Below are 64,077 nucleotides of genomic sequence, written 5' to 3'. Positions count from 1 at the left end.
CCCCACACCCCTCGTTCAAGGTACCTAGATCCATGTACGGTCTAGATGTTCCAACTGGCACTCGCGGCCCAATCTTCACTCACGAGCTGGCCCAAGACGAGTATTCGACCAATCCAGCTTATATGCAAAAGCTGACCCTATCTGTCCACATGTTTCCTAGTACCCACAGCGGCGCATGCACTCGCTTGTCGGTTCAGTTCCTTGTGCGCAGCTCCGGTAAGGCTCAGCACACTCCGACAGTTTTCAATCAGCTTAATTATTCAGCTCAATATAGGGTTTTTGGACTCGTTTCCTATGTTTTCGGACTCTTCCTAACCTATTTTGACCTTCATTTAAGGTCAAAAGACTAGAACTTGAAATTATTTAAGAATTTAGGTATTATGTCTAAATGCAACTTAGTGGGTTCACCTAGGTTGAAACGTTCTCTGAAGGATGGAATCGAACCAACTCTTAGAATATTTAGAGACTCCAACTTAGGTCAACCAAGTAAATGGCTCCACTATCAACTTAGTTAGTTGGATGAATTATATTATGTATGATGGTGCATGCCCCGTGACCCCTGCACGCATCATATGTATGATTGATATGTTATCCTATGCTAAGTTATGTTATGCTATGCTAAGTTATGTCATTTTATACTATGATATACTATGCTATCTGATGTTATGTCACGATATTTTATGGTACGCTATGTTATGCCATGTAATGCCACATATGCTATGATAAGTTATGTTATGTAATAAAGGTATGCTATTTTGCAATCATGTCATGTTGTATAAATTGTTAGAAAATTATTAATATATACTACATAAACTTCTTTAGATCATGCCATGAAAGCTATGCTATGTATTACAGAATGTACCGGAATTATGTAAGTATAATTCACTGATTTATTATGTCATGATTATAAGTTATGATAACTCAGGTATATTTGTGTGTCATGTGCATTGGAATACTTCCCAATATGATGAGTACAGACACGTACATTACGACTTATGATTTATGACATTTATGTTCGTCATGATGTTAAACAGGCTCTTCCCCTCTGAGATGTTCGACAAGAACCCATTATTAAGTGCTAGTCTTACGAGCTAGGCTCAAAGGGTGTGTGAACCCATTTGGTGTGCCATGCTCGCACGCTTGTGTCATATATTGAGAAATACTACCATCAAACTTTGCTCGAACTGAGAATCTACCTAAATGCTATGATAGGTTAAAAGAATAGGTCCCACCATGCTTCATGCATTTTTTTGACCCCATAGTGGGGTTACTGAGTATTTCTTAAAATACTCAAGTCATGTGCTACTCTTACATTTTAGGTAAAGGTAACACACCCTTGTATGGATAACACTGTCGCTACAATGAAGGTCATGAAAAGAGCATTAGGGTAGTCGTATTTATGTCTATTTTATAGCCTAAGTTTGATTAGGGCATTGTTTTATTATATTCTTTGTTTTATTTAAATTTATTGTTATTCATTTTCCGTTGTTTTGTTTACAAATTTTATTCCGAACCTTTAAGTTCATGACATTGTTTATGAACTATTTTAAGTGAATATTTCTAAACTTAAAAATCATGTCATGCATGTGGTAGCGACTTTATTTCCATAGAAAGATAGGGTCGTTACAGTTTGTATTAGAGCCTAGGCTATAGATCTGGTAGACTAACCTACTAGGTAGGCTTAGCATGCTACATGGTTCTATTGTTGATGCTCCGTCATCATCAAATATATCCTATGAGAAACATAATAAATGTTTGTTGAATGGTATTGTTATTGAATGTCATGCGTGATATATATGTTATGTATACCATGGGTTTGAGGGTTGTAGACTTAGATATTAAGTATTGATTATAGATCATGCCACCTAGAGAACGTAGAAGGGACAAAAAGGAGGACGACTCCCTACGACAGGACGAGGTAGGGGTAGAGGGAGTCTGGCTCGCGAGGGATTCCTAATTTGAATTGACGCAACAGCGTCCCTCACAGCAGCGCTTACAACTAGAGTAGACCTCACAACGAGCATGATGTGGAATCATTTCAAGGCGTAGTGCAAACGATAGTGGCCTCCCAACAGACTACTAGTGCGCAATCCGTGTGAGAAGCAAGGTATCTACGAGATTTCAAGAGATATGATTATCATGCCTTTAACGAAGTTGCAGAAGATCCGACCGTAACACAATTATGGTTGAAAGAGATTTTTTAAACCAAATACAAAATTTAATAATGAAATCATCTCATCTACTTCACTCTAATAAACCAAACAAACATCCAATTCACACATCTCGATCAACACCCCACAATTAGCTATAAAATAAATCCCAAAAACTTTAATTCACTCCAAATAAAAACAAAACAAAATTTGTCGAACCCACCCAAGATGGGTTTTATGTCATGAATCACCAAACCAATTTCCAAAAAGCTTATGTGACGAGTGATCACTTAACCATATTTTAACAACAAAACAAATACCCTTCAATAATATAACATTTCTAAACCCTAAGTCACGAGCATAACTCTAATAACTCGAGTTTCAAATGCCCCAACCACCATTAACTATCGTACACTATTGGTAAATTTTTTTCTTTTAACAATCATGAACCTCACATAGAAAACACTAAACAAATGAACTACTCGAAATATTTTTGTGATTAATATTTTAGTTTATAATATGCTTAAACTCGATATAGATTGGTAGGGTCGGAATCAATTAGGGGTAAGATTTTGTATTTTTGTTCGATTAAAAAACTAAAAAAATTTATCATTAAAGTTGTTGGAAGGTCGAATTCTGAAAATAAAGTTCTAACAAATTAAATTAATGCACGAGTCAACAAAAACTCATTAAGTTCTATATAAAGCCACCCTAGTCTAGTCGAAATTTATTTAATCAATTTCATATAAAATATCTATTTATGATTCAATTAAACTAATAAGAGAAAAAAAAAATTAATTTATTGAGAATTATTCAAATAAAAACCTATCTAAAGTAAAAAGATGCAAACTTTGATGTGATGGCGATGGGCGATGGTGATGATTTGAGAAATAATTGGTTGTTGAAATCAGCCGCCGGAGTTGTCCATGCCAATGTACGGCGGAAATTCAGCCACGTCCCTCCCCTTTTTGCTTTCTCCAAATCCAACTTTCTCTTATGTCCTTCCTTTTTTATCAATTTATAGCATAGGGACAAATATTTAGACTAATTACAAACACAATCCAATCCACTATCACTTTTTTCCTTTTTGCTCTTTTCTTTTTCCTATCTGTCATGTTATTTAAATCCATTTTTTTTTTAAATTTACTTAAAAATGAGTTTGGGGTTCGGGGTTCGGGGTTGAGTATTGAAAATGATTTGCTAAATAATTCCTCGTAATTTTATTGATACAATATTGAAGGATAACCCATCGCAAATATAAAGATACACTCAGTTTAAATAGTAGCATCACTTAAATGTTACTCGTTTTTTTAGTGAGTCAAAGAATTGGAGTTCCTTCAGAAATCAAAAGGGTCTCGACACGAGAAATTAAATTATACAATTAAATTTAACTTTCACAATTTAAATCAATTTAAATTCATTATTGTTTTTTTTTTTCTTTTTTAATGTAGTAAGTGAGGTATCAACTCTAATATATAATATATTAATAAGTGAGATGTTAGAAAATATTTTTGAATAGTTTTGCCCTTATTTAATTTATTAATTTACAAAATATGTAAATTAAATTTTTTAATTAAAAACCTTTTGTCATTCCCTTTTTCAAGAAGTTAAAAAGAGTTTTAATTTTTTTTTAGTTTGAATTGTTTTTTTTTTAATTATTTAAAAATCATATTTTCCATAATATATGTTAAACTAAATTCTCATAAAACTTAAATATCATTATCATCTATTAGAAACACAAATATTTTTTATCTTCGTAATAATCTTAAAAGTATGGTTCGATTGGATAGTAACCTTATTTTGGGATCAAAACAACTCTTTTGTACTCTAATGCCACAACAAAAATGTTCTAATACTTAATTGTTGTAGTAGAAGCCGAAGTAGAAGCAAGATCAATCGCACTCGCACACCCACAAATAGAAATTAAACAAAAAAAACACAAATATTTACGTGGTTGGAAGAGAAGAAATTAACCTACATTCACGAGTGGTAGCCAATCATAACCAAAGTGTTTACAAATGAAGTTCTCACACTCTCACACTACAAAGTCTCTCTTACAAAATTAAATACAAAATGACAATGACTCTACATGATATGAACTTAGAGACATCAATCATACAATATACTTCAATGAAGATGTGAAGAAAATATTGTTGAAATTATCAAAAGATATTTCAATTCATGCCACGTTGAATAAGAATGAAGTTTCATGTTATAAATTTTGGGTAAATTACAATTGAGAGTTATTGTATTTCATTAATGTATTTTAAGACTTTCTATTTAATTTAGATTACAATTACATAATGGTTAATTATGGCCATTAAATAGGAATGTTACAACCTCTTGGAATGCCTTTCATAGTTTCATTTTGAGGCTACATAAATTCATGTATATTGTATTTGTAAGTAGACTTGGAAAATATAGTAAAATGAGCATTTGTGCTTTCTTGAGCCAATGACTAAGTTTCTTTGCAATTCTATGTAGTTTAGGTTGCATGTAGAATCATTCAAGCTCGACATGATCAATCTTGCTTGTGGAGTGATTTGAATCTCAATCAAGTGTTCTTGCTTTGAGATATTTGATCAAATAGAATCATTCAAGCTAGACATGACCGATCTTTCTTATGGAGTGATTCAAATCTCAAACAATGTTTTTGCCTTGAGATATTCAATCAACAAGGTAATCCGAATCTTACTCCCCTTGTAGTGATTTCCACGTATCACTACACCTCGAAACAATGCTAGACAAGCTTTTATATATGCATAACAATATTAATTGTCATACATAAACCAAATAAAGGAGAATATAAACCAAAAGAGTTATGAACTAAGCAAGAGTTATGAACTAATAGAGTTATGAACTGAGTGAGAGTTATGAACTGAGTGAGAGTTATGAACTAAGAATATGAACCAAAAACGTTACGAACTAAATGAGAGTTATGAACCAAAATAAAGAAGAATATGAAGTTATGAACTAAACGAGAGTTATGACAACACATATTCATGACAACTTACAACACTCAACCTCCGAAGCGACCCAAATTTTCAATTATCTACAAATGCAACCCAACCTGTAACGATTCAAATAAAAGAAAAATGATTCAGTCATCGAAAGACCCAGAGATTTATGGCGAGGTGTTAAAGATCTTGGGCAACCAACCACCCACCCATGGCCCTCCTACAAAACGCCCCCACGCAGCCATATGTATCCCGGAGACTTCACCTATAGAGATAGAAAGTGAGACACAAAGAGAGAAGCAAGGAGAAGGCGAACGATTATTTTTCGAAGAACAAGATGTCGATGAGATATAGGGACCCTCCCGAGCATGCTACAAAAAATGGTGCATACGTGGTGACAAGGAATCGACGACCCCAAGCGCACAGAAGGTAAGGCACTCGCATTTGATATTTGAAGGTTTGCTGATGAGTACGAACGCTTACACTACAATGATGATGAATATGAACGTGTACACTATGATGATGATCATGATGATCATTCCTTTCATGATATTCGAGGGTTTGCTGACCTTTGGATGTTTAGCTATAGTCAACTAGCTCGATTATGATGGGCCCAAGGGGTATGCGAACCGCTTGGTGGGCTCACGCTCGCACCTAGGTCGTGTGTAGGGAAGTACTACACATCAAATTTGTCTAGACTAGAGGGCACATTTATGATGGTTTTAATGATAGGTCCGTAATCATGAGTTGCATGTGTTTGCATTCCTCAATCCTAGTGAGGTCACTTACCGACTATTTTTTAAAATACTCACGTAGTGTGCTACTTCTATGTTTAGAATAATTGTATTTAAATTCTTAGACCTTAGATTAATAGGGAGTCTTGCCGTTTTAATATTTACTTTGTTTTATTTAATATTTGGTTTGTATTGCTTTGAAGACATTTTCTTAAACATGTCATTGTCTTACGAAAATGTTTTAATTGATTTTTTCTACATGAGAGATTCGAATATGAGGATGGTAGCGACTTTAGATTAGTAGAAATCTAGGGTCGTTGCATGTTAGGATCTCTCAACAATGCACACATTTGATCAAGATGAATTGTTGCATGTTAGGATCACTCAACATTTCTCATCCCCGTCATCGACTCTGGTGCTGTCACAATTCTCGTCTCGCCCCATCGATTAATCCACGCTTTTGGAAACTCCACTAAAATAAATAAAATTTCTTATGATGATAGGAATATGAAACAGGAGGCGTGCTTCTTCATTCCCACTCGGCCCGTGAAAGATGAAATGAGGTTAAGCAACAAGTAGTTTGTTTAAAAAAATACAGTTTCATGTGTTAACAAAAACAAAGGAAAGAAGGAAAGGAGGAGGGAGGGGAAGGTGGGGTTAAGAGAGAGAGACAAAAAGACAGCAGCAACAAGCGGAAAAGAAAGCCCCCAAAGCCCCAAATTGCTATTAAAGCCACCATTATAAACACCATCCACACAACACAACGGTTCATACAATTTTTTTTTTTCTCTTTTCTTTTTTGATCTTAATCCAACAATCCCTCAACTCTTCGTCGTTCTCGTGTTCCCATCTCCAATAGTGAAATGAACCCACCCTCTCTGTAGCATCCTCCTCCTCTGTTTCTCAAATCCGCCATGGCAGACCACAAGAAGAAGAAGAAGAAGAGGAAGAACAACATTCAAATTCTCATCAGAGAATTCGACCCCATTAAAGACAAACCTTCCGTTGAAGATGTTGAACGACGATGCGAAGTTGGCTCAACCAAAAACAAAAACTTCTCCCTCTTCACCGATCTCCTCGGTGACCCAATTTGCAGAGTCCGCCATTCCCCTGCCTTTCTCATGCTCGTAACACTCTTTTCCCCCCCACCCTTTTTCTTCTCCCCCTCAAATTTCATCCCCAATTCTCAAACACTTCATTCATTCCTTCATTCAGGTCGCGGAAATTGCCGCCCACAACGAGATCGTCGGCATGATCAGAGGCTGCATCAAGACTGTTACTTGCTGCTCTAAATCCACTAGAAATGCCGGAATTAACGCCTCTGATCTCCCCCAGCTCGCCCCTGTTTACACCAAACTCGCTTACATCTTAGGCCTTCGCGTCTCCCCCGATCACCGGTAAGGAATTCAAACAAAACAAAAAACAGAGTATTCATACATTAAGAGAAAACAGAGTATTCGGAAAAACAGAGTATTCATAGATTAGACTAAGAATTGATACTGTATTTGTAGGAGATTGGGGATTGGATTGAATCTGGTAAGGCGAATGGAGGAATGGTTCAGAGAGAAGAAAGCGGAATATTCATACATAGCTACAGAGATTGACAACGTCGCTTCAATTAAGCTATTCACCCATAAATGCGGCTATTCCAAGTTCAGAACGCCGTCGATTCTCGTGAACCCTGTTTTCGCCCACCGGCTCCGACTCTCCGACCAAGTCACCATCCTCCAGCTCGAGCTGACTGTCGCCGAGACACTGTATCGGTGTCGGTTCGCGACGGCGGAGTTTTTCCCGCGCGACATTGACGCGGTGCTCTCCAATCGGCTAAGCCTCGGCACATTTCTAGCAGTGCCACGTGGGAGTTTTACAGATGGGTTGTGGGTCGAGTCTGATCGGTTTTTGTCGTGTCTGCCTGAATCGTGGGCGGTTTTAAGCGCGTGGAATTGCAAGGACGTGTATGCGCTGGAAGTGCGTGGCGTGTCCGTGGTGAAGCGAGCGATGGCAAAACTCAGCCGTGTGATTGATCGAGGGCTGCCGTGGTTGCGGCTGCCGTCAGTTCCGGAGGTGTTTAAGCCATTTGGAGTGCTGTTTTTGTATGGGGTAGGAGGAGAAGGCCCACTCGCAGGGAAGCTGATGAAGGCGCTTTGCCACCACGCGCACAATTTGGCAAAGGAGCGTGGCTGTGGTGTGGTGGCTACGGAGGTTTCAAACGATGAGCCGCTCAAATCCGACATTCCACATTGGAAAAAACTGTCATGTCCGGAGGATTTATGGTGCATTAAACGCCTTGGTGAAGGCTACACCAACAACTCCCTCGGCGATTGGACTAAATCGCCGCCCAGCTTCTCCATATTCGTTGATCCTAGAGAATTCTAATTCACCCCAATCCCTACCGCTACTTCCATTCATTGTTTGCCCCGAAATAAAATAAGATATCATTTTTATAACGAGTAATGTTGAATGGAAAGAGTATGTAATACCATTATACGGTCAAATTATGAGGGTATTATATGAACGTTTTCCAATCTCTTCAAATTGAAATTAAAAAAAACCATTATTTTTTCTTCTTCCGTTCGTCTATTGTTGGGTTAAGAGATCGAACTATCAACCTTTGAAATGATAATGAAAATGATAATTTGTGTTCAAATGGATGAGATCGACTATAACGTAGATAAAAGGGTTCATTGCGCAAGACCCACAATAGTACATTCTTATAGTTATTTGAGTACTTGTTGTGCGTTGGATGACCACTTTTAGTTCATGTTGTGCATTCTACTTGTCCATACATCGTGGAATGGATTTTTGGTATCCTACAAAAGAATCTTAGTTAACAAGTCATTTTTAAAAGACAAGGCATATGAAAAGTAGGGTAACAAGATTGGAAGAAAGTTGTTTTTGTTCCGACTTTTAAAAAATTAGGGCCTGAACCTCAACGCTCTTTAAACATATTAACTTCTAATACAAATTGAATCGAAATAGATAGACATTAACTGATTCAAATTGAATCGGGTGAGTCAACCGTTAGAATTGGAGCCTTGATTCCCATCCCCGAGTCGAATTTCAATCCAATCCACGTGACGTTTTATCTCAAATACTCAATCGAATCCCCAAATGAGGCTACTATGCATAAATCCCGTGAACCCATTTAGCTTTTTTTTGGGTCCAAACCTAACCCCATGTCCCGTTGTCGTTGCAGCAGGTGGCGGCGATACCACCACTTATTCTTCATCCAACAGCTAAACCTTTTCAGCTCACCATCATGTTTGACTCCCCTGCTGTTTCAGAACATCGTCTTCAATATCTACAACGTTATTATTAAAATATATTTTATACAGTCATGATCGGTTAACATTTTTTTCACTTTTTTTTTCCATCTTTCAACTATTACGTTTGGTTAATAGTATATTTGGTATATTTTATCTTATTTTTATAAAATTTAGTTTGCATCCTAATTAAACCGCTAGAACATGAATTAAAATCAGTCTTTCAATCCCATTCTGGTTCTTCATTTTTGGCATGGTATTAGAGTTTCTTATTCTTAACCATTCTTAACATTTTTTCTTTTTCATGTTTCAACTCTTGGTAGCATCAGTTTTGATGCTTTCTGGCCACCAAGCTTCCTTCAACTTTAAAGGTCTATCAGATGCTAGGATCATAATCAATAATGTAGGATTACTACTTTTTTGTTTATCAGTTTCATGTGGCCATTTTCGTTTAAGGGTCGAAATGGGAGATGAACATTCATATAAGAATCAAGAGAGATTTTCCTTTGACAGTTAAATGGGTCGAAAATTCCGTACTTTGGTAGCTAAATGGGTATCAAAATATATATACACATATATATTATGTGTTTGAGTAGATTGAATACTATGTTGTAATATCGAAATTTGAGTTTTAGAAATGATGGAAGTAGAAAATTATATTATATTTTTGTTTATTTATTAAAATGTATATTAAAGAAACAACAAAAAAAAATCAAAATTTCCACATTAATTAACATTTTAATATATTTTGTAAGTGTACTTGTAAAAGCATATATTAGGACCTAGAAAAAGAAAAAGTGAGAAAGAGAGAGAATATTAAGGGACAAGAAAACATAAAAGTAGATAAAAGATTACATCAATGGAAATATATCTACACAAATTTTATAAGATAAAAGACCCAAACCTAATCAAAATAGAGAGCAAAAAGGATGATATTGGACTATAGGAGATACTCCTCAGAATATAACTAATTTTAAAAATTTCAATAATATTAAAAAAAAGTATATTAACCGCTCATTTAAAAATAACTTTAAACTTTGAAAAGTTTTATTAATACACTTAATTTTTATTTTTAAAAGTTAAAAAATACTCTTAGAATTAATATTAGGTTCAAAACCTACTCATGAATTTTCAAAAATAGTATTAATATTCGCAACTTTCTAAAATGTCGTCAGCCAGGCGCCTTGCCTTTACCTGAAAAATGATGTAGCACATGGCCTAAATATTTTGAAAAATACTCAGTAAGTGAGCCCTCTATCTCTATAGGGGCCTGCTCTAAGTACCTGTCGTTAAAATCATACTAGGGGTAGCCTCTAGTCCAGACTAAATTGGGTGTGCAGTAATTCCCTACACATAACCCATATGTGTGAGTGTGAATCCCCAAGCGGTTCGCACTCCCCCTAGACCCATCATAGTCGAGCTAGCTGTCCGTAGCAACGTCCAGAGGTCAGTAGACCCCTGAATGTCATGCACAACATGATCACTATTATCATCGTAGTGTATGTGTTTATATTATCATCGTAAAAAGAGAAGTATCCCAATGTTTATGTACACATAGCAATACATGAATTCCCTACGGTTTCTCGTCTTTAAAAACATATTTATGACACAACCCTAATTTCATCTTTATATTAATATGAGTAATATACATGCATTAGTCTTCTTCTTTTCATATCATTAATATTAACCAAGGTTATGTCCTTGTGAAAATCATCCTCATAATACAATATGACATTCATAACATGCTTCTCATCTTAATATGGAACTTTACGTCATATTAAGGATATAACAACATCTTACATCATTATATTAACATGCATCGTCAACATAAACACATCATCAAATGTCATCATAGACTTATACACATCATCATGCATCATACAACATACATCATAAATCATCATCAAAGCATCATCCGCATAAAACATAAATGACATGTGTCAGTGCTACTAGGCACATATTGTCATACATCAAACAATTGTCTAGTTTGTCCTATAGTAAGGCCACCAACTTGTTTGCTAAGTTTCCGTTCCTTGAAACTATTTCAAATGTCATTGAGGATCGTATCCTATTAGGTCTTGTTAGGTCTTGCAGTGTCTTTCGTTAGTATTTCACAATTCTAATATAAATTCAACTTAAATTTGTAAAATAAGTCACTCTAATGGCCTCGATTACCTTAACGATCACTATAATTTTGTACCACCTAGGCCGAATAACAGGTTTTTGAGCTACCGAGCCGAAGCTAGAGCCGAGCAGATTCAAACTGCTGGAGCTAAATAACTGTTTGCTGCAGGTGATGACACGTGTCTCCGTGACAGAGGAACACGTTGCGACACACTTCTCGGGTCGAGGCACTGGAATCGGGCCACCTAACACGGGTGCGTGGGTCGCGGCTACTGTAGGTCTGGGCTGACATGGGTATTGGGCTGTTGCAGGTGGATTGGGCCAACGTGGTTATTGGGTCGAGTTGCTACAGGTTGCTGGGTTCGCGGGCTGAGGCGTTGCAGATCTGGGCTCCGGCGTTGGCGTGGGTTGTTGCTTGAATCTAACCTGGATCCGGATCCGGTGGATCCTTAATTCTTCACTCGAATTTGCAACTTCTGACTTCCTTCTCTCTCCTCTTCGCGGCCATTTTCGACGACGTCGTTTTCCGTCCTTTTTCCTCCTCCACCTCTTGTCAGTCTCTCTTCTTCACCTCTTGTCAGTTGGTCTGAGACATAATTATGAGCTGAATGCTACAAAGTCTCCCAGTATGTTATTTGGAGCAATACATATATCCCACCTCAACACTCCAAGGGGCTAAGAATCAACTAAAATTGACCAAACATCGGTAAAAAATAGTGGCAAAAAGAAAAAAAAATCTGGAAAAAGGCCTCGAATCTGTGCCTTAGGCTTCAGAGCCAGAGCTAGTTCGCTCGGTTCGAAACCCACATCCATCAGCCAGCCCATGTAGACGTTGTAGCCCAGACCCAATTCTGTTTCAGCCCAGATGAACTCCATCCACCAGCGCACCCAAGTGTGCAGACCCCCGCAGGCCACAGATGCCTTCGGCCTAAAGCACATGTCTAGCATGCGTCTGCGTTCAGCAACCACATCACGAGACATCCCACCTCAAATACAACCCATACCTGGTCCAGATTTTTCCGACTCGCGTCTCACCTAGACCCAGCGCGCCAACCGGAAACTGCGAGTACACCTCCCTCCGCATGTCACAATTGATGATATCGATTGTGCCCCAAGAGAGTCATCAAGGACGATGAATAGGTTAGGTGGGGCAGAGTGTCACAACCTCACTAAGAGGAAGTAGGTTGTGACCTACACATGGAAGACAGACAAGGGGTGACCCTCAAGTGACACCCATCGGGCCACATTTTGGCCAAGATTGAGAAGTGTTATGATGCGACCAAGAGGACGATACATCATCCAACACACCAAGAATGTGCATTGAAGCTAAGTTGAGGCATATGCGGTTGGAAAATAAACTTAAATGATTTTTTTTTTTTTGATTTTTTTTTTAATTCAAGTCAAAAGTGGCATAATTATCTTAGAGGAGATGAGAGCTAATGGGTGAGAAAATTACTGAAAGGAGAGCAAATGGCTGATAAAATCATGGGTAGTAAAGTCCAATTTTGGCAAAAAAGCTTATAAAAGGGCTTTATTTATCGATGTAACAGCAGACAGAATAGAGAGCAATCTGAGTTACTGAGTAATACCAAACCCTTTTTGGCAAATTTCTTTTGTCTCCTCGTCTCTCCCCTTTCGACGCCCCTTTCGAGTTATCTAAACGAGTTAGATTCAGAGTGAGCATTTTTTTCTCTCAAGTTGGTATCGGAGCGGCTTTATTTTTCTACAAATTGGTATCATAGCAATTTAATTTCAAGAAATTGGTATCAGAGCCGATGACGAACATGATGGGACAAATGCCGCTAGCATGATTGACGAAGACAAACTATGAGAATTGGAGCATCCAAATGAAAGCTCTTCTCGGTTCGCAAGATGCATGGGAGGTGGTCGAAGATGGTTTCGAAGAACCGATTGATACCACGGGTTATACGGTGGTGCAAAACAAGACGCTAAAGGAATTACGGTCAAAGGATAGGCGGCATTATACATGCTGTTCTGGGCTGTTAACAAGTCGGGGTTTGAGAAGATTGCAAGGGCAACTACTTCAAAAGAAGCGTGGGACACTCTAGAAAAATGTGTTAAAAGGAACCGACCGAGTCAAGCAGGTGCGTCTCCAAACTTTGCATGGCAAGTTGGAGAGCATGAAGATGAAGAAGTCAGAAAATGTATCTGATTACATTACTCGTGTACAGACCGGGGCGAATCAGTTAAATCGAAATGGAGAAATGTTACCCGAAATGCGGGTTGTGGAAAAAAATCTTGAGGTCATTAATAGACAACTTCGAGAATGTTGTTTGTGCCATAGAAGAGTCGAAGGACCTGACGAAGTTCACAATCGATGAGCTTGCCGGTTCTCTCGAGGCACAAGAGCAACGCAAGAAAAAGAAGGAGGAGCCGCTCGACAAGCGTTTCAGACGAAGGCATCGATAAAAGATGGAAAAATACTCTACTCACAGAATTTTCGAAGTAGAGAACGTGGAAGTTGTTGAACACAACTCTTTATGGGAAACACTCGCACTCTTTATTAAGACCAATCGAAAAGAGAATACAAGACACTCTATAGAATATAAGACACTTGCACTATTTCTTGGATGAATAACCTAGATAGGGTGGAGGGGTATACTAAAGCCTAAGCAATCTAGAACTAACCAATCTAAATCTAGACCTAACAAATCTGTATCTTTTTCCTAAAATATTTAAATCTCTCTCCTAAAATATCTAGATCTCTTTCCTAAAATCTCTACTAAAATAAATATACAATGGGCTCGTACAATTATTGGGCTTGACTCTATTGGGCTAGTGATGATATTTCAACACTCCCCCTCAACACTAGTTTTCATTCGCTGCACCATGTTGAGCTGACAGCGAAAACTCTCATGTTTGCCAGTATTCAGCCCTTTTGTAAACAAGTCTGTCACTTGGTCATCTGTCTTGATCTGTTGCATCTCGATTTCTTCCTTCAAGACTTTCTCTCTAATGACATGGTAGTGTACCTCCACATGCTTTGTTCTAGCATGAAACACCAAATTTTCTGCTAGGCAAATCACAGATTGATTGTCGCAATGAAGTGGTATTGGATACTCAATTTTCTGGTGTCAATCTTCCATCAAAAGTTTTAACCATGTATTTTCCTGAGCTGTCCAGCTGCTGCTCTATACTCTGCTTCTCTAGTTGACAATGATACTGTTGGTTGTCTTTTGTTACACCAAAAAATTGTTCTCAAACCGAGCTTGAACACATACTCAGTGATTGATCTTCAGGTATCATGGTCTCCTGCATAGTCGACATCACTATATCCAGCTAGCTTCCAGTCTTCACTTCTTTTGTATAAAAAATCGTAATTGATTGTACCTTTGACATATCTCAAGGTCCGTCGAGCCGCATCCAAATGAGGCTTCTTTGGACTTTGCATATATTGATCAATGACTCCAACTTCATTTTCGAATTTCTTCGGTTGGTCCATGTAGAACTCTCTGTTTAACTCTCCATGCAAGAAAGTATTATTCATAACCATCTGCCATAATTTCCAATCTTTATTTACCGTAAGTACTGGAGGAACTTGTACGATAATGATGTTTGCCACTGGACTAAACGTTTCATCATAGTCTAGTCCATATTCTTGAGAGAACCTTGAATCTATAGTCTAAGCTTTGTATCTCACAATTGATCCATTCGGGGTACAAATTATTTCGTAAGCCCACTTGCAAGAGATGAGTTTTGTATCTCTTGGTCTTGGCACTAATTCCCAAGTTTGATTTTGTTCCTGGGCTTATAGTTTCTTCCTCCATCGCTTTTTGCCAAGCTGAGTTTTGTGATGCTTCTTCATATGTCTCTGCCTCATTAACTTCATCTTCTACTGCGTTGGCATACTCTGGATTTGCCTTTAGGATTATTTCTGAATGTTTGAGTTGTTCAGGTGTCATTTCATTTTCACTAGGCTCGCTTGGTTGAGTCACTTCTTGCTCACCAACACTAGTGTCACTTGAATCTTCAGGCACATCAGCACTTAAGCAAATGTGTACAATTTGCTCCCCCATTTTTTGTGGAAGAATCTCTACAGTTTGTTCCCCTGTGTTCGGTAGAAGAATTTCTTCATTTTGCTCCCCCGTGTTCTGTAGAAGAATTTCTTCAATTTGCTCAAGGCCTGGTAATACTTCCTTTTCTGAGGGCCACCCCTCTTCCATTGCACCGCTTTGATCGTCAATCATGTGGTTTAAGCATCTTGAATCACTGATCCAGTCATCCTCACAATCGATATGCTCTTCCATTATTGCCATGAGTGCTAGCTCGTCTTCTACTATGGGACATAGTACCTCTGCATCCCATTCATCCTCTATCTTCTTTTTGGATATTGCCACATTGCTTTCAACCGACTTTTTCCTAGACCAACAATCTCTAGACATGTGGCCCTTTTTCCTGCTATTATAGCACATACCTTCAAATCTCTTTCCTTGGAAACTTTTGTTGTCGTTCTTCTGAGCTCTCTCAGGTTGTGAAGTTCCTTGGTGGCTTCTTCTTTCGTTACCATTGTATCCACGTTTGGTAGATGGCCTATTATTGCTCTGACTTTCACTTGTGTAGAGTGCTTCTTCTTCACCCTTCAATGTGATGCCTCCCATTTGTTTAGCCATGGCTTCTTGGCTAGCTAACAAATTTTGAACTCTACAAGTAATGGTTGAATAGGTCATCCTTGTACAATAGTAATAAAGCTTCTATATTTCGGTCGCAATCCGTGGATTATAATCCTCTTCATTTGAGATTCTACAATGGCAGACTTCGGGTCTAGTTCAGTAATCTCCTGACAAATCGACTTGACCTTGTGGAAGTACTGAGCAATCGTCATGTCACATTATGAAATTGACAACAACTCATTCTCCAGAAGTTGTAGCCTTGTATCGTTCTTCTTTGAGAACAACATCACGAACGTGTCCCATGCTTCTTTCAGTGTCTTGTCATCCCAAATATGTTCTAACTGTTGGGTTTTATGTCCTAAAACTCATAGTTTGTAAACAAAAACATATTCTATTTTCAATAAAGTTATTATGGTTGTTTATTCAATAAAGATTGTTATTGAATAAAGTAAACTTTACGATTATTAATCTAAATCCAATAAACTAAGAGCACTCTGACAATAATATGATTACTTGAACTATATGTAGAGACATAAGAGTGGATCAAGTTCAAGTATATAGTTAAAATGATCTATAGTATGGGGATAAGGCTGAGTACCTTATCCTGGGGGGACACTATGGATGCAGCCCACTTTTGTATATGACATAAACAATGTGATCACTAAATTGTACATGTGGAGACATTTGGATGGGGGTGTCCTATGCAATGAGTATTGCATAAGATCGGACCATGAAGAAAATCACTCTCACTTTATAATGTCGTTTACTGTTGAGACTGATTTTCTTTTCATTCGATGACCTAGGTAACTCGATTTTAATCCTGAGCTAACCACGAACTCCTGTTTATTCGGAATTATCTTTAGATTTGCATGGGTGAGAGTGGCTCGAGTTCGCCGACTCAATAGTCCTCCCATTTCAGGGGTAAGACTGGGTGAATGGCTAGGGACGTGGGGTGCAAGATGGAACTCACTCCTACCCACTTTTAGGGATAGAAGAGAGTTAGTTCCCTTAAGCACTGACTCCAGGTCTTGAACAAGGACCCCCACCCTCTCATTTGCCTGAGAGGGATTCGGTTTACTAGTTGGACCACAAACCAATTGTTCATTAGAGGATTAGTGAGACATAAGAAACAAGAAGTAACTTTAGGGGTAAAACAGTAAATTGACCCAGCTCTAGTTACGAACAACCTGTAAAGGATCGACTTACTAATCATGATTATATCAAATGAACAGAAATATATCTATAGTGAGGGGAGTGCAACTACTAGGCTATAGTTGAGTGTCCTAGTAGTTAACGAATGTTGATTAACAAGGTTAATGAGTTTAACTAGTTAATCTTGGATCGTTGGAGCCCATGATCTATAGGTCCATTAGATCCCTCTGCTAGCTCATATCGGACTAAACCATATAACAGTGTGACGAGTGAGTTCGAAGTGTTCGAATTCAAATTAGGGAATATGCGCTACATATATACGATATATTTAACTGCATTTTTTTTTATTTACTAATTAAACAAAAAGAGAGAATCTGAGATATTTAAATAAAATTTAAATATCTTAATCAAATATGTGTGGAATTGATTGGGATTGACATTTGAATTAATATTAAATATTAATTAAATAGTTTAATTAATCATTTAATATTACTTTAATTTGAAATTAATTGTTGAATCAAAATGAAGAAAGTCAAAATGTTGACTTCATTTTATGGAAAAATACATGTTTGAGTTAGTGAAATTTTGAGGTGTCAAAATTTGGTTTAACCAAACTTGCATGCTTGCCAAATAAACCCCACAAATTTTAGTGGAATTTTGAGTGTCAAAATTTGGTGAACTCAAACTTGCATGCTTGCCACATAATCCCAAACATTTGAGTAGAATTTTGAGTGTCAAAATTTGGTGATCTCAAATTTGCATGAATATGCAAACATGACTCTATAAATAGAGCGATCATGGTACATGAAAGGTCTTTCTTTTGGGAAAAATCTTGAGAAAAACCTCTCATAAAAATTCTCTCTTCATTTATATTAAATTTCTCCAAAGTTTAGTCACTCACCGGATTCCACAATCCCGTTCTAAGGCTGGAGAATAGTGGAGAAGACGCTAGTGATGGTTGGAAACTGGTTTGTGAGGAAAAATAAACTTGAGCGACAAAAGGTTAGTATTCAAACTCATTGAGTTTTAATGCTTTTGAACATGCTAGTTAATTTACTATAATTGATGTACTTAGAGTGCCTAAGATCCAAATTGCTTCCGCATGCGCTATATTAACACTATCACTAACATCTCTTCTCCGATGGTGGTCTTCAAGGAAAACATTGTTTTGCCTTCTTTGATTCTCCATTTGCGCAAGGCGCCATTAGAATCCTTCTCTGGTGGCGTAGTTTCACACTAGCCAACGATCTCCCAAAGATCCTGTCCTTGTAAATAGAACATCATGCATGTTGCCCACGTGTTGTAGCTGTTGTTGTTGAGTTTCTTGATTCCTCCAATGATTTTGAAATCACCCATCGCGTTGGTCATACCTCAGTAATACCAAACAAGCTCTTTCAACACAAGACTTGCAGAGTCACAGACTACTCACGACACAAAAGAAACTCACTCACTACTAATCTCAAGAAATAGTTTCTGATGTGGAAGATCGGACAGAGCTGCAACCACAGAGCATACTAAGAATTTCAAGAGATTAGGGGTGTACATGGTCCGGGTTGGGTTAGGTTGGAGGATTTTTTTGCCCAACCCAAAAGTTCGGGTTGGTTGGATTAGTAACCCAACCCAACCCAAAAAATTTCTCAGCCCAACCCAACCCTCTATTTTCGGGTTGGGTTCGGGTTGGTCCAAAAAAATTTTAAAAAAATTATTTTGTATGACCTAAAATGATAAAATAATTACTACTTATAAGTTGTAGATAAAAAATATCAAACTCTCTATTGCATTCATATTATCCAATAAATATGTAAAGAATATGCAATAAATCAATTCTAAAGTTACCACATCTAATTAAATTATCTACATTCACAATATATAATCATTCAACAAAATGACTAAAAATTCACTTATAAATATGTAAAGAATATTCAATGAATTAATTCCAAAGTTACATCCTTCAACAAAATACTTAAAAATTTAAAATTATCCGACCCTCTATTGCATTCTTAATTCCTACAAAAGAAAAATAGCATCTTGAAAGTTAGTACGGATTTAAGATTGTTGGGATAAAGCATAGTGTAACTTCAAATATTTTACTTACATTGAAAAATAATTATTCTTGCATGACATTGGTGGAACTTGAAGGTGTTAAATCATTTTAAAAATAAAATATAAATTGTGATATAACAATATAGAAAGTTAGTACGGATTTAAGATTGTTGGGATAAAGCATAGTGTAACTTCAAATATTTTACTTACATTGAAAAATAATTATTCTTGCATGACATTGGTGGAACTTGAAGGTGTTAAATCATTTTAAAAATAAAATATAAATTGTGATATAACAATATAGAAAGTTAGTACGGATTTAAGATTGTTGGGATAAAGCATAGTGTAACTTCAAATATTTTACTTACATTGAAAAATAATTATTCTTGCATGACATTGGTGGAACTTGAAGGTGTTAAATCATTTTAAAAATAAAATATAAATTGTGATATAACAATATAGAAAGTTAGTACGGATTTAAGATTGTTGGGATAAAGCATAGTGTAACTTCAAATATTTTACTTACATTGAAAAATAATTATTCTTGCATGACATTGGTGGAACTTGAAGGTGTTAAATCATTTTAAAAATAAAATATAAATTGTGATATAACAATATAGAAAGTTAGTACGGATTTAAGATTGTTGGGATAAAGCATAGTGTAACTTCAAATATTTTACTTACATTGAAAAATAATTATTCTTGCATGACATTGGTGGAACTTGAAGGTGTTAAATCATTTTAAAAATAAAATATAAATTGTGATATAACAATATAGAAAGTTAGTACGGATTTAAGATTGTTGGGATAAAGCATAGTGTAACTTCAAATATTTTACTTACATTGAAAAATAATTATTCTTGCATGACATTGGTGGAACTTGAAGGTGTTAAATCATTTTAAAAATAAAATATAAATTGTGATATAACATATATAGAAAGTTAGTACGGATTTAAGATTGTTGGGATAAAGCATAGTGTAACTTCAAATATTTTACTTACATTGAAAAATAATTATTCTTGCATGACATTGGTGGAACTTGAAGGTGTTAAATCATTTTAAAAATAAAATATAAATTGTGATATAACAATATAGAAAGTTAGTACGGATTTAAGATTGTTGGGATAAAGCATAGTGTAACTTCAAATATTTTACTTACATTGAAAAATAATTATTCTTGCATGACATTGGTGGAACTTGAAGGTGTTAAATCATTTTAAAAATAAAATATAAATTGTGATATAACAATATAGAAAGTTAGTACGGATTTAAGATTGTTGGGATAAAGCATAGTGTAACTTCAAATATTTTACTTACATTGAAAAATAATTATTCTTGCATGACATTGGTGGAACTTGAAGGTGTTAAATCATTTTAAAAATAAAATATAAATTGTGATATAACAATATAGAAAGTTAGTACGGATTTAAGATTGTTGGGATAAAGCATAGTGTAACTTCAAATATTTTACTTACATTGAAAAATAATTATTCTTGCATGACATTGGTGGAACTTGAAGGTGTTAAATCATTTTAAAAATAAAATATAAATTGTGATATAACAATATAGAAAGTTAGTACGGATTTAAGATTGTTGGGATAAAGCATAGTGTAACTTCAAATATTTTACTTACATTGAAAAATAATTATTCTTGCATGACATTGGTGGAACTTGAAGGTGTTAAATCATTTTAAAAATAAAATATAAATTGTGATATAACAATATAGAAAGTTAGTACGGATTTAAGATTGTTGGGATAAAGCATAGTGTAACTTCAAATATTTTACTTACATTGAAAAATAATTATTCTTGCATGACATTGGTGGAACTTGAAGGTGTTAAATCATTTTAAAAATAAAATATAAATTGTGATATAACATATATAGAATATCTTAACAAATAGATAATAAATAGGTTTGGAGTTACCTGTCTCAATCTTAGAACAGATCTCCAAATCTTCAAGTTGTTGAGGAATATCTAACAATACTGATTTTCTACCGATATATTTTGTGTACATATCAGAGCTTCCACTGTTTTGGTGTCAAAGAACTCCTAAAAGAATGAAGAATCCTCCCACCCGTACTAAATGTTGATTCAGAAGATACAGTCGACACTGGAACTGTCAAAACATCTTGGGCAATTTTCGATAAAACTTTATATTTAAACTCATTTGCTTTCCTTCATGCCAAAACATCAAAATTATCATCAAGTTCTTTACTAGGGTCAGACAAATATCGATCCAGATCATTCTTTAACTCAAGTGAATGTTGCTCTTCTCTTCTTCGTTTGTATCATGATAATACTAATATTGAACCACTCAAATTCTCTTCATCAATTGTGTCCATCTCCATACTCATGGACTTAGAAGTGAGTCTTGATTCAGATTGATGATGATCTTAAGCATTATCATAAAACTTGTAGTAATCATACAAACGAATTAAATAATTCTTTATGTCATCCACTATCACTTTAGCCATAGCATCTTCATAAATATTCGTAAAGCAAAATGATATGTAATCCAATCTGTAACGAGGATCGAGTACCACTGCTATGAATATCAACTTATTAATTCTTTCCACTGAGCCCCAATATTTGTCATACTTAAAACAGAGTTCACATTTGTACTCCACTGAATTAAAAGTTCTCGAATACCCTAAAATTCATGAAAATAAGAATTAGAAGTCACATATAAAGAACCACTTATCTTCGTAGTGACATCATAGAAAACCTTCAAAAACTTTACAAACACTGCAACATTTTTCCAATCATTGATGGTTGGTGGTCCTATTCTTTTGTTTCCATGATCCCACAACATAATTTAATTCTTCCTCCTCTAATACTTTGAAAGCTTTTTCAAATTTCAAGGCATGATCAAGCATCAAATAAGTGGAATTCCATCGAGTCGCCACATCCAAACAAACAAGTGCTTTACATTTAATTCCATCGAGTCATGCATTTCGTTAAGCCATTCATTCACAATCAAATTAATTATGTGAGCACAACACTTCATGTGTAATATTTCTCCATCTAAGACAAGTGAATTCCAACTTCTAAGCATTCTCATAATATATGAAATAGCTATATCATTAGAACTTGCATTATCAACTGTGATAGAGAAAACCTTATCGATTCTCCATTCCAATAAACAACTCTCAATAATCTTGCCAATAGTTCCCCTTGTGGTTAGCAACTTGACAAAAGTTGAGAATTCTTTTATGCAAATTCTATTCTGAATCAATAAAATGTGCGGTGATTACCATGTAATTAATGTTTTGCAACGAAGTTCATGTGTCAATGGTAAGACAAACCCTCTTGGAATGACGAACTAAAAATCTTTCAACTTCTTTTTTCTTCGAGATAGAACTGAAATATATCTCTAGCAATGGTTACTCTTGACAGAGGGTCAAACTTAGGACATGCAATACTACAAAACAATTTGAAACCCTCATTCTCTACAAATGTTTGACTAAATAATTAAGTAACAATATTATTACCACTCTTTCCATCTATTGAACGTTGAAAACTTAGAGTGGTTAGTTCTTTGTCCTCCACCTTATATGTGTACTTCCTACACTGATTTTTTTAAGTGCTTCCATAACGTGCTAGTTCCACAAGAATTAGTATCACAAGCATACTCCTTAGAACAATAGTTGCACTTGCACCTCTTATTATTGTTCTCTAATTTTGTAAAGTGATCCCACACGGTTGATTTATTGGGTTTTTTCTTCTTAAATTTAGATTGTGTAGCCAATGGTGGTTTTGATGCATTATAATTACTAGAGCTACTTGCACATACAGTTGCACTATTGTTTTCCATCTATAAAAAGTAAAATAGAACTATTATGATTCAAATGTTTAACCCAATATGAACAATTATCATAAAATGCATTAATGTTAAAATATACAATTAGACTTTGCAAGGGGATATAACAAAAAGTGAAAAAGATTACCCGTTATAGCATTCCAGGAGACTAAAGAGAGAAAGACGGCGCGCGAGAAAGAAACAAGACAAAGAATGCGAGAGAATGCTATTGAGATCAAATTCCTTATGAGAGACTAAGTATCGAGAGAGATTCTTATTTTGTGGAGAGGCTGAGAGCAGAGAAGTAGGGAGAGGAATGAATTTAATGGAGAGGCTGAGAGCAGAATGGATTGCAGGGAGGTAGAGAGAGGAATGGATTGTAGAGAAAGGAATGGATGAATGGAGAGTAGAGAGGTACAGAGAAGAATGGATGAATGGATTGTAGAGTAACACAGATTGCAGAGTAAAATAATTTGCAGAGAGGTTGAGAGAGAAATGGATTGCAGAGAGGTAGGGAGAGGAATGAATGGATTGCAAGGAGGTAGGGAGAGAAATGAATTACAGAAGAATGGATTGTAGGGAGAGGAATGGATGAATGTATTGCAGAGAGGTTGAGAGAGAAATGGATTGCAGAGAGGTAGGGAGAGGAATGAATGAATGGATTGTAGGGAGGTAGGGAGAGAAATGAATTGCAGAGTAAAATGAATTACAGAGGAATGGATTGTAGGGAGAGGAATGAATGAATGGATTGCAGAGAGGTCTGAGAGGAATGAATGAATGGATTGCAGGGAGGTAGGGAGAGAAATGAATTGCAGAGTAATATGAATTATAAAGTAAAATGAATTACAGAGTAATATGAATTATAAAGTAAAATGAATTACAGAGGAATGGATTGCAGTAGAGAGAGGAATGGATTGCAGAGTAAAATGAATTACAGATGAATGGAATGCAGTAGAGAGAGGAATGAATTGCAGAGTAAAATGAATTATAGAGGAATAAATTGCAGAATAAAATGAATGAATTATAGAGGAATAAATTGCAGAATAAAATGAATTACAAAGTAAAAGAAATGAATTGTAGAGTAAAATGAATTACAAAATAAAATGAGTGAATTGCAGAAAAAAATGAATTCAAAATAAAATGAATTACAGATGAATGTATTACAGTAGAGAGGATTGAATCGCAGAGTGAAATGAATTACAAGAGGAATGGATTGCAGAGGAATGAATTGCATTCTAAGTAAAATGAATTATAGAGGAATGGATTGCAGAGTAAAATAAAGAGAAATGAATTGCAGAGGAATGGATTGAAGAGTAAAATGAATTGTAGAGGAATGAATGCAGAGTAAGATGAATTGCAGAGTAAAATGAGTTACAGAGTAAAATGAATTACAGAGGAACAGATTACAAAGGAATGGATTGCAAAGTAAAATGAAGTACAAAGGAATGAATTGCAAAGTAAAATGAAGTACAAAGTAAAATGAATTAAAAATGAATGGATTGCAGAGTAAAATGAATTGCAGAGTAAAATAAAGAGTAAAATGAATTGCAGAGAAATGGATGCAGAGTAAGATAAATTGCAGAGTAAAATGAATTATAAAGGAACGGATTGCAGAGTAAAATGAATTGCAGACTAATGGATTGTAGAGTAAAATGAATTGTAAAGTTAAATGAATTACAAAATAAAATGAAGTACAGAGTAAAATGAATTGTATAGTAACAGAGGAAAATGAATTGTAGAGGAATAGATTGCAGAGTAAAATAAATTGCACAGTAAAATAAATTACAGAGTAACGAATTGCAGAGGAAACGAATTGCAGAGAAAAATTAATTGGGTTGTAGGGAGAGGAATGGATGAATGGACTGCAGAGAGGTAGAGAGAGGAATGGATTGTAGATGGGTCCGATAGGAATGAATGAATGGATTGCAGGGAGGTAGGGAGAGAAATGAATTAATTGGATTGTAGGGAGAGGAATGAATGAATGAACTGCAGAGAGGTAGAGAGAGGAATGGATTGCAGAGGGGTCCGATAGGAATGAATGATGGATTGCAGAGAGGTAGGGAGAGAAATGAATTGCAGAGTATAATAAATTGTAGAGTAAAATGAATTACAGATGAATGGATTGCAGTAAGAGAGAAATGAATTGTAGAGTAAAATGAATTACAGGTGAATGGATTGCAGTAGAGAGAGAAATGAATTGCAGAGTGAAATAAATTACAGACTAAAATGAATTTTAAAGTAAAATGAATTACAGATGAATGGATTGCAGTAGAGAGGAATGGATTGTAGAGTAAAATGAATTACAGATGAATGGAATGCGGTAGAGAGAGGAATGAATTGTAGAGTAAAATGAATTATAAATGAATGGAATACAGTAGAGAGATGAATGGATTGTAGAGTAAAATGGATTACAGAGTAAAATGAATTATAAAGTAACATGAAGTACAAATGAATGGATCGCAGTAGAGAGAGGAATGGATTATATAGTAAAATTGATTGTAGAGTAAACTGAATTGCAGAATTACAGAGGAATGGGTTGCGATTGCAGTAGAGAGAGGATTGGATTGCAGAGTAAAATGAATTATAAGAGGAATGGATTGCAGAGGAATGAATTGCAGAGTAAAATGAATTGCATGCTGAGTAAAATGAATTATAGAGGAATGTGTTGCAGAGGAATGGATGTACAGTAAGAGAAATTGCAGACAAATGAATTACAGAGGAACGGATTGCAGAGTAAAATGAATTACAGATGAATGGATTGCAATACAGAGGAATGGATTACAAGATAAAATGAATTGCAGATAAAATGAATTACAGAGTAAAATGAATTACAAATAAATAGATTGCAGTAGAGAGAGGAATGGATTGTAAAGTAAAATGAATTGTAGAGTAAAATGAAGAGAAATGGATGCAAAGTAAAATGAATGAAAGAGTAAAATGCAAAGGAAACGAAGTGCAGAGAAAAATGAAGTACAGAGTAACATGAATTGCAGAGTAAAATAAATAGTAACATGAATTGCAGAGTAAAATAAAGAGTAAAATGAATGACAGAGTAAAATTGATTGTAGAGGAATGGTTGTAGAGTAAAATGAGTTATAGAGAAATAGATTGTAGAGTAAAATAAGTTGTAGAGTAAAATGGATTGTGGAGTAACAGATTGCAGAGGAAACAAATTGTAGAAAAAAATGAATGGCAAGAGTAATGAATTGTAGCATAAAATGAATTACAGAAGAAAGATTGCTGAGGAAAATGAATTGTAGAGGAAATAAATTGTAGAGTAAAATGAAGTACAAAAGAATGGATTGTAGAGTAAAATGAAGAGTAAAATGGATTGCAGAAGTATGAATTGCAGAGGAATGGATTGTAGGGAGAGAAATAGATGAATGGATTGCAGAGAGGTTAAGAGAGAAATGGATTGCAGAGAGGTCCGAGAGGAATGAATGAATAGATTGCAGGGAGGTAGGGGGAAAAATGAATTGCAGAGTAAAATGAATTACAAATGAATAGATGGCAGCAAAGAGAGGAATAAATTGCAGAGTAAAATAAATGAATTACAGATGAATAGATTGCAGTAAAGAAAGGAATGAAGTGCAGAGTAAAATATGAATTGCAGAGTAAAATAAATGATGAAGTGCAGAGTAAAATATGAATTGCAGAGTAAAATAAATGAATTGCAAGTAAAATGAATTACAGATGAATAGATTGCAGTAAAGAAAGGAATGAAGTACAGAGTAAAATAAATTGTAGAGTAAAATGAATTGTAGAGTAACGAATTGCAGAGGAATGGATTGTAGGGAGAGGAATAGATGAATGGATTGTAGAGAGGTTCGAGAGGAATGAATGAATAGATTGCAAGGAGGTAGGGGGAAAAATGAATTGCAGAGTAAAATGAATTACAAATGAATAGATTGCAGCAAAGAGAGGAATAAATTGCAGAGTAAAATAAATGAATTACAGATGAATAGATTGCAGTAAAGAAAGGAATGAAGTGCAGAGTAAAATATGAATTGCAGAGTAAAATAAATGAATTACAGATGAATAGATTGCAGTAAAGAAAGGAATGAAGTGCAGAGTAAAATATGAATTGCAGAGTAAAATAAATGAATTGTAAGTAAAATGAATTACAGATGAATACATTGCAGTAAAGAAAGGAATGAAGTGTATAGTAAAATAAATTGTAGAGTAAAATGAATTGTAGAGTAAAATGAATTGTAGAGTAACGGATTGCAGAGGAAACAAATTGTAGAGGAAAATGAATTGCAGAGTAATGAATTGTAGAGTAAAATGAATTACAGAAGAAAGATTGCTGAGGAAAATGAATTGTAGAGGAAATAAATTGTAGAGTAAAATAAAGTACAAAAGAATGGATTGTAGAGTGAAATGAAGAGTAAAATGGATTGCAGAGGAATGAATTGCAAAGGAATGGATTGTAGGGAGAGGAATAGATGAATGGATTGCAGAGAGGTTCGAGAGGAATGAATGAATAGATTGCAAGGAGGTAGGGGGAAAAATGAATTGCAGAGTAAAATGAATTACAAATGATAGATTGCAGCAAAGAGAGGAATAAATTGCAGAGTAAAATAAATGAATTACAGATGAATAGATTGCAGTAAAGAAAGGAATGAAGTGCAGAGTAAAATATGAATTGCAGAGTAAAATAAATGAATTACAGATGAATAGATTGCAGTAAAGAAAGGAATGAAGTGCAGAGTAAAATATGAATTGCAGAGTAAAATAAATGAATTGTAAGTAAAATGAATTACAGATGAATAGATTGCAGTAAAGAAAGGAATGAAGTGCATAGTAAAATGAATTGTAGAGTAACGGATTGCAGAGGAAACAAATTGTAGAGGAAAATGAATTGCAGAGTAATGAATTGTATTGTAAAATGAATTAGAGAAGAAAGATTGCTGAGGAAAATGAATTGTAGAGGAAATCAATTGTAGAGTAAAATAAAGTACAAAAGAATGGATTGTAGAGTAAAATGAAGAGTAAAATGGATTGCAGAGGAATGAATTGCAGAGGAATGGATTGTAGGGAGAGGAATAGATGAATGGATTGCAGAGAGGTTGAGAGAGAAATGGATTGCAGAGAGGTTCGAGAGGAATGAATGAATAGATTGCAAGGAGGTAGGGGGAAAAATGAATTGCAGAGTAAAATGAATTACAAATGAATAGATTGCAGTAAAGAGAGGAATGAATTGCAGAGTAAAATAAATGAATTGCAAGTAAAATGAATTACAGATGAATAGATTGTAGTAAAGAAAGGAATGAAGTGCGAACTAAAATGAATTACAGAGTAAAATGTATTATAGGTGAATGGATTTTAGTAGAGAGAGAAATGAATTACAGAGTAGAACGAATTACAGAGTAAAATGAATTACAGAATAAATTGAATTATAAAGTAAAATGATTACAAATGAATGGATTGCAATTGAGAGAGAGGAATGGATTACAGATGAATGGAATGCAGTAGAGGGAGGAATGGATTGCAGAACGAATTATAGAGTAAAATGAATTACAGAATAAATTGAATTATAAAGTAAAATGATTACAAATGAATGGATTGCAATTGAGAGAGGAATGGATTACAGATGAATGGAATGCAGTAGAGGAAGGAATGGATTGCAGAGTAAAATGAATTGTAGAATAAAATGAATTACAAATAAATGGAAAATGAATTACAAATGAATGGATTACAATAGAGAGAGAAATAGATTACAGATGAATGGAATGCAGTAGAGGGAGGAATAGCAGTAGAGGGAGGAATGGATTGCAGAGTAAAATGAATTACAGACTAAAATGAATTATAGAGGAAAATTAATTATAGAGAAGGAATGGATTGCAGAGTAAAATGAATGGAATGCAGTAGAGGGAGGAATGGATTGCAGAGTAAAATGAATTGTAGAATAAAATGAATTACAAATAAATGGAAAATTAATTACAAATAATTGGATTACAATAGAGAGAGAAATGAATTACAGATGAATGGAATGCATTAAAGGGAGGAATGGCGGTAGAGGGAGGAATGGATTGCAGAGTAAAATGAATTATAGAGGAAAATTAATTATAGAGAAGGAATGGATTGCAGAGTAAAATGAATGGAATGCAGTAGAGGGAGGAATGGATTGCAGAGTAAAATGAATGGTAGAATAAAATGAATTACAAAGTAAAAGGAATGGATTGCAGAGTAAAATGAATTATAGAAGAAAATTAATTATAGAGAATGAAGGAATGGATTGCAGAGTAAAATGAATTACAGAATAAAATGAATTATAGAGGAAAATTAATTATAGAAAAGGAATGGATTGCAGAGTAAAATGAATGGAATGCAATAGAGGGAGGAATGACAGTAGAGGGAGGAATGGATTACAGAGTAAAATGAATTACAAAAGTAAAAGGAATGGATTGCAAAGTAAAATGAATTACAAAGTAAAATGAATTATAGAGGAAAATTAATTATAGAGAAACGAATTGTAGAGTAAAAGTAATTGCAAAGTAAAATGAATTGTAGAATAAAATAAAGTACAGAGTAAAATGAATTACAGAGTAACAGAGTAAAATGAATTGTAGAGAAATAGATTGCAGAATAAAATGAATTGTAGGGTAAAATGAATTACAAAGTAAAATAAATTGCAGAGGATACGAATTGCAGAGGAAAATAAAATGAATTACAGAGTAACAGAGTAAAATGAATTGTAGAGAAATAGATTGCAGAATAAAATGAATTGTAGAGTAAAATGAATTACAAAGTAAAATAAATTGCAGAGGAAAATAAAATGAATTACAGAGTAACAGAGTAAAATGAATTGTAGAGAAATAGATTGCAGAATAAAATGAATTGTAGAGTAAAATGAATTACAAAGTAAAATAAGTTGCAGAGGAAAATGAATTGTAGAGGAAACGAATTGCAGAGTAATGAATTACAGAGGAACGAATTACAAAGTAAAATAAATTGCAGAGGAAAATAAAATGAATTACAGAGTAACAGAGTAAAATGAATTGTAGAGAAATAGATTGCAGAATAAAATGAATTGTAGAGTAAAATGAATTGTAGAGTAAAATGAATTACAAAGTAAAATAAGTTGCAGAGGAAAATGAATTGTAGAGGAAACGAATTGCAGAGTAATGAATTACAGAGGAACGAATTGCAGAAGAATGGATTGCAGAGTACAATGAATTACAGAGTAAAATGAATTATAGAAGAACAAATTGCAGAGGATTGGATTGTAGAGTAAAAGTAATTGCAAAGTAAAATAAATTGCAGAGTAGTGGATTGGAGAGTAAAATGAACTACAGAGTAAAAGAGTAAAATGAATTGCAGATGAACGGATTGCAGAGTAAAATGAATTATAGATAAACGAATTGTAGAGGAATAGATTGTAGAGTAAAAGTAATTGCAAAGTAAAATGAATTGCAGTGTAATGGATTGTAGAATAAAATGAATTGTAGAAAAAATGAGAGTAAAATGAATTGCAGAGTAAAATGAATTATAGAGGAACGGATTGCAGAATAAAATGAATTGAAGAGGAATGGATTGTAGAGTAAAAGTAATTGCAAAGTAAAATGAATTGCAGAGTAGTGGATTGTAGAGTAAAATGAATTGTAGAGGAACGGATTGCAGAGTAAAATGAATGATAGAGTAACGGATTGTAGAGGATACGAATTGCAGAGGTAATGAATTGTGGAGTAATGAAATGTAGAGTAAAATGAATTACAGAGGAATGGATTGCAGAAGTACAGAGGAACGGATTGCAGAGTAAAATGAATTACAGAGAAATGAATTGTAGAGTAAAATGAATTATAGTGTAAAATGAAGTACAGAGGAATGAATTGCAGAGTAAAATGAATTACAGAGAAATGGATTGCAGAGTAAAATGTATTATAGTGTAAAATGAAGTACAGAGGAATGGATTGCAGAGTAAAATGAATTAGAGTGTAAAATGAATTGTAGAGGAATGGATTGAGTAAAATGAAGTATTGTAAAATGAAGATTAAAATGAATTGTAGAGAAATGGATTGAGTAAAATGAAGTACTAGAGTAAGATGAATTGCAGAAGAATGTTTGGGCTTGGGCTTGGGGTTTGGTCAGAGACTAAATAAATCGTAGATTTTGCTTTGACTTTAGGCCTTTGGGCTTTAATTTTTTTTTTTTTAATATTTTTGGGTTGGGCCGGGTTGGCCCAATCATTTTCTTTTGGTACCCAACCCAACCCAAATCAAATCGGGTTAAAAAAAATGGACCCAACCCAAACCCAAAATCCAACATAACCCAACCCAACCCTTATATTTCGGGTTGGGTCGGGTTGGGTTCTCGGGTTTTTGGGTTGGGTGTACACCCCTACAACAGATCAGATAATCTACACTAACCTCGTTCTGATACCAAATGTTGAACACAACTCTTTGTGGGAAACACTCGCACTCTTTATTAGACCAATCGAGAAGAGAATACAAGACACTCTATAGAATGCTACTACTTTTTTTTATTGTTTTCTTTGTGTTTCTTGGATGAATAACCTAGGTAGGGTGGAGGGGTATTTATACTATAGCTTAATCTAACAAATCTAAATGTAGAGCTAACAAACCTGAATATTTTTTCTAAAATATCTAAATCTCTCTCCTAAAATATATAGATCTCTTCCCTAAAATCTGTACTAAAATAAATATACAATGGCTACAACAATTATTGGGTTGACTCTGTTGGGCTAGTGATAATATTTTAACAGAAGCCGCTAGAACGTAAGAGACTATCGAGCCAAGAAAATTGGCGTGGAAGAGGACGCAATCAAGAGCGCAGTGAAGGATACAATTCCAACATCTAGTGCTTTAAATGAAAAAATATGGCCACTATGCAAATAATTGTAACCAATTCCAACATCTAGTGCTTTAAATGTCAGAAATATGGTCACTATGCAAATAATTGTAACTCCAGAAACTGTTACAATTGTGGTAGAATAGGTCACTATGCGAGAGATTGTCGAGCCAAAGAGAAGATGGAAGAAACCATCAACCTAGCTTTGGATGACACAACAAATGGAGGCATCCTCTTGATGGCTCAAAATGAAGAGTCGAACACAAAAGGAGACGGTGGTGCAAAAGATGACAGCGGTAGTCTTAAGGTGGTAGAATCTATCAGAAATGTTCTGATACGCAGCAAATTTGGCAAAATCGCGGTATCAGAGACGAGAAAATCGAAGAATGATGAACAACCGAAGAATAGAGAACTCGAGCTCGAAGAGAGAGAGCTCCAATGGTCGAAAAAGCAATTTGAGGTAGAAAGAAGAAAGAGGATGAAAATTGAAGAAGAAAAGAAAGAGTTGGAAACAAAAGTTGAAAGGTTAGAGAAATAAATGACTGAGTTGAGTAAGAGTTCCTTTTGTCTAAAACAGGGGAAGGAAAAGAATGAGAAGATAATCTCTGATCTTACGAAGAAAGTTGAAGAAGTTGTGAAGAAAGAGAAAGACCTGTTCATGAAGATTGAGGGACTAGTGGACGAGCTAGTGAGGGAGAAGAAAGATATAGAGATGTTAACTCAACAGAGAGATTTAGTTGAAGTGAACCTGGATCAAGTCCAACAGAAGGTAGTGAATTTACGACACACGATTGAGACACTCAATCATGATAAAACCAAATTGGAGGAAACAAGAATGCTAGCGGTAAAGGTCACTGTGGACTTACAAAGAGAATTGAGTAAACTGAATGAAGCCGTGATGTTTGAGTCAAGCGTGGCTGAGAACTGGAGAAATGAAGAGTTGGAGCCTTAAATGGGCTGTTCTTGAGAAGATCCAAATGAAGTCTCTCCAGAGAAGGACAATCCCATTTTTTCGCTCGAGGACAAAAAGAGAAAATTGAAGAAACTACAATTGAGATCGAAAAAAACGAAAACGGCGCAGGAGGAATGATTGAGTAGAAGCATTTAAGTTTATATGAGAGAGTTTTGTTGGAAAATAAACTTAAATGATTTTTTTGTTTTGGTTTTTCTTTTAATTCAGTCAAAAGAGCATAATTATGGAAAAGAGAGCTAATGAGTGAGAAAATGAATGAATGGAGAGAAAATGGGTGAGAAAATCATGGGTAGTTAAGGCCAATTTTGGCCTCACTGGAACTGATAAAAAGGCTTCATTTATCGATGTAATAACATAGAGAGAAAAAATAGAGAGCAATCTGAGTTGTGTGTAATACAAACCCTTTTTGGGAAATTTCTTTTTCTCCTTGTCTCTTTTCTTTCGACACCCCCTTTAAAGTTTCGTGAGAGTTATCTAAACAAGTTAGATTCAGAGCGAGCGTTTTTTTCTCTCAAGTTGGTATCGTTGCAGCTTTATTTTTCTACAAATTGGTATCAGAGCAATTTAATTTCAACATATGCAAGGTTTGTGAGAACAAGGTGACACGAGTGTCAAAGACAAGCTCAAAGAGGACCGAGTAGGGCCTGGCTCATAACCTCAGAAGTCGGGGTTTCGATATGAGTTTTAGCATGCAGCTCGAAAATTCAGTCTGTGATATGAAACATGAAAGCTCACCAAAATTTTTATCAAATGGACACTCGACAGACTATGCATGGTCATATGTCTGCTTGCCAAAAGGACGTCAACTCGAGAAAGATTGGAAATGCCTCAAAATGTATTATACAGGGAGGCAAGGTGTTGGCTCGCCACCACCCTTGGCTCTATGGCCTAAGCGAGCTACCCAATGGCACACACGTGTGTTACAGCGTAGGCGAGCATCATGGAACGAGCGGTCTTGAGCGTCTTACTTTGAAAAGGGTCTTTCAATGATAGTATCGATGACACAAGTGTGTCGATATTGCGTCCAACACATGTATCAAAGGTTGGAATATGCACCCGCTATCTAGAACGTATGTTGTAGCATAGACACAGGAGAATCTGATGCTCGAGTGTACCCAGATGGATGGATGTTTAGGATGTCCCAGTCAACACATAGGTCAATTCTCAATGGATGTGTCTGAGCAAGCCAAGATTGTCGATATGTCCCGAGACATAGGATGACATCACAATGTATGGATCGTGTTTTTTGGAATCGAGATGACAATGAGATGCGATGTTGGTGTGTCACAATGATTAAACATGCACGCACAAACGGTGTGTCTGGCTGAACAAGCTTGAATTTCACACAAGCGATGTTAGGTAGACAAAGACAAACCTCGTCACTGGTCCAACAAAGCCACAAGTCGGGTAAAAAATTTAAAATGGAGCTTGAGTTCCCTCTTAAGGCTTGTCATGAGCGTGTCAAGATCATGACACTACATGATTGAAGAAGTTAAATCGTGACAGTTGGTATTAGAGTTGTAGACAAGACAGATGAACCTCATGTTTGAATGAAGACTTTGCAGGTGCGTCACGAGTGTCAGGTTGGGCAAGTTAGTTGGGAATCAAAATCAAGAATTTCTTTGAAGGTCAAAAGCCGGACTCCATGAGAAAGAGTCTTACCCATTAGTAAAGCACAAACCAAGCTTATTTGTTGAGGGCTTGGGAGTTCAAATGGGCAGAAAGCGAATCAGAAGGTGTACTAGGCCGATGCCTTCGAAGAGTCATTCTCATTAGAGGAATAATGGCAATGGTTGAAAGAAAAAAAGTCGGGGGTCAAGATGAAACATGCACAAGCCAAGTGCTAAATGTGCATAATGCAAGTCCATATGGGTGGATGACGTCGCTACAAGAGAGACAGTTGAGCTAATTGGGGGAGAGATCAAGAGAATGGCTTGCTCACTCCATAAAAGTGCTCCACGTGTGTTTCTTGAGCCATCACCTAGTGCCTAAGGTGGGTGGCTTCACAAGAGTGTCGAGACCAATATCTGCTCAAGAAAAGAGCATCAAGTTGGACGTGGGTGACACAGTGAATGAAGCTGCATCAAGACCAGAGAAGTGTCGACATGAAGGTGACTAGTTGAGAAGTTGGCTGAAGTGTAGTGTCATCATGGGGCTGAGCTACAAGCTTTAATGTTTTGCTTCCAAAAAGGGATGTGGACCAAGACAAGAGAATGTCGTTTCCGGATCTCTATGTAACTCAAAGAATACGATGGTTTAGGTCATGATAGCCAAGTTTGGGGCGTGCTCCCCCTAGCTCAAGAGAGAATGTCGATGCCAATTTTTGTCGTGGTTTTTTTGGTGAGTCCTAGGCCGAGTCAAAGAGTAAATGAAGTTAGGTCCATAGAGGGATAGCCCAAAACCATTGTGTAAGTTGTATTTATTTTGTGTTTATGTTGTGAGTCTCGAAGACCAAGAGAAGCTCCAATAGTTGGATAACCCATAAGTGTGCAAGTTTCTGTATTCATTTTGAAAGCACAAACAAGTCAGCAAGTCAAGCAAGCAGCCAGTCCAATATTTGGGTCGTCTTTGGGACGATCCTGAGATTAAGTGAGAGAGAATGTCACAATCGACGATAACGATTGTGCCCCTGAGAAAGTCATTGAAGACGATGACTAGGTTAAGTAGGGGAGAATGTCATAACCTCACTAAGAGAAAGTAGATTGTGACCCCACATGGAAGACAAACAAGGGGCCACATTTGGGCAAAAATTGAGAAGTGTCATAATGCGATCAAGGAGAATAATACATCATCCAACATACCAAGAGTGTGCATTGAAGTTAAGTCGAGGCATACGTAAGGTTCGAAAGAACGAGGCGACAAGAGTGTCAAAGACAAGTTCGAAAAGGGTCGAGTAAGGCCTGAGGCCATAACCTCAGAAGTTGGAGTTTCGATATGAATTTCAACATTCGACTCGGGAATTAAGTCTATCAATATAAAAGATGAAACTCGCCAAATTTGGTGTCAAGCAGATACTCAGCAAACTAGTCACGAGATCATATGTCCGTTCACCAAAATGACGTATACTCGAGAAAGATTGGAAATGCCTCAAAACGTACTATAGTGGGAGGCATAATGGTTGCTCTCCACCACCCCTAGGCCCTGTGGCCTAAGCAAGATACCCTATAAAACACACGTGTGTCACAGCGTGGACGAGCATCACAAGATGAGCAGTCTCTAGCGTTTTCCTTTGAAAAGTGTCTTTCAAGGATAGTACTAGACAATCTAGTCCATGTGTTGGAGGTCGAATTATGCACCCGCTATCTAGAATGTAGGCTGTAGCATGGAAACAAGAGAGTCTGATGCTCGAGTGAACCTGGATGGATGAATGTTCAGGATGTTCTAATGAGATGATCGACACATGGGTTAGTTCCCAATAGATGTGTCTGAGCAAGCCAAGATTTTTGATGTGTCCCAAGACATCAATTGGCATCACGATTCATGAATCGTGTTGTTGGCAACCGAGATGACAATGAGATGTAACGTTGATGTTTCGCAACGAATGAACATGCACGCACGAACGATGTGTGTGGCCGAACAAGCTTGGACTCCACACAAATAATGTTCGATAGGCAAAGGAAAACCTCACTGACGGTTCGACGAAGTCACAAAGCGGGGCGTAAAATCTGAAATGGGGCTTGAGTTCCCCCTTAAGGCTTGTTGTGAGCGTTTCAAGATCACGATACTACACAATTGAAGAAGTACAACTGTGACACAACACACGTGCTTGAGCCATCATCAGACACCAACTCGCATGTGGCTTGGTTGTGCCACTCCCCTACAATTGGCTTACAGCTTGGCTCGGCTTTGCAACTCCATTTAGTTTCTAACCTGTTTGAAGTCTTGAGATCCTGTGTTACCATCTTGGACCATTCTAGAGCCTATTTTAATTTTGTTAGGAGTATTGGAGATAGTATGACCATTGTTTGATCAATTTAAGTTATTTGTGTGAACAATAAGTATATTTAATTGATATCGCTGAATGAATTGAACCATATATTATGCTCTAACTCGATGTCGTGGGTCTACATAGATTAAATTGGATTTAAAGGAGCCGATCTAGGTTAGTTCCAACAATAGTTAGTAACTTCGAGCTACGCTGAAGAAGTAAGTGACTTTACTTATTGGCGGGTTAGATGGCATGATTCTTGTATAAATGATGCATGCCCTGTGGCCCTTGCACATGTCATGATTTTATGATTGACGTATGCAATGTTAAGTTTATGCTATGATGTTATATGATGTGATGCAAATTACGTTACGTTATGTGATGCAAATTACTTTAGTAAGTCATGTAATGACAATATTATGTTATAGGATTTTGTTATAATGTCGATATTGTATGATGCATGAACCTCCGTATGTCATGCCATGTAAGATATGTAATACGTTCGCTCATTTCCTATGAGACATTAAAAAGTCATGTATGTTGAGAAAGTCAGGTATGTTGATTATGAAAGATAAAACAAGTGTTATGTATGCATGTATCATAGGACGTTACATATGAAAAGAATGGAGGTATGACTTGCATCAGATGTATATGATATGAATTGATAGTATGAGACCTCATGCATCTTGTATGTCACATGCATCGGGATACTTCCCTATTATAATGAGTACCAACGCATACATTACGATATTTATGTTTTGCCATGATATTATGCGGGCTCCTTTTCCTCTATGGTTCCAGTAGCGTGAGTGTGTGCTAGCTAAAGGGTAAGTCTATGGGGTACGTATACGGTCACCTAGTGGGTCCCTGCTCATGTACGTTGGCTGTGTATAGAGAAGTACTACACCCAATTTTTTCCTCGTTTGAAATGTAAAGTTTGAGGCTATGAATTGTTTTTATGAAAAGATAGGTCCCACCATGAAGGCTTGTGTTTTCATTTTTCGACCCCAACAGTGGGATTACTTACATAGTATTTCCTAAAATACTCAAGCCAGGTGTTGCTCTTATTTTTCAAGAAAAAGTAAGACACTCCTATACGAATGACGGTGTCCCTACAAAGGCCACGAAATCAAAGATAAGGTAGCACATTTCTATAAGTTGTAGCTCTTAGGTTAGATTAGGACATTTTCATTACTTGAACTTGATATTATTTATTTTCCATTATTCTATCCATTGATGTTTACTAAAATTATTTGCAAATATGTAAGTCCATGACATCGTTATAAAATGATTTAAATGATTTTTTTCGTGCATAGTAGTCAAGTCATGCACGTAGTGGCATGTCTATTTCATTAAGAAAAATAGGGTTGTTACGGTTGGTATGAGAGCTCTAAACTTATAGATTCTATAGACTTGTCTATGATGTTGGCTCAGAATGTTTCCATGGCCTTGCATCGAATGCTTCATCACCATCACGTATGCCTTACGAAATGATGTTGTCATGTTATGTTGTAATCTACTATGCTTGGAATGTGAATATAACACCCCAAAAATGAAGGAAAGTCACTCATGTAAGACCCAAAGGATCCAAGGAAAGAAATTAAGAGGATTGAGAGGATTGAGTGAGGACAAGGGTGTTAAAGAAGTCATTTCTATAGCTTAAGAAGTAATTTTGAGGACTTAAAGCCTTTGGAGAAGGATTGTGGATGAAAATATAAGCTACAAAAATGTCATTTTTTCAATTGTTAAGGAACTTTCCAGTTTTTTAATTCCTTAAAAATTACCAAAAAAGGAGGAAGAATTTTTGGGAAAATTATGGATTTTTTTAGAAAAATAATAACAAAATATTATGAAAGTAGCACATTACCAAATTACTAAATTTCCTTTAAAGATATAGATAATTATGAAACTGCCATTATGGCAAGAATTAGATTATCAACCGTGACCATCGGCACAAAATCTATCGAATCTCAAATCTCAGTAGTTGGATCTCCTCCAAAATTGGTTACAATCTAGAACCTTCATAGATCATCACATCCAACGGCTAGAATTCAAAACCAAGGTGGGTAAGGCTCTGATCGAAGTAGATATTTCTGATGGATTATCCAAAATTTTCAATCTCCAAGTCACAACGATTCTAGAGCTCTCAATGTCGGTTTAAGCTTCCCTAATAAATTCTAAAGTTGGGGCAACAATTTGGAACAAGAATTGAGTAAGGTTGAGCTCCCAATCGTAGGCAATAATCGTTTGGATTTTGGGTCTCCTACTCTCAGATTTGTTCCAAATTTAAGAGTAATTCTCCATCATTTCTCTTCAAACTTGATCCTATAGTTTCCAAACAAGATTACCCACAAGTCCTATGAAGAAAATGAGTGCTAAAAATGCCTAGAAATCATTCCCCCAATCCAATTGTAAATTGAGGAGCTCCAAGGAAAACTCAAAATTTCAATTCGAGGATACACGAGAATTCGTCGAGCAAGGACGATGCCAATAAATTTCTGCACCTCTAAGGAATGTTTCCATAGAAGACCACGAAGAGAAATAACCTCAGGAATGTGCCCAATTGAAGATTTCTACCCAATTGCGGGTAAGAGTCACCTATTAAGGGTCCCTTTTCCTTTAAATTAAGGATTTCTTTAGTTTCAGAGCAAGAAGTTGAGTAACTTTGATAAAAAATCGAGAGCTGAAACGTCATAGAACAAGCTACCCAAAAGATTGAAAATCAGAGATGTTAGGCAATTTGCAGACCGAGAGGGATTTCTCAATATTAAGCTCCCTCACTCAAAGTTGTTCCTTCAAACCAATTCTTTTAGCCTGAGGGAAGAATAAGGAAGAGGTTTTATAAAGAAATTTGGCCTTGAAAGCCCCTAAAATCGGCTGCCCAATAAGAAATCCTCTATTTTGAACGAACTTTGGAAGCGAATATCTTAGGGTGCAATCCACGAGAAGGTATGAGATCAATCCCTAGCTCTTCCTTGTAACACCATCTTTAAGTTTCATGGAGAAATCGAGGGAAGAAACGCCAAAAATGGGGTTGTGGAGGTAGATTTTTAGACGGCGATGACACGAAAAACATGTGTCTTCTTGTTCAGAGGAAGAAGATGATGACGTGACCGGTTCAACTAAACCAGCCATGTCAATCTAAAACTCGATATTCTCTCAATTTTTTCAATTTTAACCCACTTACAGATTAGTTCTCATGAAAAATTTATGGTTCCAGAAACTAGACACATTAAGGAGTTTGTGGAAGGAAATTTGAAGTAATTCAGATACCGGAAGCTCAAGAACGGAAGTCCTGAACATCGACGACGAGGTAAGTAGCCACCTTGAACTTTTCTTAAGAAATACTCGTAAAAATCGTATGGATTTCCTTATGAACCCTAAACCAAGTATGAACTAAGGATATATAAAAGAAAAACTCAAAGAACCGTGAGTTAAGGCCCTGAACCGATCAAATTGCTTGGGATTTAAGTAACGTTAAAATAACCTACTAGATGAACTCTAATCCCTATGAAATTTTAATGTTGGGCATATTATAGAATTTTGAGGTTATATATGAAATTCGGTGGTCATTGGATAAGGATAAGTAGGTAAACCAACAAATGGGGCAAAATGACCATAATACTCCTAAGGATATCTACCTACAGTTCATGAACTAGATAACCTCCAAATGCTATGAAATTCTGGAGTAGATTTTATTATGATGTTTGATGATATGGTTAAGTTTGAAAGCCATTCGAACACATTAAGTAACAAAATCAAGAATTAGGTGTAAAATGACCAAAATGCCCCTAGAACTACTTATGATAATTCAAGGTCTATACGTGCTCCAAATGGTTTGCTACTTCGTATAAGTTCTATTCTTAAGGACATGAAGATATGTTTGAGATTTCAAGTTGATTGGAGCAAGTTTGGGACCTAAACCAAGTTAGCACCCAAGAAACACCTAAAGGAAACACTCCCAAGAATCAAGACTCTTCTAGAACCCTCTAAAGAACTCACTAGGAATCTATGACCTTCTAGAACCAGTCACGCTAAGATGGTTTCATATGATCACGAATACATGTTACAAATTATGCTTCAAGAAGTTACGAACCTTAGAAACTTACAAGACTCAGAACGAAGAACAATACCATTCAAACTCTACAACTACCAAAGTAAGAAAAATTCTAGGTACTACTCAAGGACAAGGGATCAAGGTCCTCAAACTCAAAATTTCAAGAATGCTAGGTAATACTCTAATTATGTCCAAAGTGACCCATGACCTCCTACCAAGCCGTGCTTTCTGAGGCCCAAGTTTCCTCTTCTACGTGGGATGCCCTGTGTCACGGTCCTAAATCTTTGACCGTGCGGCGTCGTGATCTATACACGCTCACGACCAGCCTTAAGGGGAATTAAGCCCCATTATATTTTTCACCCCGGCTTTGTGGCTTCGTCGGACCTTAGGCGAGGTTTGTCTTCGCCAATCGAACATCGCTTGTGCGGAATCCAAGCTTGTTCAACCACACACGCCGCCTGTGCGTGTATGTTCAATCATCTGCGACACATCCGACTTGCCTCTACGCTAGGCCAACTCATTCGGCTCGACCTTGCCTCTGCTCGGGCCAAAGTCTCTCAATACAACGTCGCATCTCGTCTTGCCATCTCGATCCCCATCGACAGGGTCCATATGTCTTGACGCCATCCCGAGTCTCGGGATGTCGTCGCTCATCATAACTCGTTCGGTCATGCCATCGAGAATGGGCCCGCGTGTCGTTCATCTCATCGGGACTTCCAGAACATCCATCCATCCGGGTTCTATCGAGGCATAGGCCCTCCCGTGCCCATGCCGAGTCATTTACGGATACCGTACCGGATAGCGGGTGTATGTAGCAACCTCCAACACGCGGGCTAGGGCGCAATACCGGCACACCCGTGCCGTCCGGTACTGTCCTTCAAAAACCCATTTCAAAGGAAGTCGCCCCGAGACACTCGTCTCGGCACGCTCGCCCACACTGTGACACACGTATGTGCCACAGGGTAGCTCGCTTAGGCCACAGGGCCCAGGGGTGGTGGAGAGCTAACACCATGGTACCCCCTATAGTACATTTTGAGCCATTTTCATTCTACCAGGAGTAGACATGATTTTCGTGAGGTGTCATACGGTGTCGTGCATTGTCCGTCCCATGTCCGATTGACACCAAACTTGGCGAGCATTCATATTTCATATGGACGGACTTAACTCCCGAACCGCATGACCAAATTCCTTCCAGAACCTCGACTTTTGAGGTTAAGGCCCGGGGCCCTACCCGGCCCTTCAACAAGCCTATCTTGTCCTTCATGTCTATGCTGATGTCTCTGTTATGCTTGTGTCTCAACATGTCTTCGATGCCCACTTTGCGTGGTGGTGTGTTGGATGATGCATCGTCCTCCTCGATCGCATCATGGCATTCTTCTACGTTGGCCCGCATATGGCCGGATGGGCGTCTCTTGAGGGACGCCCCTTTGCTTGTCATGGCGTGAGGGTCACAACCTACTCTCTTCATAGTAAGGTTGTGACACCCTGCACCATGTTTCCTTTGCAAGATGTCATGTTTGGCCTCATTTCCCTCACCTAGATGAGATGTCATGCACCATGTTATGGGTACCTAAAGATTTGCAGGATCCCATGTTCATGTATGCACCGAGCACATGACCTTTATGGTCTATCATGAGGAGTAGTCTAGGACCACGATGGAATAAGAAGAGAATAAGTTACCTTAGCCAAGAATTAAGAACCACCTGAGACCTCCCACGGTACAGCGTGCTCATGACTTAGACTACGCTGCTTGGAATACATGAAGCCTTAAGCGTAGGTATTCAGACTATATGATAGGGCAAGCCCTAGATGCAGGATTAGACTACATCACTTGGAACGTAAGAAGCCTTGGATGTAAGTTTTCAGACTATGCCGCTTGGAACGCATGAAGCCTTGGACATAGGTTATCAGATTACGTTGCTTCGAATGCATGAAACCTTGGATGTAGGTTAAGATTGTGTCGCTTGGAATGCATGAGGCCTTGGACACATGATTGACAGGTACATGGCTAGTACCATAAATCCTAGAGGGAGTGTCTTGGGGAAAAAACCTAGAAAGTACCAAGAACAAGACAAACATCAAGGACTAGAACATGGATCAAGATCCAAGTTCTAAGGATAATAACCAAGAACAAAGAACCAAGAACCATAGTACTAAGACCCTTAGATTAGAACCAAGGTCCTCAAGATAGATTGTGATAAGAACCCCAAGTCAAGAACAAGAACTAGAGGGCCTAAGTACTTACAACAAGAATCAGAACAAGACAAGATAGAGTGGTACCCTAGCATATAAAGGACACGATTAAGAGTCGACAAGTAGGCTACTAACTGAATCTTGTACCCATTCCTTATTCTCCATTCTTTTTCAGGTAATAAGGAGCTGGTTGTGGTCAGGAGCGAACATTGGAGTAGGTGCCATAGATAACCTCATCCGCCATCCTAACCCTTTTGTTTTAAAATATTTTGTGTTTGTTCCTTATTTTGTGTTTTAAATACATATGTATGAACCTTATTTTTATGTAATGCGAATATAATGTATATTATGTTTTAAATTCCTTTGTTTTATTTTGCAAAAAAAATTATCCATCTTTTTGGAGTCATCGAGTCAACCCAGTCTTACAGTAGTCCATGATGAGGACAATTTCTAAGCATTTCTTGCATCTCTCCCAACCCTCCCTTAGTGTCTCACCTTCAAACTGTTGAAAAGCAACTACTTAATTTTTAAACGGTGCATTTCTAGTAGGTGGGAAGTACTTGATAAAAAATTCTCTCGTAGACTATTACAAGAGTCAATTGCTCCCGGCGATAAAGTGTTCAACCATGATTTAACTGCATCTAAGCTAAGTCTGATTGCATCCTTATCCACTAACCATTAGTACAACATTTATAAAATACTCTGTGAAATTTTAAAGTGATAGTACTACACTTAATCTTAATAAATAAAAAAAGTTTAGAAAAGTTCTTACCATTAATATTATAAATGGAAACCGTTTACTTATAGACCATCTCCCTCTCTTAACTTCATATTTTTCTTCTAGAGAAAGTTCTCTCACTCCACTTCCTATTATATTCAAATTTCAACACCCAAATAACTCATCCTAAGATAAAAAAATAAATAAATATTTAAAAAAGAAATTGTCTATTTAAAATTTCTTATATTATATTTAAAAAGGCTAGAATTTAGAAGACAATGAGAAAAATTTTAGATATTAACAAATGAAATAAAGAGATTAAGAGGGCTCGATTCTTTCAACAAGAAAAAAATATATATATATCATTTTCAATTTTATTTTATAATTGTGTAAATAAAAAGTTTCTATTTCTTGTACGTACCTAAAAAAAAGTTTCATATTCATGGACTCAAGACATTAAGAAATTCCAGTAATTATTTTGATAAAAAAAAAAAAGTTTATTTTTATGTAAATATATATTTTTTTTAGTGATAATTTTTTTCAATAAATTTACATTACACTATTCAATTATTTATTATTTATTTAATAATATATATCATTTATAATATAAAACACTATTATTTAAATAATAAAAATTGAAAACGAACTTCTAAGGAGTGGAGGATAGAGAGAAAATAAAAGAGGGAGAGAATAAAAAGTTTTTTAAAAAATTTAAAAAGTTTAAAAATATTAATATTTCAAATATGGTATTCAGTAGAAATTTTCACATTTTTATAGAAAAAAGAAAATGTTTCATTTTCTTTCTCAATCACGTTGGATCTCTAGTGAATTTATTATTATTATTATTAATTTAGTTTAAATCTTAAAATAATAGAATAAGTTTTGCAACTATATATTTAAAAAAAAAAAATGTTTTATATACATTACATACAAAATTTGGAAAAAATATTTTTGACTTTTATTATAATTATTTTGTCCCCTCTTGGATGTAGAAAGTATTTTTGTTAATACAAATTCCAATACCAAAAGGTAAAGCAAAAGATTCTTTCGTAAAAAGTCTCGCCCATTAATTCTTGCTTTTTTAATTCAAACCTTTAGTTTTTTCCTTCTCTTTTTTTCTTTTCTCACAATTTTATGAAAATATAATATAATTACGCATTTGTTAATTAAATGGAACACCTCAATATAGTTTCTATTCATATGAGACCAAATAATAATAATAATAATAATAATAATAATTAATAAATAAATAATACTTCGAATAAATAATATTATGTTATTGTAAATATCTGTATGTATCTAATAAATAAATATTAAAAAGACATCAACGTTATATTTTATATGAATTATGAACATTAAGAAATGAACGAGGGTTGATATAACAATATACGCAATATATTAACACTTTTGAATGAGTTTCTTGATATACACTTTTGAATCATTTGTAATAAGGTGATAACGCTATAGTAATAATATAATACTTTGAAACACATAAATAAGAATTCAAATTTAACTCCACAAATAATAAGTAGCATATTGTAATAATTCAAATCCACGGCTAGTAAATATTATATGCCTTAAGGAGCTTCTAGAGTATGTTTGTCCGACAAGGAAAGTGGCCTAGTGGTGTGTGAACGAACTAGTGAGTTCATATTCGCACGTATGAGCTGTGTGTAGAGTATATGGTACACATCCAAATTACCCGTTAAAATAGTATCGTAGGAAAATAGATTGAAAGGATAGGTCTCGTAATTGCATTTGCATGTTCTTGCATTTAACTCCAATAGTGGGGCCACTTACTTGATATTTCTTTAAATACTTAAGCTATGTACTTCTTTTATTTCAGGTTAAGGCAAGAGATTCATGTATAGTTGACGACGACATCACAACTGAAGACCATGACATATACATAGAATAGTTGTATTTATTTTCTTAGATTTAGGCTAGAATATAATGTTTTTAATTTAAACCTTATTTATTTTATTTAGTGTTTTATTGGGTCATTTTTTGAAGGTGTTTTTAAAAGGATACGTAAATTCATGATTGTGTTTTATAAAAGTTTAAATTGTATTTTATTTTTTAAAAGAAATTATGAAAATTGAGAAAAAATAAAAATAAATAAAGGGGTGATAATTGAAGAAGAAGGCAAGTTTGGCACATAGGGAGGGGCACATGAAGTAAAAATTTTGGAGTTTAGATTCGTTTTGTGTGTAACATTTTTTGTTGGTTTTTTAGTCTTTTATGGAATATTGTTTGTGGGTCCCCTGGAAGCGGTGCCTTCCGTATGAGACTGCTCTCGCCCCTACCTAAGGAACCCAACCCTCTTTTCTTTTCTTTTATTTTATTGTCCGTATAAAGCCTGCAAAATTAACCTTTTGTCATCATAATTGCTCAACCTCTTTTGTCTCCCTCCTTTTCTTCATGCAATATCCCTTTTTTTTCTTTTCATACGATATAGTAACCCTATGTTTTAATTATGTTACTATATCCATATTCTAACCTTATTTTCGAGTGGGTTAGGTCGACTTAAACAAAAAAATATTACAAACCGACTCAAAAATTTTATTTTTTGAAAAATGAACCCGACCCAAGTTTTATGATTTGGGTTGGAGAGACGAGTTGTATTTATGAAGTTAAATGATTATTAAAGGTATGGTAATGATGGAATGTAATGTGTAAAGTATAATGTATATGAATTGGGAGCATAAATGGAAGAAAAATAGGAAGGAATGGGGGGAATCCATGAGGCAAGAGGGAATTGGAGTAAAAGGGAATTTTGAGGGGAAATAAAAATAAATAAATAAAATAAAAATGTGAGGAGTCAGAGATAGGGTTTGGTGGTGTGTGGACCATGAAGCAGATCAGAACAGAGCAGCCTTCACACTTCCCATGCATTCCTCTGCGCTTCGTCTCCCAATGCCATGTTTCTAAACACACACACCCCCCCTACTTTTACCAAAATACCCCTACCTACTCAACCTTTTCTATTCCTCTCCCCCTTATCCATTTTTATTTTCTTTTTATTCAAAATTAAATAAATAGATATTTTACAAACTTTCATTTTACTTTTATTAAAAAAAAAAAAAAAATTAATAAATGGTATAACAATTTGAATTATAATTCAATCTAAAATTTTATATATGAGTTGAATTGGATTTGTTATTTATGGATCTATGATAATGTCAATTAAAATGTTGATATACGATATATTCATTAAATTACTTATATATAATGGATTTATTTATTAAATTTAATAGAAATAAGTCAATATAAATAATAAAGGTTGAAATGTTAATTTATGGGTGTGTAGGTCAATGTTGTCATGTGTAAGTATTTTTTATTTTTTATTTTTATGCTTCCTTCCTTTACTTCATAAAATTTTAAAAAATAATCTTAAACTCTATCATTTCTCTCTCTCTCCAAGTGCATGAAAACACAGTTTTAAAAATTTTGAGAGAAAATTAGTAAGAAAGAAAATCTAAAGAGAACAATATCTGCTAGATGTAGATTTGAACTATTACAAATGGTATCATAGCCAAGTTTCGAGCAATGTGCCAGTGAAGAGCTTGAGTCTAAATAGGAGTGGACCCGAGACAGTGTGCCAACAAGGACACATTTTAAAGGGTGTGAATTATGATGCTAGCCCTGAATGAGGTAAATTATGAGATTCCACATCAATTGGGAAGGAGAACGGGACATTTTTTTTTTTATAGGAGTGTGAAAATCTCTTTCTATCAAACGTTTTTTTTAAAAACCTTGCGACAAATCCCAAAGAGGACAAAAGAGAATAATGAAGTTACCGAGGGACAAATCTAAAATATGGAAGTGAGGCAGATAAATGCTTTCCGTTCATATATTAACCGTAAAAAAAAAAAAAAAAAAAAAATTAAATTTAAGGATATTATTGTAATGTTTTTAAACCAATATACTATTCTTCAACATTTTTTTTAAATATAAATATTGTGTGGTTATATTGTCTATTCTTTTGACTTTTTGTGAGATCAACCTTTTTTCCTTTTAACTCAACTCACTCTCTTCAGTATTCTCCACATATCTTTTTCTGAAAAAGAAGAAGGAAAAAAAAAAAAAAAAAAAAACAAAAGAGTGATGAACAAAGGGTTATGCAAACCCACTCTAAATACAAAGGTGAAATTCTAGCAGAATAAATTCAATTCTTTTCCAGAAAGTTTAGTTTGGAGAAATAAAATGGTAACCATTTTTGTTCCTGGATTGAGTTAAGTTGAATTAAAACACTTTTTTAGATTCAACCTTAGATATAAATTTTTTCAAACATAAGCAAATACTTATTACATAGTCTAAAAATATATTTTCAAAATTAACAATGAATTCTGAGTTATTCCTTTTTAACTCAATCTAGTTTTGAGAAAATCACTCATAAAATTTTTATTTATTTGAACTCAACTTAACCTAAATAAATTTATATCGAATTAAAATCATACGGTTCGAAAAGCTAACGGATAATATTTGTAAGAAGTGAGGAGGAGATCAAGTAAGAGTGAAGTAGTTTGTTTGAATGTGTTATTTTACAAATTTGGGGATTCAAAACCGTAATTATTGAAAAGAGGAAAGAAGTGATAATTCAAAGTTAAGGGTTTCAATATTTCACAAAATTAGGAGTCCAATAAACAATCAAACCTCATTCCCAAGCAACGGATATATTTTGGCATTTCTTGTAAATTGGAAGCCACCACTGGTTTTTCCATTAAGCTTTCTGAAACCCTCACTATATAAACCTTTCTCACCGCCATCAATGGAGGACATGGCCGGGACTGCTAACACTTTCTCTCCATAGTTCCTCATTTTCTCTGTTTTTTCTTTTTCTTCTTTTCTTTTCGTTTTGCAGAGAAGAGAATGCTGAAGGTCAACAACACCCTTCTCTGTTCCTTCTTCTTCTTCTTCTTCTTCTTCTTCTTCTTCTTCCTTCTGGGTCTTACAAGTAAGCTTCCTTTCACTTCCCTTCTTGGGTGTTCTTTCTTCTTCTCATTTACTGTTCTTCCATGGCAGCTGCAGGTCAAGAATCCATCCAATTTCTGAAGCTGGATGAGAAGATTTCTTCAGGGGTTTCTCCACCAATCTCTGCTTCTCAGCTCCCTGTTGCTGTTTCTGTCACTGATGCTGAGCTTCCAGAGGTCTCATCCAGTGTTTTAATGGCGGAAACTTGGCTCAGAGCCTTCGTTCTGGCTCACTACCCTGCCACTAATATCACTACCATTGTTGTGGGTAACAGTTCTTTATGCAATCAGGACACCAACCATTTACATTCCGTGTTGCTTTCTTTGAAGAATTTGTTTTATTCTCTCACGAGATGGGGTTTGGAGAATCAAATCAAGGTTTCAACTCTCTTCCCTGATGATTGCTTCCACTCAAAGCCTCACAATATGCTTAATCTTGTGATTGAGTTCATCAAAACTACCAACTCTACATTCACTCTCAAATTACCTCAAAATGTACTTTCTCTTCATGAAACACAGAGCTTCGTCTCCACTCGAATGGCCAAATTTGGGTTTCTAAAGCTCAACAAAGTGAATTTAATAACCACCGTTTCGAAACAGAGGAACCCATTTAGCAGAAAGCTGTTTTCATTCATGGAACTCAACGAATACGAATCTTTCTTCACATCAGAGCCCCCATTACCATCAGACCTCGCCATACCCCCAAATCCACCAGAGTCTCAAATCGCATCTCCGCCGCATTGGGGTTTTGCTGCCGCTCCAGAATCGCCGCCGTTCGTGGTTCCAGCGAGTCCCCCGTTGGGTTTTGTCCTGCCTCCGTGTAATCCAGACCAAAACGTCGGTGCGCCATTTCCACAAACAGGTGGTGTGCAGAAGCAGTGGTGTGTGGCGAAACCGAGCGTTCCGGCAGAGATTCTGCAACAGGCGATGGATTATGCTTGTGGCCAAGGCGGCGCTGACTGCCGAGAGATATCGGCGGACGGTGACTGCTTTCATCCGGATACCTTGGTGGCACATGCCTCTTATGCGTTTAATAGCTACTGGCAAAAGAACAAGCGAAGTGGAGGAACTTGCAGCTTTGGAGGCACTGCCATGATCATAAGCTCGGACCCAAGTAAGAATCTCTGGGATTATTTCTATTCTGATTTCTGTTTGGTCTCTCGATTGATTCGAATTTTGATGAACTGATTGTTGTTGTGTTGTTTGTAGGTTTTCATCACTGCCGGTTTGTTCTCAGCTAAAATTTTTCTGTACCCGTTTTTAGTTTCGTTTTTGTTATGTTTGTCTTTGTTCATCATGTTTCTTTGAATAATACTTTATAGTTTGAACTTTGAAGTGACTTCAGAGATCTCTCTCTTTTTTATTTCTTTTATTATTATTACAATTTTTTTCTTTCTAAAAAGTAATTTAATTAGTTTTAAACAATTATTAAGCTAATAGGAAGGTACGAGTTAGAACGGTTTAGCTCGTAGGTTTTATAGACTTTAGTAACTCGGGGTTGGAATCAAACTTTATATTTGATTTTTGAGTTTGTTTATGTGAGATCCCACATCGATTGGGGAGAACGAAACATTCTTTTTAACCGGTATGAAAATCACTTCCCTAGTAGACGCGTTTTAAAAACTTTAAGAGAAAGCTCAAAGATGACAATATCTCCTAGTGGTGGGGTTGGACAGTTACATGATATAAATTACACGTGAAAAATGCTCTATATTATCACTTTCATGGGACAGAGTAAAATTAGACGATACAATAAATTTCATCCTTTTATCTCAACTACGTTAACCGATAGAAAAGAAAGAGGAAACGAAAAAGTGAGGGAGCAAAAAAAAAAAACGGGCAAAGGGAACGAGAGCAAGAAAGAAAATGGAGGTAAGAGCGACAGAACACCGAACCGAAAAATTGAAAAAAGGGTTGGAAGGATTCTTCTTTGACTTTTGGATTGTGCGTTTTTAGGAGACCAAAAACGGTAGAAGTCATGTCCTCCCATCATCTTCCTAAGCACTTTAAATTTAGTGATTATTCTTTTAGAGTTGAGATAACTATATGTGTAGCATAAAAATGTAGCGGGATTCTTTTTAAGTAAGCTTTTATGTAAATACTATTCATTTTCAAATGATGAACTGACTAAGGGTCAACTAGTTCCCGAGACCAATCAGCCTCTCCGAAGGTCTAGAAAGATTACGTCATGAGCCAAAAGTTCTACATCACACAAACATCAAGATAAGATGATTGAAAGATGATCAGTGCCCTATTGATATGATATAAAAAATATTCTAACACAAAATAATATGAGAACTCTAGTGAACTGGAATTATGAACCCGTGATTCTAAACCACTAGTACTCACAAACCTATTTGAATTCAACTTTAAGAATTCAGTTAGACATGTATTGTTTTAATAAAAACTCTCCACTCGAACACTTCACAAGAATCAATTGTATTTGATTTTTTTTTTTTTTTTTTTCATGAAAATCAAGATATGAATTGATTGAGTTTGTGACCATTCATATCATTCTTTTCCACTTTTGAATGATTTGTCTCGAATCCAAATTGATAGTTTGTAAAGTAGTTTTAAAGTGGTGAGATGAAAACGGTAACAGTTTTAATGGACTTCTCTTCGATGATCTCCCTTGTAAAGCAACTTTATGGTCATGAGATGTCAATCGCTTGGTCTGGTCTTGACTTTCATCTCTTTTGCAAAGAATGTCGGTACATCCAATTCAAAGGTACATGCATTTCTTGACCATCAATAGATTTGAGGCCAACGTTTATCCTTGCAACTTGTTAAAGGCATATTCTTGTTTTTCTTATCTCATTTTGTTCTCTATATAAAGTACCATTAGCTTATTTTTCTCTCATTTATATTTGTGTACTTTAGTTATGTTTTGTAATGTCCCGTGTCATGATTTAAAATCCAAATTCTAGCACTTATGTGACCTAACATTCTCCTGCATCCCCTACAACATAGTCATGTATTTTCGTTTCTCATAATAAAGACTATTCCCACATATTAATATGGGTTATTTCAACATGTTTTGTCCACACTCACATGTATTCTAGGAAAATTCTAGAGAATTGAATTTCATTCAACATAGAATTGTTTCATGTGAAGCCACGCTAACTTTGAAGTTCCTATGATTAAGCCACTGAAGAGGAAAATGATAAGGCAACCCTAATACTTAGCCTAACGATCCAAGCTTTTGTTGAAGCAAGAACTCTTGAATAAAAAAAAAATTAACACATCCTTGTACAAAATTTGGATTAACCAAGAGATAAGACTACAATTAGATTACCTCTCAAGATCGAAGATCTAAAAGCAAGATTTGAACCTTATTTTAAATTGAGTCATTCCACCCTCGAACTGGATCAATGCTTGATTGAATGACTTAGATGCAATCTACCACAAGAATTGCATGAAACTTATAAATGATAAAGATGATGCTCAGATTTCTAAGGGGAACATCTCAACTTGAGAGATCAATTTCATTCATCACAAATCTCATTTTTACATAATAATTTGTGGGTATTTACAGTCTTCCCGCAAAAGAAATTAGTGGTCGAGATTTAATCCTGATCCCCTTAAATCTCCACAACCGACTTAACTTCCACCTTTTTACCTATTACAATAATTAAGAAATTAAAAACAATAAATAAGTTTTCTAAGAACTCATGAAAAGATGTTTGCAACTTCATCCGCTACTTAAAACCATGCAAATATTCACTTTTGAAGCTCCAAATGGTTCTTTCTCAATCGAATCAGCTCGTAACACATGAAATGATGGTTGAACCGAGTCTATCCAATTTTGTAGATGAAAAAATGAATGCTTATTGAATCTTCTTAGACTTGCACTGTGTAATAGGTCCAGTTGGAACATTTGAAACACCGTGATTTTTATCAGAAGGTGCACCTTATTAGTATAAGTAGTAGCTTTCAATTCTTTTAAACCTTTCTTGACCATCCTATCTTTAGAATAACTCTCACTCGGATGTAGTCCTAGTTCATTCATGTACTTTTTTTTTTACTTGAGTGTCACATGCTTCTATTACATTTGTTTGTGTCTCATACCTATTGTTTTTCAATGCACAAATCCAGTTTGACTATGTAACTTTGTGATATAATGTATAGTTTCAAGGTCTACAACATCTATTTTCTCTACTTCACTGCTATTAACACATGCTTCTCCAAAAAAATAAGCTGTACAACTATAGTAGTAGGATGACAATCATGTGTCTTGCTATTTAATGACTTACTTGGCCAAATATCATTCATATTCGTAGGCACAACATTAGGAAACTTAACTTTGTTACGTATGCGTTATCAAAATGGTCATATATGATAGATAAATTAACTCGATTATTGCTTTTATGTCAAGTATGTTATGAATTATTATCGTTTATGTCTTAATTATGTTCAAAATTGAGCTTAAATGACTCAGTGAGTCCTATTAAGCATATCCTACCTAGTTAAGTACTTATAAGGTTTACGAGCTATACAATGCAATTTAGTGCTTTTTGTGTAAGTACTTGTAAGGTTTACGAGCTATACAATGCAATTTAGTGCTTTTTGTTTAAGTATTGCTGGTAGGATTGATGTACTAATTTTATGACGTGTTGAACATGAATTACGTTATATATGAATTACCATGGAAATAAATAAATCACATGACATAGGGGTGTGCTTGTGTTATATTCTGATTCTTATGTCATATGTTTGTATATTGTGATACCCAAAGAATGATTATTAGATAATCTTTTGAACTCATCACTAGTGACGATGACCAATATTGTATATACAAACTTTGCCGAACACAAGTGTGCTTAATGGTACTTAGGATTAGGATTATTTAGAGGTATAATGAGGGGATCTCTAATTACTTCTTAGCTCCTCTGATCTTGTCAAAGTAGGATAAGAGACTAGGGGCAACCATTATGAGTCATCTACCTGTATAGTCCTAAGTCTCCTTTCAATACTAGTTCACAATATCACAACCTCAACCTTTAACCCTACCTTATATTCAATAGAAGTACTCACCCTCACAACTACCTTTGGAGTCCCAAGTTTCTCTCTAAGATAGGCAACAAAGTCACGATGTTAGCTTTGACCCATTTCTACACTCAATAACAGAGCTAATTACTCATGTAGTTCCAAGTCCCTCCTCAGGGTCAATTTACGAAATTCTAGCGTTGCCTTAATCCATTTCTACTCTCAATAAATTCACCCACCCTTCGGACATCTATTTGTGTAGTCCCAAGTGTGTCTCTAATACAAGATTAAGAAATTACGACATCAACCTTGAACCGTTCTACACTCAATAGAAGAGCTAACTACCCATGTGGTCCCAACCCCCTCCTCAAGACTAGTTTACGACATCGTGGTGTCAAATTTGATCTGTTGCCACCCTCAATAGTAACTCAAATGGTCTCAGTTTTTCTAGTGACACTAATCTTTATCACTATTAAATCTATTAGGCTTTTTTAGTCATCCTTGTCGTGGAAGTCTTAGGTTCTCTTAGAGTGTCTAGGCAATTTAAATCTCATCTCGCATTTCTAGGATGCTCGGGGTTAGCTCCTTAGGGCTATTCCAACCTCTAGGTGCACTTAATTCTAATTCTTTAATTGTCACTTACGATCCTCCTGCGTTAGGTCTATTAGAAATGTATTGATCTCAATCAATGTAAAAATTGTTCTAGCTCTAACACCCTAATCTTAACATGGCTCACTCATGCATACTTTGTTAAAGTGATATTTCTATTGATCACCGAGCACGGAAAACATAATCTATTAGCTCCTATAAATTACCTAAAGCAAAGAAATCAAAATCTAAACATTTAAACAAATTAAAAAACGAGATAATATCCATCAATCACCAAGAACACATATCGCAACATCCAATTATTCATTCTAGTGCAGCGGAAATCATAAAAATTGGCATGCATCTTAACATCTCATCGTAGGGGCATTTTGGTAATTTTTCTTAACATGTATAGCATTCTCATCTAAATAACCTTTCTAGAGTCATAAACACACATATTCTAATGACTTGTGGTAAGATATGTTTGCATGTTAGTACGTCTTAGCTATCCCTAAAGTCTGAGATGCTACATACTTGAATGAAGTGTGCCCTCTCGAGCTTGCTTTCTCGTGTGTAAGGAGCTTCAATTTTTTTTTTTTTTGACAATTATCTAATAGGTCCTAGTTCAAGTTAAAATAAGATTAGTATTAAAATTGAGACAAAAAAAAAAAGGTCCGAACAAAGGTCAAATGGATGAAAAACTCACCCTATAGCGCCCCGTGCGCCTTCACGTGCGTAGTCCACATGCACATACAAACTCACCTTAGGGAGGAGCAAACGCTGGCACACACATACAAGCTTCACCATCTCGAGTCAAGTTGGTTTAGAGTAGAAGCAAAGCGATCACTTTGGTTTCGATTCGGGTCACCCTCTAACGTAGCGATGTGTGTCTATGTTCGGCACCGACGTGTTCCACCGCCTCCTGCTGGACACGTGTCCTCAGAAATTTCCAACCACGTTCCTCGCCTAACCACTTGACACATGTCCACACCTTTGGCCAACACATATCCTTCCTCTCTCATTATTGCCTGCGATTCATTTTTCATTAACAAGTTTCTATTTTTTCTATTTTTGTATCTTTTTATATGCAACTCTAATCAACTTGTTCCTTCACCAAAGCTTCAGTGTTTTAATCCAACTTTCTATCAAAATTATTTTCCTCTCTTTCCTGAATTATGGAGAGATATAAACATATTCAAATTCAATCCAAAACTAGAAAACTTACCGCTAAAACTCTTCTTTTTTATATGATTTAATTCTCGCGTTCTTCATGGAAGGTGTGAACATCATATTAAAATTTTAGAACCTAATTTCTATTAAATCTCCTAAGTCTAGAGAAAAACCATGAACGAAAATTCAAAACATACCTCTCATTCTTTCTCAATTTTTTAAGGTTTTAGATGATTTAAATATCCAAGACTTGATCTCCACAAGATTCTAAAAAGGTTTGGTGAAGGAACTTTAGCCCAAAACTGACTCTAGGTTGGGTGAATTGGGAGGTCTCTTAGCTGTTACTTCCATCCTTCTCTCTCTAGGGTTTCTCTTTTTCTTTTCTTTTTCTTTTTCTTCCCAATTAGTCATAACCAAACTAATTCTAAACCCAACGCGTGAAAATGACCCTTTTGTCCCTCTAGAGTAATTTCCATCCTCTTCCGGCCAAAGGGTGAGTGTTCTATAAATGTAGGAATTGGTCAAAGTTGACGTTGTGATTCTATAAACCAGTTCCTGGAAATGCTGATGTCACTGCTCTGTAACCTAGTCTTGAAAAGAGACTTGAGACTACACTGGTAGTTGTCCAGGTGAATGTTTCTATTGAGTGTAGGAACCAGTCATAGGTTAGAATGCGACATTGTGAACCAGTCCTAATACGGGACTTGGGATTACACATATAAATGACTCATGATGGTTGGCCTTGGTGAATATGGTAACGACCTCATACCCTAACTGAGTGTATGACATGCAAGAGTACCACTTGAAATTGCGAGGCAGTCTCAGAAGCTGAGGTAGTTGAACTCGACTCGAACTTCTTAGTGACTTGAGAAAAGACCGTGGTAACTTACTTGAAGAAGGATGTAATAACTGAGTATTTTTATACTCACCACATCCCTTCATTTTTTTTCTAGTGTTTGCAAGCTATCGAGTGAGGTCGTGGAGCGTTCAAGAGTTGCACGGTCATGGAGGGGGTCATCTCAGGGTTTTGGTCCAGTCTGTGAATTTTTGGGGTCTTTTATATTTAATTTTTTTTTATCTCAAATTCTTTCCCGTTTGTAATAAGCTTGAATAGCATCGACCTGTAATTGAATTTTTTTTTTTTTTTAATTGTGATTGTGTTTGTTTTCTTTAATTTGATTTAATTTTTAGAGTATGTTGGTGTTTTATTTAATTTTTATTTTTACTTTATTTCCTTGTTTCTTGTCTTTTTAGTCACGTTACGTGATTTGAAACCTTGTTAATCAGGCCATGACACTAGTTGCATCCAACTACTATAATAGACGCACTAAGTTACTTAAGGATGACAAACTATTACCATAGATTCATTTAAGACTTCTCCAAGATATCAGCACCATTAACATAGTCAATACCTAAGGAGAAGCTATTTGTAGGAAATGATGAGTATGAGAAGAGTTTTCACGAACTCAAAGAAGAGGTTTGCATCTTTAATAATACTTACCGTACCTAAAAGGAAAATTATGGAGTGATGCAGCCTATGCTCCTTTCAATTGAAAGTTTATGAGTGAACCTATACGACACATGATCATGATTATGAGTGATGCTATTTGTATAATGAGTGGATACAAATATTTACTGACCAAAAGAGTTTGAAGCATTAAAAAAAATAATAATAAAAAAAAAAAACGAAGCTGAAATTGATAAAATATTATGACCGTAGAGATTCTATACTATCTAGGTGAAGAAAATTTCGTAGTTGATACTCTGAGTAGGAAAACGAGTCACATGTCAATATTAGTTGCGACTCATAAAGTTGCAAACTAATCTTGAGCAAGCCGGAATAGAGATATTAATTAGAGATGCAACAAGAGGACTAGTGTAGTTGAGTGTCCAACCAGTCTTAAGACAACATGTAATTCATACTAAAAAAAAAAAAAAGATCTATACCTTGATCGAGTTATGCAACAAGAAGAAACATATTAAAGTGAGGAGTTCTCAATATTAGAGGATAGTTGCCCACTTTGATGAGGTCAATTATATGTTCTTGTTCCTATCAATAAAGTGATTAAAAGAGAACGTATTATTGAAGGTCTATAATAACCTTTACACTGTGCATCCGTGTAGTACGAAAATGTCCTAAGACTTCAAAAGAATATTACTAATGATCGAGAATGTAGAAAGATATAGCATGTACTAACATATCTAACCTATTGGGGCAAATTAAAACATTGAGGCAAAAGCCCTCCCAAAACTGGAAGAACAGATAGAGACACGATGAACATTAAGCTTTGTTTAGGAACGTACAAACATGCTAATTACTTAGGTATTTTATCCTCCTTTCACACTACTATTGTTTTTTTTAATGAATGTTTATGATAGTTGAGCAAGCTATGGAGCTTTAGGGTCCATGAATCCGAAAGAGTTATTTAGTCTAAAATTGGGACCGAAAATTACAAATTACAAATCGTTTTGAGACAGTAATCTTTAAGCCAAACAAGGAAGAAAAACAAGGAGAGAATTACATTATTGGCAGAAGAAGGAAGCGTGAGATGGAGAAGAGTTTCCCTAACAAATCATAATAAATATGTATATACTTCCAACAAAAACTAGGCTGCAATGTCATACTTGATATGCTTAAGAAGCACGGGAATGACAATATCAGGGGAGCTGAGCTGAGGCAAGTGGCCGTCGGACTCCATGACCTCGACAATGGAGTCGCCGCCGAGGTTGCGGTGGAGGTACTCGGAAACCACCACGGGGACGGCCATGTCCTTCATGCTTTGGATGATATGGCAGGGGATGGTGACAAGGCGGAGAATGTTTCTCATGTCGCTTTGGAAGATGGTCTGGGCGACACTCAAGGCTATGTCCGGGCGCATGTTGAACAGGGTTCGGCTAAACTCTTGAACAGCCACGGAGTCCATGTCGCCACCCACGGCCAGAGGGGCGAACCCAGAGCACCAGGCCTTGTAGTTCGACTGCATTGCTTGGAATAGTTGGTTCAGTTCTTCTTGCTCGAAGCCTCCGAAGTAGTCTTCGTCGTTCAAGTACCTGATCCACCAAAAAAAAAAACAATTTTTTTTTTTTTAATCTTCTATAAATTTCAAACAAAAAAGGTAATTCAATCTATTTTTAAACAAAAACTGAATTTTAGTCCTTCAATTTCATTTTTTAAATTTAATCTCTATATTTTCAATTAATCTCAAATTAAGTCATTCAAAATTATTTTTTTTAACAAAATTAATTACTTCTACGAAGGGAAGTAATAATAACTATATTTTTAAAAAATCAACTAATTTTGAAATCTATCAAGAAACTATATATATATATATGTTACACAGAAAAACTATTTATGGTTAAAAAAAATTACATTATACACAAAAATATTTATGGTTAAATAATATTTTAAACAATAATATATATATATATATATATATATATTTATGGTTAAATAATATTTTAAACAATAATATATATATATATATTTATGGTTAAATAATATTTTAAACAAAAAAATATATATTTATGGTTAAATATTTTAACCATAAATATTACACACAAAAAAAAATATTTATGCTTAAATAATATTTTACACAAAAAAAAAAATTATGATTAAAAAAATATATATTACACAAAAAAAAATGGTTAAATAACATTTTAACCATAAATATTACGTTAAATTATATTACACACACAAAAAAAAAAAAAAAAAATAAAAAAACTAAAAAATGTGTTATTTTCTTACTAAGAAAACCCCTTAAATTATTTATAAATAATTAAATATGACCGAATACATAAAACCATTTCATTCGAAAAGGAAGATTAAAAAAATGAATAAATAAAATATTTAAAAAAAAAAAGATTAAAAATATATCCGACTGATTATTCACACGTTCCGTATTAGCTTGACCAATAAAAATAAAAATATTATTATTATTATTATATCTTTTAAAAATTAAAAAAAAAAAGTCTAAATCTAAAGAAACATAACGGCGTGTTCAGTTTCATACCACCGGCGAAGAGAAAGAGGAGAAATGAAAGTACCTCGGCGACGGGGAGATCATTATAATCTTCTGGAAGAGGTCAGGGCGAGTGATGGATGCGACGGCGCCGATCATGGCGGAAACAGAGTGGCCGACAAACACACAGGAATCAATCCGAAGCTCCTCCAAAATCCCTAGCAAGTCGTAGGCGAATCCTTCGAGCGTTCTATAGCGTTCGAAATCGAAATAATCCGGATTGGTAGTTCCGGCGCCAATGTTATCGTACAAAACCACCTTATAATCATCAACAAGATGCGGAATCAGATGTTTCCAGACCGATTGATCAGTGCCGAATCCGTGACCGAGAACCACCGTCTGCTGCCCGCCGCCGATGATCTTCACATTTTGTGCCTCCTCCACGACTCCCATGGTTTCCGTACGCCTCGCCGACGCCGACGCTGCGAAGATTCTAGAAAATGAAACGGAGATGGAAGAACGGAGGTGATTTTCCTTTTTGTTTATTCCGGTCGACGACGAGGCATCTCCACAGTCACATATTATAGATACTTTCTGGAAGATAAGATCGTCGCGCCCGGGTTATGATCCTCTACGGCCGAGTTTAGTATCCAATCGTATCTCATGGCAGTGATTCGTTGATCGTGAGTAATAATTAATAAGGACTCATCTCTCTCTATATACTTCATGAAATTTATCATTATTATTTTTAAATATAAATAAAATTAATGATAGAATAACATAATATGAGTTGTAGGGAAACAAAAAGGAATATTATTAGAAAATATTGAGTAAAATAAAATAATACACAAAGGTTTAAAGCAAAAAACAAAAGGATTAAAAATATTATTTTGTTTTTTGTTTTGTTTTTGACACTAGAAATAAATATTTAATAATGTTAAATCAAATCTGGTTATTGGAAAATGATTTTTTATGGAAAATATTAAATAATAAAATTTAGGGTAAAAAAGAGGAAGATATTATGAAAGACAGCGATGAGAGAGAGAGAGAGAGAGAGAGAGAAAGAGAGAGATGGTGTTAATTAAATAGGGATGTTGGCCACTCGCCGAAACAACCACGTCACCAAGTTGGGGGGAAATTTTGCATTTATTAGGTTGCCGCCCCCACATGGCCCACTTTAACGCATTCATTTCATTTTATTTTTTTTCAACTAACCTAATAACTTTTTTTTTTTTTTTTAATTATTCATTATCTTTTCCAATTTTATTATTCTCTTCCACCTCACCTTTCATTCTTTTATTTTCATTTTTGGTTACAACCAACTTGTTTCCGTAAGTCAATTCATTCTTAGTTCACTAGTTCATAAATGTGCTGCAACAGAAATAACCACTATGATTGTATCAAGTCGAGCTACAGGTGCGAAGACTTCAACATAATCAATTCCACGTGCATATCTCTTTGCCACAAGACGTGCTTTGTATTTATCGACCTCTCTATTGTCTTTGAGCTTTGTCTTAAAGATCAACTTAACACCAATTTTCTTTTCCTCCCAATAGTTTTATCAATTCTCAAGTATCATTTCTCTCGAGGGCTTCTATTTCCGCATTTCTTCCATTTAGAACTTCTGGTGGCTTCTATGTAATGAATAAGATCACCTCTTGCAAATAAGGCAATATCTTCGTCCTCATAAAAACGTTCGCTGCTCTCATAATCATCCCCATCTTGGTGGCCTCCTAACTCTTATTTCAAGATCAGGAGATGCGTGTTCTTGTGCTGACTCACACAAATCATACTTCATTGAATGAACTTTCACCCTTATTCTAGGTATCATTACTCCATTCTAGATCAAATTTAACTTCTTCCTAATGGGTTTATTGCCAATCCCAATCATTTTCTTCCTCTCAAAATTCATCTTTGCTAACATCAAACTTCACATCTATTTTCTGTGAGACTTGATCATAAACTTTTGACTCCTCGCCGATTTCAAATAACACACACTTCAAACTTTTATCAAACTTTTGTTCTTTTGTTGTGTTGGACATGAACGTACCCAATACATCCAAAAATTCTGAAATATGAAATTGATGGTTTAAGTCAGCTCCTTTTGGAGTCATATGCTTCATGAGTTTATTGCTCCCGGCCATAAAGCTTTTGGCACATTTTTCTCTATCAGCATGCATAACCATATTCATAATTGTTCTGTTCACAATCACAATGGTATCAAAGCCAGACACCGAGCAATGTGCCAGCGAAGAGGCTAAGTGCCAAAGGAGGTGGATACAAGGCGGTGTGCCAACAAGGTGGACACTGAGTTTCGAAGGGGGTGGAATGGGGGGTCCCACATAAACATCCTTTATAAGGGTGTGAAAAGGATAAGGGTGTGGAAACATCTCAAACTTGAAATCCGAAGAGACAATATTTACCACCAAAGTGATTAAACTTGAAATCCAAAGAGACAATATTTACTACCCAAGTGATTAAGCCATTACACTTGTAATGTTGGATGAACTCAAACAACTGTATAAATAGCTTTACAAATCAATACAAAAGAGAAAAATCAGCTCACAAATAATAACCGCTAACAACTCTTTTAACAACCATGTAAAGCTCCTAATTTTATTACCTAAATTAGAGACATCACTGCATGCATACATTTCTAAACTGTACAAAAAAAAAATTAAATAAAATGTTTCAAATTGAATGAGTGCCGGTGTATTAGGGTTGAAGAATGCAAACACATATAGAATGATGGGACCCATCATTTAAAATCGTCTTCTCTTTGGTGGATTTTCCGTCTAGATAAATTGAATGTATAGTAACTCTCTACGCACTATTGGGTTATAAAGTTGTTGCTTATTTATAGCTTATTCAATTATTATAGATAGTATAAAAATATATGAAAAATGGTCATATATAACAAACGACTATTTATATTAATAAGCTAGTAGAAATATATATGATAGAAATTATGTACGTATGATCATACAGTAAAGCTATATATAGTAAACTGAAACTTATATATACTCCCTTGGACAGTGTTTTGAAAATGTATTTTGTTCGTTCTTTATATTCTCTTGTTGTACATAAAGTCATCAATATAAACCTTTAGCCAATATTTCTTCTTGTATTTTTTCTCCCCTGTTTTTTGTGTGTTAATTTAGATCTAGTGTGTGCGTTGTTGTGTGATCCTAACAACTGGTATTAGATCTAGACGAGATTCACTATGATCTGTGAAGATGGAAGTTCAAAGATTAGAATTGAGATGTTCGATGGATCCAATTTCGATTTCTGAAAGATGCAAATTGAAGATTATTGTACCAGAAAGATTTTCACGAACCCCTATTGGAGGTGAAGCCGGATATCATGACCACGGAGTAGTGGAAGCTCAAGGATCAACAAGCTTTAGGGTTAATTCGACAGGCTTTATGGTTAATTCGATTAACACCGTTAAAAAACGTGGTGTTCAACATCATCAAGGAGAAGACAACGCCAGATCTATTGAAGGCGTTGTCGAATATGTACGAAAAATCGTCGGCTATGCACAATGTGTATTTGATGTGGAGATTGTTCAATCTACAAATGTATGAAAATGGATATGTTGCTAATCATATAAATGAATTCAATAAGATTATAAATCAATTGAGTTCGGTGAAAATTAATTTAGAAAATTAAATTAAAGAATTGATTTTGATGTCAGCTTTATCTGAGTCGTGGGATACTATTGTTCGATTTGGGATACTATTATTCGATTTTATTCTACTGGCCGGTTCTAGAACCAAATCAAGTTGCACATTTTATTTAATGGCAGTTTTGTAATTACTCATAATTTTAGGGATATTTTGGTAATTTGCCATTTTTGAGTATTTTGTTATTATTTTTCTAAAAAAAAATCCATAATTTTTCTAAAAATCCTTCCTCCCTTATCTTGAAATTCCTTCTTAGACAAGGGATTAAAAATTCGAAAATATCCTTGATAATTGAAAAAATGACAATTTTGCCCTTTTCACTTATTTTTTCCTTTTCAATCTTTGTCTAAAGGCTTTTAAATTTTTTAAATAAATTCTTCCGGTATAGAAATGACGTGCTTAAAATTCTTGTCCTTGCTTAATCTTCTTAATTTATTTCTTGGATCTTTTGGGTCTTACATGTAGACTTATTCTTGTCGGTGCTAATGTCCTTCATTTTATTTTATTTTTTTGTTAAAGATTTCATTTTCTATTATTAATACGGTTTTTATCTATTTTCTCCCCCTCTGATATTTCAAAAGCCAATTCCTTTTCATAGCCTATCATTTATAATTCTTATTCTTAGAAATTAAGTTGTGTTTGACAGTATATATAACAATTATCAATATTATTCTTCTACTTGAATCACATCCACAATTTAAAAAAATAGTTTAATCATTTCCAAATCTTCCATTTTCTTACCTCTCTACTTCCTTTGTTTTTCATTTAATTCCGATTACAATTAATTTTTGGTCAATTAAAATCAATTCTTACCTTTTTTTTTTTCCTTTAAAAAAAAATGCCATTGATCCGTATTGGATGATAAAAGTCCCACATGTGTTAATACAGTAAATGATATTTATAATCAAAGAATACTATCATTGGTATGAGACCTTTTGGGGAGGCCCAATATCATACCATTGTGGAGAGTTATTATTATTTTGTTTATTTTTTTTATTTTTTCACCGTTGTTACCGTTCATCTATGAAAATTGTAGTGTTTAAGTAGACAAAATGTCGCTGCTAACTAATTGACACAACATGAGAATAGAAAGTTTATAGTCGATTTCGAGGTAGGGTCATACTAAAAGTTTATGGTCTCGTTGAACAATCCATTAAAAAAAAAAAAAAAAAAAAAAAA

At 35.3% G+C, this 64,077-nt stretch overlaps 4 protein-coding genes across 7 annotated transcripts; 3 read left to right on the top strand and 1 right to left on the bottom strand.

Annotated features, from left to right (window-relative positions):
* The first annotated feature begins 6,558 nt into the window (after positions 1 to 6,558).
* LOC111439465 (probable N-acetyltransferase HLS1) lies at positions 6,559 to 8,580 on the top strand. Of its 3 annotated transcripts, XR_002709803.1 has the most exons (4): positions 6,564 to 6,968; positions 7,057 to 7,238; positions 7,353 to 8,330; positions 8,513 to 8,580. XR_002709803.1 is itself a non-coding variant. In XM_023077136.1 (3 exons), exons 1-3 carry the CDS (start codon positions 6,756 to 6,758, stop codon positions 8,215 to 8,217), a joined length of 1,257 nt encoding a protein of 418 aa, XP_022932904.1. In that variant the 5' UTR covers positions 6,559 to 6,755; the 3' UTR covers positions 8,218 to 8,339. The 3 variants fall into 3 exon arrangements, 2 of the variants coding, with proteins under 2 accessions (XP_022932904.1, XP_022932903.1); XM_023077136.1 differs by lacking the exon at positions 8,513 to 8,580 and having other exon boundaries at positions 6,559 to 6,968; positions 7,356 to 8,339; XM_023077135.1 differs by lacking the exon at positions 8,513 to 8,580 and having other exon boundaries at positions 7,353 to 8,336.
* Positions 8,581 to 31,848: 23,268 nt separating this feature from the next.
* Positions 31,849 to 32,619, top strand: LOC111439471 (chromosome partition protein Smc-like). The gene is made up of 2 exons (XM_023077145.1): positions 31,849 to 32,127; positions 32,245 to 32,619. The coding sequence occupies exons 1-2, from the start codon at positions 31,849 to 31,851 to the stop codon at positions 32,617 to 32,619; spliced, it is 654 nt and encodes a 217-aa protein (XP_022932913.1).
* A 15,673-nt stretch (positions 32,620 to 48,292) lies between these two features.
* LOC111439476 (glucan endo-1,3-beta-glucosidase 13) lies at positions 48,293 to 49,853 on the top strand. The gene is made up of 3 exons (XM_023077154.1): positions 48,293 to 48,493; positions 48,562 to 49,623; positions 49,719 to 49,853. The coding sequence occupies exons 1-3, from the start codon at positions 48,409 to 48,411 to the stop codon at positions 49,748 to 49,750; spliced, it is 1,179 nt and encodes a 392-aa protein (XP_022932922.1). The 5' UTR covers positions 48,293 to 48,408; the 3' UTR covers positions 49,751 to 49,853.
* Positions 49,854 to 57,696: 7,843 nt separating this feature from the next.
* On the bottom strand, positions 57,697 to 59,851 carry LOC111439464 (probable esterase KAI2). Of its 2 annotated transcripts, XM_023077134.1 has the most exons (3): positions 59,298 to 59,851; positions 57,819 to 58,304; positions 57,697 to 57,782 (listed from the first exon to the last, which is right to left on the bottom strand). In XM_023077134.1, exons 1-2 carry the CDS (start codon positions 59,663 to 59,665, stop codon positions 57,860 to 57,862), a joined length of 813 nt encoding a protein of 270 aa, XP_022932902.1. In that variant the 5' UTR covers positions 59,666 to 59,851; the 3' UTR covers positions 57,697 to 57,782; positions 57,819 to 57,859. The 2 variants fall into 2 exon arrangements, with proteins under 2 accessions (XP_022932902.1, XP_022932901.1); XM_023077133.1 differs by having other exon boundaries at positions 57,749 to 58,304; positions 59,298 to 59,850.
* Between the last annotated feature and the right edge of the window lie 4,226 nt (positions 59,852 to 64,077).

Source organism: Cucurbita moschata, unplaced genomic scaffold (assembly GCF_002738365.1).
Source record: "Cucurbita moschata cultivar Rifu unplaced genomic scaffold, Cmos_1.0 Cmo_Scf00095, whole genome shotgun sequence".
In the NCBI taxonomy this organism is placed as follows: Eukaryota; Viridiplantae; Streptophyta; class Magnoliopsida; order Cucurbitales; family Cucurbitaceae; genus Cucurbita; species Cucurbita moschata.
Note: the sequence above shows the minus strand (reverse complement) of the source record. Positions and strands in the feature narration are given on the sequence as shown.

What these genes read in the sequence shown, in the direction of transcription:
- LOC111439465 (XM_023077135.1), top strand. Translation starts at nt 6,756, where the DNA reads ATGGCAGACCACAAGAAGAAGAAGAAGAAGAGGAAGAACAACATTCAA. An exon ending in CCCCTGCCTTTCTCATGCTC is followed by an intron (nt 6,969 to 7,056) that starts GTAACACTCTTT and finishes TCCTTCATTCAG; the next exon opens with GTCGCGGAAATTGCCGCCCA. An exon ending in CGCGTCTCCCCCGATCACCG is followed by an intron (nt 7,239 to 7,352) that starts GTAAGGAATTCA and finishes CTGTATTTGTAG; the next exon opens with GAGATTGGGGATTGGATTGA.
- LOC111439471 (XM_023077145.1), top strand. Translation starts at nt 31,849, where the DNA reads ATGGAAGAAACCATCAACCTAGCTTTGGATGACACAACAAATGGAGGC. An exon ending in GGTCGAAAAAGCAATTTGAG is followed by an intron (nt 32,128 to 32,244) that starts GTAGAAAGAAGA and finishes TGTCTAAAACAG; the next exon opens with GGGAAGGAAAAGAATGAGAA.
- LOC111439476 (XM_023077154.1), top strand. Translation starts at nt 48,409, where the DNA reads ATGCTGAAGGTCAACAACACCCTTCTCTGTTCCTTCTTCTTCTTCTTC. An exon ending in CTTCCTTCTGGGTCTTACAA is followed by an intron (nt 48,494 to 48,561) that starts GTAAGCTTCCTT and finishes CTTCCATGGCAG; the next exon opens with CTGCAGGTCAAGAATCCATC. An exon ending in GATCATAAGCTCGGACCCAA is followed by an intron (nt 49,624 to 49,718) that starts GTAAGAATCTCT and finishes TGTTGTTTGTAG; the next exon opens with GTTTTCATCACTGCCGGTTT.
- LOC111439464 (XM_023077134.1), bottom strand. Translation starts at nt 59,665, where the DNA reads ATGGGAGTCGTGGAGGAGGCACAAAATGTGAAGATCATCGGCGGCGGG. An exon ending in ATGATCTCCCCGTCGCCGAG is followed by an intron (nt 58,305 to 59,297) that starts GTACTTTCATTT and finishes TTGGTGGATCAG; the next exon opens with GTACTTGAACGACGAAGACT.